This window comes from Ursus maritimus, unplaced genomic scaffold, assembly GCF_017311325.1.
Source record: "Ursus maritimus isolate PB19 unplaced genomic scaffold, ASM1731132v1 scaffold_2, whole genome shotgun sequence".
Classification (NCBI taxonomy): domain Eukaryota; kingdom Metazoa; phylum Chordata; class Mammalia; order Carnivora; family Ursidae; genus Ursus; species Ursus maritimus.
The window spans coordinates 69,612,433-69,683,061 of NW_024424452.1; the positions used below are offsets into that span (position 1 = coordinate 69,612,433).

The following is a 70,629-nucleotide window of genomic DNA, read 5'->3' on the forward strand; positions in this document are numbered from 1 at the left end:
CGGGAAGCTGACACCAGCTCCTTTCTCTGTCCTGTGCATGTAGGCTCCCTGCAGAAGCCCCAGAAAATTATTTTTAATACAAGAATAGAAGATTCATGTGTTTTTAAATACAAGAATACACAATAGAAAGATTTTTAAAATTACCCATAATCTTCCTTCCCAGATAATCCTCAGTGATATTTTTTAAAAAATAGTGCCCTGGGGACTCCCGGCTGGCTCGGTTGGTGAAGCGTGTACTCGAGCTTGGAGTCCAGAGTTCGAGCCCCACACTGGGTGTAGACATGACTTAAAAAAAATTTTTTTTTTAAATAATGCCCTGTATAAGACTAGAAAATTCATACAGGTAGAAAATGTCCCTCAAATATCCCATACGTGTAGTTTCTGTAGCCATATAGATATTCTAACCCGGAAAAATCATACTGTGAACACGGCTCTGCCCCTTGCCTTTGTAACATAGTAATATTTTTGAGCTCTTTTCATACTGGGGCTTTTTTTTTTTTTTTTATCTTTAGGCGATCCCTACACCCAGCATGGGACTCGAACTCACAACCCCGCGACCAAGAGCTGCATGCTCTCCTGACTGAGCCGGCTGGGGCCCCACACCGGGGCGTCTTTAGCATCTGCTAGAACGCCACTGAGTGGAGGTACCATTATGTTTATGGCTGGTCCCTTATCGCTGCGCACTTTGGTTGCTACTTATTTTTTTTCTCTTAAAACACTGTTGGGGCACCTGGGTGGCTCAGTCGGTTAAGTGCCTGCCTTCAGCTCGGGTCATGATCCCAGGGTCCCGGGATCGAGTCCAGCGTTGGGCTCCTTTCTCATCAGGGAGTCTGCTTCTCCCTCTCCCTGTGCCCCTCTCCCTGCTTGTGCTCTCTCACTCTTGACCTCAAATAAATTTAAAAATAACAATAATAAAATAAATCTTAAAAAAAAAACCAACTCTGTTGTAATAAACATTCCTGTGCCTATCTCTTAGCACCCTCTTGAGGGACTCCCTGCACCCCTTGCCGTGCTCTGGAATCAACTGTTGTCCTCGCCGGGCCAGTCCCAGGCAAAGCCAGGGGAATGGGAGGGGGATTTCATCTCTCCAATAGCAGCCTCTGCTGGGCTTGGCCAGGAGAGCACACAGTTAGAAACAACAGAGCTACTACGAATAGGACCTGTGTCAGTGCGGCTTTCTGGGAGGCCAAATTCTGCGTGATTGTTTTTCTTTACGCTATTCTGTATTGACAAAATTTTCTACAACAAACACAGACTTTTATAGTTAGAAAAAGAAAGCAACCTAGACTTTATCTTTTCTTTTTAACATAGACTTTATCTTATATGATTTTTTAAATTTTAAGAGAGAGAGAGAGAGCACAAGGCGAGGGAGGGGCAGAGGGAGAAGCTGAGCAGGGTGCCCGATGCGGGACTCGATCCCAGGACCCGGTGATCGTGACCTGAGCTGAAGGCACACACTTAATCGACTGAAGCACCCAGGTGCCCATATCTTAAATAATTTTATGGCACGTCCTAGAGGGAGGTAAGAATGTCTTCCCTTCTTGCGGAGGGCTCCTTAAGATGGCTTTCCCTGCGGCAGCCCAGATGCGGGGTGGGGACCCATCTGGAGGTCTGGTGGCAGGATCTTTCTTATGCCCTTGTTGACTCAGGACTCTGGGAGGCGTCTATAAAAACAGTGATAATAAAAGAGCTGACATTTATGGAGAATTTATTGCGCTGGTTACTATTCTATGGGTGGTTATGCTTGTTAACACATGTTCTGATAAGGTGTTATTATTATAGTTCTGCAGCTGTAGAAACTGAGGCACGGAATGGTTGCGTAGCACGCTCAAGATGATACAGCTAGGATGGTGGGAGAACGGGCGCCGAAACTATGCAGACTGGCTCTCGAGTCTCCCGTGCTTAGTCCTATACTCACTCCCCTTTCTGTTAAATAGTGTTCTGTTATAACAGACCTCTCTGACCCTCTGTTTCTTCTTCTGTAAAATGGATTCATAGCATCTACTTAATGAGATTTTGAGAAATAAATGAGATCAAGCATGTGAAGTGTTTGGGGCATTGTATGTGTGAAATAAATTAACTGGCCATCATTAATACCATGGGGGGGGCCCTGTTTACCACGATGGGGGTTCCAGAGGTGGATTGTCTGGGGACCCGGTCTTCCAAGGACACATCGCCTTGAGGAATGCTCTTGATCTGCTCTGTGGAGGGAGGTGAAGGCTCATGGGGGCTTTGGCTCTGTAGCAGCGGTGTTCAGCAGCTGTGTTTGTGGTGTCCGAATTGCCCATCGGAGACACAGGCTGGCCTTGCCTGGCAGCGCCCCTTTGAAACGCTGGGCACAGTCTGCATATGAAATGCAAGGGCCCCAGAGAGTCGGCAGGACTCAGAGGTACGGGCCAACCAGGGCTGCAGGTAGCGTCAGGCCTTCAGGGTGAGGTCTGATGGAGCTTCGGAGCCGGACAGACCTGGCCAACCCTGGAGGCTCCCCGACCAGTGCTGGGCAAGAACCTGCTGGCTGCTTCACCTCCGTGACTCAGTTTCCTCATTTTTAAATAGGGACAATGACACTTATTTCAAACAGCTGCTCAGAGGCTTAAATAAGACAAGGTATAGAGGGGCGCCTGGGTTGCACAGTGGTTAAGCCTCTGCTTTCGGCTCAGGGCGTGATCCCAGCGTTCTGGGATTGAGCCCCACATCGGGCTCCTCCGCTATGAGCCTGCTTCTTCCTCTCCCACTCCCCCTGCTTGTGTTCCCTCTCTCGCTGGCTGTCTCTGTCTCTGTTGAATAAATAAATAAAATCTTTAAAAAAAAAAAAGACAAGGTATAGAAAGGGGGTTGGCCTTGGGGGCGCCTGGGTAGCGCAGTCGTTAAGCGTCTGCCTTCGGCTCAGGGCGTGATCCTGGCATTCCGGGATCGAGTCCCACATCGGGCTCCTCCGCTGGGAGCCTGCTTCTTCCTCTCCCACTCCCCTGCTGTGTTCCCTCTCTCGCTGGCTGTCTCTCTGTCATATAAATAAATAAAAATCTTAAAAAAAAAAGGGGGGGGGGTTGGCCTAGCTCTTTGCACATACGTGTTGAGTGCTATGATCGGCCCTCTTCAACGATCAATTCAAATTTTAGAAAGCTCTTCCTCTTAGTCAGTTGAAGTTGGTCTCCTTCATGGAAGTTCCTTGCATTGCTATGAAATGTGCGTGCCCTTTCAGTCGTTCAGCAAACGTAGATTGGGTACCTTCTGTGTATGCTGGGGTCAGGCCAGGCCTGGGAGCACATCCAGAATTCATGGGGCTTGAAACTTATTCAGGGATGGGAGGAAGGGGAGTTCTTTAAGACAAAGAATAGAAAATCAGGTACAGAAATGAATGTTTATTTAGAATGCAAAATGAAACCCCAATGAATCACAAGTGTTAAGAAAGCTGACTAGTATGATAAAATTCAAATGATACAGTAATAAGCCACTTGGATGGCTCAGTCAGTTGAGCGTCCAACTCTTGGTTTCAAGCTCAGGTCATGATCTCAGGGTCCTGGTTTCGAGCCCCATGTCAGACTCTGCGCTCAGCCAGGAGTCCGCTGGAGATTCTTTCCCTCTCCCTCTGCTCCTCCCCCTGCTCACGCTCTCTCCCTCTCTCTCAAATAAATAAATAAAATCTTTTTTAAAAATGACACAGTAATAATAACCACTATTATTCATATTACGTGATTTCCTGATACATCTCTATGCTTGTTTTTCTTCCTACATTTTTTTTGGCTGCATATCCCTTGTTCTCCACATGATAACAATTTCAAAATTTAATTTTCTATTGAGGGGACAGAAAAATAATTCAGTCTTTCCTCCAGCAGGGCTGATTGAGTTTGGGTTTTTACATCCATCATTTAGGGAAGTGTCATGGTGGTCAGTGTGTTGTTCGGGAGCAGACCCGCCCAGAGCCCCAGCCTTTGTTGTGGCTCTGCAGGTACCAGGTGGGGCCACAGCCGCTGCTCCCCCTCCCCCGCTGACACCCCCGCCCCGCCACCTTGGAGGTGGTCGGGGCGGAGGGGTGAGTCCACCTGCGGCAGCACTTTCGCCTCCGGCCAGCAGGTGGCGCTGATGGGCCCTGAAGCCTAAGCATTAGTCTGAGCCTCTTCGGAACAGATCTTGGACTCAGGGGCCTCTCCTTTTCTCAGCAGTTCACCGCTTCCTACTGTCAATGGAGGATACTACTTAGTCACAATTATCGATATTATTATTATATGGATATTAGCATTTGCAAATAGGAGAATGGAAGGCTGTACCCCATGTTGCTAATGTTGGTTACATCTCAGTAATGGGATTATGGGAGGCTTGCTTTTAAAAATTGTAAGTCTTTAATTAGACTCATTTTTACCTTTGCACCTAAACAAATGTGCATAATTTCATAACGGACAATGGCCCTTAAGAGGGTTTTGGATGTTGGGGGCACCTGGATGGCTCATTCGGTTAAGCTTGCAACTCCTGATTTCTGCTGGGGTCATGAGCTTAGGGTCGTGGTATCGAGCCCCGGATCCGGCTCCACACTCGGCTTGAGGTTCTCCCGCTCCTTCTCCCTCTGCCCCTTCCCCATCTCTAAAAAAAAATAACCTTTAAGAGTGTTTTGAATGTGAAGGTCAGAAAGGCGGGGTAACAGTAGCTACGTGAATCCTATCTTATCTTTCCAGGAATTTAAAGCACTTTCATAGATAAACAATTATTTTAGGCCTGTTCCTATATCAACATCTTGCGACGGAACAAAGGCAGAAACAATTTCTACTTTTTACAGAGAAAGAGACAGAAGTCCAGAAAGTGGGCCTAAAGTCACAACGCCTAAAAGGGGCCAGATTCAGTCCCTCTAGGCCCTTCCCCCACCCTGGCTGGCTCTGTGGGCTCTGGGGCACATCTTTTTGGAACCCATTTATTCCTTCTCATATCCCTACGCTGCGCTTTCTCAGGATCCCGTCATCTTGGCCTGGGCTAACAGCAGCTTTCATCCCGAGCTCCCTACTGCCGGCCTCCCGTCTGGTTTCCCCTTCTACTGCTGCCTGCAGCCGGAGTCATTCATAAAACTCTGGCCTGGCCTACCCTTTTCTGCCTCTCGCATCAGGCCCCTGCCGCTGTCTGGAGGCTCACCCCCTGCCACCCTTCCCCTCCCTCCGCAGTTTCTGCTCAGGCCAAGGTTCTTGCAACCCAGACCCACAGGTTGTCAGCGAATGGTACTCCCTCTCCCTAGAATGTCATTTCTTCTCTTTTTTTTTTTTTTTAATTTATTTGACAGAGACAGCCAGCCAGCGAAAGAGGGAATACAAGCAGGGGGAGTGGGAGAGGAAGAAGCAGGCTCCTAGCGGAGAAGCCTGATGTGGGGCTCGATCCCGAAACGCCGGGATCACGCCCTGAGCCGAAGGCAGACGCTTAACGACTGCGCTACCCAGGTGCCCCTAGAATGTCATTTCTACCTTCTTCAAACATAAACACTCATAGTAATCCACAGAATGACCTCCTCAAACCTTCCAGGCAGGATACCAGCTTCTCCTATATCAGGGAGTCACAAACACAAATGCGTACAGGGGCCAGGCAGGTGGCAGTAGAAATAGATAGCGGTGTAAAATGATCCCCAGCACCTCCTCCAGGCCCAGGATAAATGGCAAGACAGTGTCCTTCACATTGGGGGGGGGACTGGGGGGCTTGTTGCAAACTTGAGACCACATGTCCCTCCTCAAGGAAGCAGCCTCCAAGTTCATTGTCGCCCAGCGCCAACGCCAGACCCGGATCTTGAAATGCCAACCGCCAATTCACACGTAAAGCACTGTGGGTGTCCACTCTTGTGAGCCAAGGAAAAGACATCAAGTTGGCTGGCTTTCTCCTGCGAGCCTCCGACGGCAGCGTCTCCTCTGCGTTTTGATGGAATACGGTACACAGCAGCGGCCCGAATTTATGAAAAGCTTACTGCGTGCCAGACGGGTCCTTTTCTTAGTGCTTTACATGTATTCACACCTCCCGTCTTCTCAGCAGCTTAAGAGGTGGGTGCTATTATTATCCCCAGGTTGCAGCTTACATGGCAGAAGTGGAGTCACGCGCCCAAGGTCACCAAGTGGGATTCCAGCACCGGGCACCCCAGCACCGGGCACCCCGGCCCTAATACAGTGCTGCTCACCGATCCCACCTACTGGACCACAGCTCCTCGGGTGTAGACACCACGCACAGCCGCTCACCTTCGTATTTCTCCCAGCGTGTGGTGTAGGAGTCACTCCTTAACTGTACATTGAGCTGAACTGGTATCCTACGGGACAGATGTAATTAGACCTCAATTCACCCACTCACTGTAACATTCTGAGTCCCTACCCCCTTGACCATCCTCTGTTAGGGACTATGGGAGATCAGAGGCGCAGCCTTTGCCCTCCAGATGCCTGCACTCAAGGAACACAAAATAATCCTCACTGCTGAAGCGTTCTGCATTACTGAGACTAATGGCAATGTGTACTGAGTATTGATTATCACCAGAGAAAGCAGGAAATTGAACTCTGTCTCTGTCTGGAAATCTAATAATATTTCACAGAGAAGATGAACATAATGTGGAGGGAACAGAGGGAAGCAGGCATTTTAGGGAGGAACTTCAGAAAGCATTTCAGAAATGGTCATACTTCCCTGGGCTCGATCCCATGACCCTGGGATCACGCCCTGAGCCGAAGGCAGACGCATAACAACTGAGCCACCCAGGCGCCCCTCAAATAAGTAAATAAAATCTAGAAAGAAAGAAAGAAAGAAAGAAAAGAAAAGAAAAAAGAAAAGCACCCTCAGGGCTCCTGGCTGGCTTAGTCAGTAGAGCAGCAACTCTTGATCTTGAGGTTCTGGGTTCGAGCCCCACATTGGGTGTAGAGATTACTTAAAAATAAAATCTTTAAAAAAAAGAAGAGAAACGTCCCCTCTTTTGTATAGGAACAGACACGGGGAAGATATTTGAAAGGTTTTGGAAAATATACCATTTTGCTTACTCTCTGTGCCTCCACATATAAAGGAGAGAAGTATGGAAGGGGGGTGGTTCATCTGAATTGTTTTATACAAGTCAGATTCTACTGTGGCAAGGACATTCGAACGAACGTCCATTGTAACGTCTAGAAGGAGCCATTGATATGTTATCTCGATCGTGGTTAATGGTCTCACAGGTACGCGTACGGCGAAGCACATCGCCTTGTAAACTTCGAGCATTTGCAGTTTTATTGGACATCAGTTATACCTCAATAGAACCGTGCAAAAAAGCGTCCTAGGCTCTTGCTATTCCAAATGTCTATAGACAGTAGCAGCCCAGGAGGTTTATTAGAAATGCCTCCCTTCTGACTCCCTTCTGAGTCCGAGTCTGCAGTTTAACAAGCCACTCGGGTGACTCGCAGGCATGGTTAAGTTTGACCTCTTGTTATAGTGAGTGTCTGGAACTCACTTCCCATAATGAGTAATTAAAGGGAAGTTATATTCCCTAATCTTTTTAGCTCACTAAGAGCAACTACCTGCGAGATAGTTCCTGATGGCCCTAGTAGGAAGAGGTTTAAATGTTTGATACAAAGGATGTGCTGATTGTTCAAGTCCCCGACAACCAGAAGCAGGTTTACCGGAGATTAATGAAGACAGTTTTAGAGCTCTCACATACACAGGTCCTCCCAAGGCCTTTTGGAGGAGCCCTAGCGGTATATTCACCTGGTCCGAAGTTTCTGTAAAAGTTTCTAAAGTAAGGTACTTAAGACCGCTGTCTCTTTGCATCCCGACTTCTGTGACTTCTCTGTGTTTCATGATTCAGGAATGGCCACGGGCTTTTTTGGGATATGGCTAAGGGGACAATGATCGATTAAGGGGTACATTTTTTTAAAGATTTATTTATTCTGGAGAGAGAGAAAGAGAGACAGCAAGCACAGGGGGAGGAAGGAGCAGAGGGAGAGAGAGGGTCTCAAGCAGACTCCTCGCTGGGCGCAGAGCCCAACACAGGGCTCCCATGACTCCCATCCCCGACTCTGAGGTCATGACCTGAGCTGAAATCAAGAGTTGGGTGCTTAACCAGCTGCTCCACCCGGCGCCCCGAGTAAGGGATACTTTTAATTGGGGCTTAGTGGCTCGCATTTATGTGATTTGCAGTCGTTTCCGCAAGCCGTTAAATCATTGCTGTCCGTGGGTGTAGGAATGGCTTTCTGAAAATACACCTACTGCCCATTATGCCAACTCAGCCAGCACTACGTCACAAAGGTGCAGGGCCGGAGGCAAAGGAGCTCTGTGATGCCTGGCCCAGAAAATACGTGGGTAGTGGAGGGGAAACAAGACGTACAAGAAAAGGAGAAACTAGTCCATAGAAAATCCTTCCAACCATCAAGAGTAAAAAATTATAAGCAGAAGAATCAAGTCTCTCAATGTCTAACCTAAAATGGAGGTTCTCACTCATCAGACATCTACTAAGTTATGTTACATTTGCAGTTGTAAATGCACCGTGCTTATGTTTGTATGCGAATCACGCAAAACGGAATTTAGTACCATTCTTGCGTTTATGGGACACAAACGTGTAATTCAATGAGTCTGTCTGTAGGTGAAGTCACATGTTTTATTGATCTTAATGGATCAGAACCTGTCTTAAGGGAGCAGACAGATCTTGTTCTGAAAACCACTGGGGATCCAGTAAAAACCATACACGACATTGCCATGGAAGCTGCCAAACAGCCCTAAAATACCCCACAGCTCGTATGTGAAAGCAACCTGATACAGGTTCTTCCAAATTTGACAATAATCTTTAAAAAGAACACACTAATAACACTAATGAGTTGTGAGGCTGAAACATAAACAATAACAAAAAATTTTGAGCACCCTGCTGAAAAGAACACCCACCTATTTTCTTTATGGAAGAGTATTACAAAACATCGTAGGAAAAGGTGATTAAAAGTATGCAGCCAAAAAGCGTGGGAAAAATTATCATAAATGGTGCCCATAAAGTCTAGACAGACAGGTAAATAAATGTAATGCTGTCAAGGGCATTTTCGATCTAAAAAAAGTAATTGTGTTTCTGGACTTTTGGACACCTTGTAGAAGTGTGTCAGGAAGTTAATAAATGCTTTATGGCTGTGTGTGTGTGATGCTTGTGGCTTTTTTTAACTTTTCAAAGTATCATTTGTGATTTCTCATTCTAAGTATACTTATGCACATAATTTGGGGTATTTTTCTTTTTTAAGTAGGCTCCAACGCGGGGCTTGAACTCAGGACTGAGACCCAAGACCCGAGCTGAGATCAAGAGTCTAGAGTCGGTTGCTTCACTAAGCCACCCAGGAGCCCCTGGGGTATGTTTTTTCTTACTGGGGGTCCCACAAATTGTACTGTTCCCGCAAAACCAGGGTCTGCCGATTTAAAACAGCCGCAGAGAAGCCAATGATTTCTCTACAACCTCAGCTTCCTCAAAAAAAGTCATTCGCCCAGCGTTGCAGTGAAGACCAAGGCAAAGTGGGGGGCAGGTTCCGGGAAGTCCACGACCCCACACCCGGGAGGGGTCTCGGCCTCGAGCCTAGGGCGCCTGCCCACAGTCACCCCGGCCCGCCCCTCCGCGACCCCAGCCCCCCCGGCCCCGCCCCGCCGCGACCCCCAGCCCCGCGGGCCCCGCCCCGACCGCCGAAAGTGGGGGGCGGGGGAGGGGCCAAGGGGGGAGGAGGACGCTCGCGGGTAGACGCGGGCCCGAGGGGCGGGGCCGGGGCCGGCCGGGGCGGGGCCCGCGGGGGCTGGGGGTCGCGGAGGGGCGGGGCGCGAGCCTCAGCCCCTCTCCCGGAGCCGGAGATCTTCCTCAGCGGCGGAAGTTCCGGCGTCGGCAAGTGGGGGTCAGAGGTCAGCAGGAAGTCGATACGTGGCCGCCGCCTGTCCCCGCCGAGGAGGCGCAGCAGCCGGAGATGGCGGCGGTGCTGAACGCAGAGCGACTCGAGGTCTCCGTCGACGGCCTCACGCTGAGCCCGGACCCGGAGGAACGGCCCGGCGCAGAGGGCGCCCCGCTGCTGCCGCCGCCGCTGCCGCCGCCCTCGCCGCCCGGGGCTGGCCGGGGGCCGGGCGCCGCGGGGGAGCAGCCGGAGCCCGGGGAGGCGGCGGCTGGGGGCGCGGCGGAGGAGGCGCGGCGCCTGGAGCAGCGCTGGGGCTTCGGCCTGGAGGAGCTGTACGGCCTGGCGCTGCGCTTCTTCAAAGGTGAGCCGGCTCGGCCCCACCCCCGCCTCGGCAGCCCCGGCGAATCCGACCCGGGCCGTGGCCCGAGCGTGACCGGGCCAGTCACCGCCTCGCCTGCCCGGGCCGCGGCGACCGGAGCGAGCTCCGTCCTTGGGGGGGGGTCCCCGAAGTTTGTCACCACCCGCTGGGCCACTGGGTCACACCCCTGAAGGGCCTGGAACGTCAGTGTAGTAGTCCGAGTCCTGCCTCCCCGAGGTTACCAGGACGTTTTACCCAATTTAGCTTCTCAGGTTTCCATGGCCGGGGTGGAAGAATGAGCCTTTTCTCTCCCAGGGGATCCCATTCTAGGATGACTTTTTGTATGGGTTTTGTTTTTATTTTTGTTTTTAACTGTCGCCTTCCTTTTCTTGTTTCCTATGGCTTGGCACATCACACTCCACCGATTTTTACCCCTTTTTCGGGCAGGAACAAATCTTCCCATAGGTTCTGTTCACTCCCTTTCCAGTCATTCTGGGGAACCGTAAACTCCGGATAGGACTTGCTCACCTGGCAGTTTTGATGTGGCAGAGAGGAGCAAGTATTAAGCTAATAGGTTCCCTCTGGCTAATCAACCTCTAAAGGCTTCGAAGGGATGCCCATTATGTTCTAGTAACTTCTAGATGGTTAGAATTGCACCTTGGAAACAATGTGCAAGAGTAAATTCTCAGTTAAGGCCTAAAAGTACCCTCTCTGTTTCTCGCAGAATTAATTGTAAAATGCCTGTTGTCTTAGAGCAACATTGTGGTGTGTGGTTTTTTTTTTTTTTTTTTTTTTTAATTGGGTGATTCACTGGTGGTGATACCAGTCACATGATCTTTTCAGTGGGAAAGACTGATGAGAAGCCCGTTAGTTTGATTCTTAGAGATATTTAGATCTTGAGGGGCAGATCTTCTGCAGAATGAAACTTTAAAAGTGGTTGCTAGGTTTCGTGTACATTCCAGAACAGCATATTTATGACACTTTTCCCAGAGGGAGTTCCTTTTGGAGTACAGTACATACTTCAGTAACTGAAGTTGTGTAGTTCATTGTAGTGATACATGCAAAAGCTATTTGTTCTCTCCCGAAATAACTGTGCAAACTAATGATAGTCTTTTATAAATTTTGCAGAACATTTGATTATTCCACATTCATTGTATTTTTTATTAAAAAGTTTACCCTTGAAATATTCATTGTTATTGAACAGGGAGTTCAGTCCTCTGTGCACTGGCCAGCTCGGGGAATTGGTAATGGCTAATGGGTTTTGGATCACTTGACCCTTAGGTCACTGGCTTGGATTTAGTGTTTCCTGTGGTTGTGATATATTACCACTTATATAGAAATCTGGTGTTTCCTATACAATTTGTATAACTATATTTTACTTCAAATTTTTATTCTTGGAACTTAACTTTTCCAGTGTTCAGGAAGATTAAAGTATATAGTAGCACAAAGGTATCTAAGAATAGAAAAAGACCCACTTTTAATCCTAGCTTTTCCCACATGACTAACAAAAAAATAAAGGTCATTTTATCTTCTGAGCCTGTCTTATTTGAAAGTGGTAATATTTTCTTGGAAAGATTAAAACACTGTATGATGTGCAGTAAATTTAGCATTGCTTTGGGAGTCAGGAGGCCCTGGATTCTATTTACCATGTAAACTCCTAGACAACTAACTTTTCTCTTCCAAACTGTTTTCCAGGTGTGTGTGTGTGTGTGTGTGTGTGTGTGTATAGAGCAGCTAGGTTCGATGAAATTTGATGTCTCAGATTTAAGATTTGGTCTCAAGCTAACATTATTTTAACATGTTCGTTGAGTAGAAGCCCTTGGGGAACCTGTAATTGGGGGGCCTAGTTATCACTGACCTTAGAAAAGCTACATTGATAGGTATGGTTCATTCACTTCCTAAGTTAAGCTCTCAAAGCAGTATTCAGATACTTAAAAGGAGAAATAGCAGTGTAGCAATTAAAGCTACCTTTCTGCATGGATCATTACATAGTTGGCAATGATGAGGCTGTTAGGATAAGAGACGCCTAAGGGGGGTGCAATCTAAAAGCAGTCAGAAGAATTACGGAAAGTGGGTGAGTCAAATGTTGCTGCATTTGTTTTAATGTGTAAATTTTCCCAGTGCAATACTTGGCATTTTTATCAGTTTTGTAAGGATTTCTAATAGATCACTCTTTTGTGGTTTTTGTACCAGAATCTCAGCAAGATTCAGAAATGACATTAAATTTTATCTTCCACTGTGGAATAAATATAAATCTTGAAAGAATGGCTATCTATTGAAAATAACTTGGATTGGGAATCACGAACTCTGTTTCTTCTTCCATCCTTGTTTCAGTGGTCACAGGCCAGTGTCTGAACCCATTATGTCAACTAATCACTCTCTTAATTTCATGCAGGTAAACATAATATAATAGATGAAAGTATGGGTGAGTGTAAGTTAGCTTTCTTACTGTCCAAACTTCAGACATTGTTGCGGCTCCAGGCTGGCTCAGTTGGTAGAACATGTGGCTCTTTTTTTAAGATTTTATTTATTTGTGAGAGAGAGCTAGCCCACAAGCAGGGGGAGCAGCAGGCTCCCCATCCATCAGGGAGCCTGATGCGGGACTCAATCACAGGACCCTGGGATCATGACCTGATCCGAAGGCAGATGCTTAACCAACTGAGCCGCCCAAGCACCCGAGCATGTGACTCTTGATGTTGGGGTTGTGAGTTCGAGCCCCATTAATGGGTGTAGAAATTACCTAAATAAATAAGCTTTAGATAAATAAACTTCAAACATTGTTGAATCCTTTAATGGGTAAAGTTTTATGTTAGGTTACCACTATAAAGTAGTGGTAAGGAGCTTAGTGTCCAAAAGTTAAAGACCCAGTGACAGTCTCAATACAGTGTGAAGGATGGAAGGGACAGATGCCATTCCAGAGGCGGGGTCTGGGGAGCGGGCGGGAACGGCCAAGAGTTGTGAAAGGACAAGGCGTGTGTCGGGAAATGGCAAATAGGAAGCAGTGTGATAGAGCTGGAAAGGCACGTTGGTGTCAGTTCCGCGGAGGGACTTAAAGGCCATTGTAAATAGCCTTTTTGTCAGTGACAGTGAAGAACCATTGAAGGTTTTTACGGGGCGGAGCCAAGTTGCCCGATTCTAGCTTAGCAAGCTTCAGCTGGTATTCTGAGCTCTTTGGGTAAGGACTGTGTGGGGTGGCTTTATTGTAGCCTTTATACTTCTTGGATGGAGCTAACCTGAGGAGTTGTGTTTTGGTTTTTAGAGTCTTTGGGGGTGAATGTGTCCTTCTCTAGTATTTTATTTTTTCATTGCATGAAGCTGTTAGATGGTTGCATTAATTTAAAATTCCACAGTGTCAATTAGCCCCAGTTGCTGAGCTGATGTTCACTCTATGTCAGGTACGGCTTTGAGATAGTATAATACATAATATGCAACATACATTATTCTGTGTAATCCTCCACAGACCTTCTAGTGAGGAGTTGTTCTGGTTTCTTAGTAAAGGAACTTGATCCAGGTCCCTCGGTTATTTGTAAGAGGCAGTGTTGATTCTCAACTCTGATTCCAAAGAGGTCTTCCCGCTACAGGAGATGACAAATGAATAGAAACCCTGCTTTTTCTGATGGTGTTCTGAGGAAGATATTTAGAATTACTATCCTGTTGCCTTATCACATTTTGGAACTTTTTATTTGTTTATTTTTATTTTTTAAAAAAGATTTTATTTATTTGAGAGAGAGCACGAAGGGGGGCGGTGGGGAGAGGCAGAGCGAGAGGCTGAGCAGGGAGCCCGATGCGGGCTCGATTCCAGGACCCTGAGATCATGACCTGAGCCGAAGGCAGACAGTCAACCGACTGAGCCACGCAGGCGCCCCCTCATTTTGGAACTTTTTAAATATATGTGCTTGGAAATATTAAGGGCTAATGAAAAGATTCATATTGGTTTCTGCACACACTTTATTGAGTCTCTTTAGATACCTGGAGGAGTGAAGTGTGAGATAACCATCTACTCTGAATTCCTACACGATATTGTATCAGGCTTGAGATTTTGAACGTAATGGGGCGGAAATTGGCTCGGAAGGACTAAAGTAAACGTGCTCGTCAAAATATTGACATGATAAATCCCACTGCTACTAATACAATATGAGCTCTTTTGGGAGGCCCGCATTTAGCTAGAGTAATGATTTTTTTTTTTAACTCTTGTAAATTGAAAATGGATGTGTTAATTCATTGGGGACTGGAAAATGGTGGTACTCTAATTTTCTTTCGCTGGAATACTTTCCTTCATATGCTGTTTGGTGTGGAGTGTAAATTCAAATAGGAAAGGAAAAATGCTTCTTTCCCTTTATTGGATTTCCAAATAATGAGTTGTTTCTCTAGCAGCCTTAACAGGTGACAGTTTTTTTTATTGCCCTTATGTACTCATGCTTTTAAACATATTTGATTTTTCTTAAGCTCTTACCGATGCTCAATACCATCTTTAGCAAGTGGGAGCCTTGTCAGATTGGCTCGTAAGTTCCTTTGACATGACTGGTAATTTTTCATAGCTTCCTTGCTATCTGGTGTGATGAGATATTCCAGGTTATTCTTATACATTCCCTGATTCAGCGGGAATCATCAGCCATTTGTCCAAGGAGACATGGTTCCCGTTAGTGGGAAACAGCATTTGAAGAGACGTAACATGGATGATGGTAGTGGATGCTCATTGCTACTGGATTGGCCATTATTTCTAGGCCTTTTCGGTAGACAGATCAAGGGTGGGTGTGTGTGTGTGTGAGAGAGAGAGAGACAGACAGACAGACAGAGAGAAGGGAGCATTTTTGAGCCTATGATGTATTTAAGCTGTAGTTGAATTTGGAGGAACTTAAGTCTTGGCCTCAGGGTCTTTCTGGACTTGTTAATGCGTTTCCGCTAGCTGTGCTGGTGATTATACTCCGTGGTACACACAGCTGTCACCGATCGCAGAGAGGCTGTCAGGCGGACGGGCCGAAATGGCTGTTTCCGTTTGTCACTTTAGCATATGCGTGTACAACAGCATGTAAGGATGGCCCCATTAATGTTTTTTAAAAATGTACAGCTGTAATTTATTCTTTGGTAACATGTATAATTAGTGTGTGCCTCCTGGACTTCAGTGGTCTGCCCTCAGATAATTTCAAGTTTATTACTATCGACCATCTGTTAAATTTTGAGGTTTTTTTTAAAAGATTTTATTTATTTGAGAGAGCACGAGTGGGGAGGAGAGGGAGAAGCAGGCTCCCCACAAGCAGGGAGCCGAAGGCAGACACTTAACTGACTGAGTCACCTAGGCACCCCATAAATTTTGAGTTTATTTTTCCCTTTTTTATTGTCTTTACCTTTAGACGTAAGTGTATAATACTATAGGAGGACATACAGACCCAAGAGACAGTTCTAACCACTGGGAGCGCCTGGGTGGCTCAGTCGGTTAAGCATCAGACTCTTGATATCAGCTCAGATCATGATCTCAGTGTCGTGAGATCGAGCCCCACATCAGGATCTGTACCCAGCTTGGAGTCTGTTTTTCACTCTCCCTCGCCCGCTTGCATGCTTGCTCTCTCACTCTCCTAAAATAAATAAATAAATACGATCTTAAAAAAAAAACCACCAAATCAAAAAAAGAAAAAAAAAGAAATTGTAGCCACTAAGAATAGTAATACCTCTCAAGCATCTAATTTTTTAATTTGCTGGTTCATATTAAATTTGAGCTGAAGTTTTCGTGTGAAGACTGGATTCAAGGATATGTTTGTACATGTGCATGTTTATATGCGTGTGTGTTTAATGTAAGTGATTTTAACATTCACCAGAAGCCTCTGTTTGTTTAACACACATGCAGAAAAGGACACAGGTGATAGGTGTATCGCATGATGGACTTTCACAAAGGGTACATACTCTGGTCACCAACACCCAGAAGGAGATACTGTTTATGGTAGCTTCCCCCTTATCCGTGGCATCGCTCTCCCTGGTGGTCAGCTGCAGTCAGGATGCAGGTGGTCCTCCTCCTGACCAAGCGTCAGAAGGTCAGTAGCAGCCTGGCGCAGCGTCACACCTCCAGCGTCCTTCACCTCACGTCATCTCATCCATCATGGAGGCATTTTATCATCTCCCGCCATTATAAGGATGAGGACAGGACAGTAAGGTATCTTGAGAGAGGCCACGTTCACATAACTTTTATTACAGGGTGTTGTTATAATTGTTCTATTCTTGTTGTTACTGTCTCACTGTGCCTCATTTTATAAATTAAGCTTTATCATAGATACATACATATGGGGAAAAAGCATACTATATATAGGGTTTGGTACCATCCATGGCCATCACAGTGGGCCTTGAAATGTATCCCCCGCGGATAAGGGAGGACTACTGTACTTTAATCCGTTCACTAAATGAGATCTGTTCTGGCTCAGTATTTAGGAAGTTGCGCTCTGGAGTCAACACTATCTAGGGCCCTTTTTCTAGTTCTGCCACTCAGTTTCTTAAATGCCGTGCCTTCCTTTAACTCAAGGGTTGTTGTGAGAGTTACGGGAAATTATATATGTAAATTCTTAGTCGAGTGCCTGGCAGTTGGTATTCTGTGGCTGCTTACGTTGTTAAAGAGGAGAGATAACCAAGACTTTATTATGGGGTGTGTTGAATTAATTGGGAGGAGGAGTCAGCTTTTATTAAACACTTAGTACGTGCTAGGCCAGGGTGTTTTATAGTCATTGGCTCAGAAATACTGCATTGTGTTACACTTTCTTACAAGTAATATAAGAATTTACCAGTCAGGTTTTTCTCAATCCAACATGGAGGAGATGTGGTTTTAATTTTAATATTTCTGAAAGATGGATTTTACTGCAAGTATTCTTTGGGAGTCGGCAGTGTGCTAGGGCCGTGAAAGCAAACACATTTGATCTTAGGCTGGTTTGGTGGAAATACAGGGAGGAGAGAGATGGTCCTGCTCTCCTCTGTACAGATCAGACAGTCCCTGGATAATGCTTTTTAGTTTGAGGCGTCATCCTGTAGGGTTAAAGACAAATGGAGCTGGTCCAGAAGAGAGCAACTTGTCTGGATGCGGGAATTCAGATCCCTGCTGTCGTTACCGTGATGGGTGCTGTGCGGTCAGTGTCTGCTCCGTGCTCGGTGTGGGCACTCTACCAGGACTTTGGAACACATTTTTTCTAACCCTCACAAGAACCCTATGGAGAAGGTCCCTCCATTTTATTGGTAACAAAACTGAGGCTCGGAGGGTTAAATGAGTAGTCCCTATTACGTACTCGGCGGAGAGGGGATATAAGTGCAGGTCTTCGGGAGGGGCGAGGGAAGGAGCTACGGATGCTCAGCCCAGAGAGTAGGGAACTCAGGGCAAACATGATGGGTGTTTTGTGGCTTTTGAGGTCTTATCGGTTAAATGTGTTTTACTTAATGCTGAGCACCGGAAATAGACCCTCTGGATGAAAATGTGAGAGGCGAAGTCAGGTTAAAGAACTAAAACTCACAGCCACGCAGAGATGGAATAGAATGCTCTGGGACAGTGAGTTCCCCTCCCCTGGACCTGCTCAGGCGTAAGTCAGCAGTTGCAAGGTGGGTAGGCTTCAGTTCCTCTTTCTTAATCTTCTTTGTATCTGCTACAGGTTTTTTCTTTGTGGTTACCCTGAGGCTTGCGTAGAATTCTTTATAGTTATCTTAGTTTAAACTGGTAACTTCCACAGCATACAGGAACTCTGTACTTTGCTTCTCTCATACTTTAGGGTACTGATGATTTCATATGCATCTTTTTTATACTGTGTGTCCAGTAACAGATTATTGCAGGCCAAGTAGATGTGCAGAGGGGATTTGAACTTCAGGTGTGCAGTTCAGTCACTGATGGTGAATATCCTCTCCAGCTCGTAGATTGTATGGTTTCATTTCATCAAATAAAGGCTAGAAGGGACATTGAAATACTTTGTTACATCCTCCACCTTTATCTCCAGAGAGAAGAGAAAAATATGATTTTTGTGTAAACTTATTCTAGCAATTGAGGGGTGAGACTAATAACCCTTTGTATATTATTTCAGGTGGAAGGGACTTAATATTAATCTTTCAGAGCTTTGGGGTTGGTAACTGTGATTATAATACTATTATCAAATTATGCTGCCTTATTAGAACTGTAAAGTTAAGTACTAATGAATTTAATAAGAACATAATTTAGAAGCCATTTCTATTTTTAGTTGCTTGGGAAAATGTGTTTTCTGTATTGCATTAGTTTCCTATTACCACTATAACAAATCACAGATTTAATGGCTTAAAACAGCACATACAGTCTTACGATTCTGGAGGTCAGAAGTTCAAAATGGGTCCTCCCAGAATTTCAAGGTATTAGTCCATTGTTTTCTAGCTTTCAGTATTCATAATCTTAAGATGTCTGTAGTCTTTCTTATTCCTGGTCCTGTGTATGTCACCTGTTTTTCTTCCTAGAAGTTTTTAGAATTTTCTCTTATCTCCGGTGTTCAAGAACTTCTGTTATTGCCTTTCTGTTTGTTTAATTTTTTGAATGATTATGTTCAATGTTTGATAGTTCTTCTAGTCTCTAAACCTGCATCCTTCATTTGTGGGAAATTTTCTTGTATTATTTCATGATAATTGCCCCTCTTTTTTCCTCTCTCTTCATACTGTTAATGTATGAATTATGCTGTTAATATCAGGTGTTGGATCCTGGATTGAACATCTAATTCTGTTATCTTTTCCATCTTTGTCTTTTTGCTCTTTTTTTTTTTTTTAAAGATTTTATTTATTTATTTGACAGAGATAGAGACAGCCAGCGAGAGAGGGAACACAAGCAGGAGGAGTGGGAGAGGAAGAAGCAGGCTCATAGCGGAAGAGCCTGATGTGGGGCTCGATCCCACAACGCCGGGATCACGCCCTGAGCCGAAGGCCTGCCACCCAGGCGCCCCTTTGCTCTGTCTTTTAAGAGATAATTTCAACTCTATTTTCCAACCTATGGAAGATTTTTAAAAATTTGTTTTTACATTTTTCATTTCCAAGAGTTTTTATTCTCTAAATTGTCTTTCTTTCTGGTACCTTGTTTTGCTTAATGGACTTATCAGCTTCTGTCTCTGAGGATATTAAATGCAAGTTTAGTTCTGTGTTTTATTTTAAAATTTTCTTTTAGGGGGGCCTGGGTGGCTCATTCAGTTGGGTGTCTGACTCTTAGTTTTGGTTCGTTTCAGGATCTCAGGGTCGTGGGATCCAGCCTCGCATCAGACTCCACGCTTAGTGTGGAGTCTGCTTGAGATTCTCTCGCTCTACCCCTCCTGCTTTTGCACATGCTCTCTCACTCTCTCAAGTAAATAAAATCTTTAAAATTTTCTTTTAGACTTTTTTTCCATGTTGGAAGCTTTCTCAAATGTTGGGTAACACTTGGCTATTCCTTCATATAGAAGGGTAGGGCACTGAGCAGCTCACTGTAACCTTGAGCAGAAGCCTTTCCTGGAGGGTGAAGAGGCACAGGTTTCATAGGGGAACCCTCAGACATCAGTATCTGTCAAATCAGTAACTGTCGGTTTTTTCTTTTGGGCTAGTTTCCCCTGCAAATACTCCTGTCTCCTTCCTGGGATGTATGAACTTAGTTGTCAGCCATCAGGAACCAGGCAGGAGAAGGGAGGGCGGCTGGAGTTGTTCACCATTTACTAGGGAAACTTTTGTTTCTCTGTGTTTAGTCCTGCAGTTCACTCGCAGCCTGGTGTCCTCCCATCTGGAGCATCTGATTCAGGTTCTCTAGTAAACTGCAGACCTCTGCTGAAGGAGGGGTGAGGTAGCTCTTTGCTGAAGTAGGGGTGAGGTAGCCATCTGCATGCTTGGGGTTGCCAGACAATGGGAGGGAGGAGTACCAGTTAACAGATCAATTACCCTCCCCTGAGGGATACACAAAACACAGGTATATATATATCTCTCAGGGGAGGGTAATTGATCTGTTAACCTGTCCCAAAGGCTGAAAAATAAGTTGCTTGACTTTTTTTTCTTTAAGATTTTATTTATTTTTGTGACACAGAGAGAGAGAGAGGAAAAAAAAAAGAGCGTGCATGTGCAAGCCCCAGCGGGCCGGGTAGGGGGGTGGAGGGTGCGGGGGAGAGGCGGAGGGAGAAGCAGACTCCCCACTCAGCAGGGAGCCCGACATGGGACTCAGTCCCAGGATCCTGGGATCATGACCTGAGCCAAAGGCAGATGCTTAACTGACTGAGCCACCCAGGTACCCCAGTTATCTTGACTTTTTAAAAAATTTTGTTAAGAAAAGAAGTGTGTGTGTATGTATGTATTTATTTTTAAAGATTTTTATTCATTTGAGAGAGAGAGAGAGAGTGAAAGTAGCGGGGAGAGGGAGAAACAGACTCCCCGTTGAGTGGGGAGCCCAGCATGGGGCTCGATCCCAGGACAATGGGATCATGACCCCAAATGAAGGCGGACACTTAACCATCTGAGCCACCCAGGCATCGCAGTGTGTATGTATTTAATATGAAAGTACATATGCGTATTGAAGAAAATTTGGGAAAATAAAAAATTAATAAAGAAAAATCTATAACCCAGTCTTTCAGAAATAACTGTTACTATTAACATTTTGGTGTGTTTCCTTTTCTTGTTTTGTTGTGGTTTTTTTGGTTTTTGTTCTTGTTTTAGATAAATTTTGTCCCCAGCCTGAATAAGGATGATTAATTTGAAGATCTGGTAATAGAGTTTAAAGAAAAGATTATGGAACAGTTCTTAAAACTAACAAGTGTGTAAATGATTCGATGGAAATGCCAGTATAATTCATAAGAATGGATGTACTGTTTTGCTAAGTCTCACAGAAATTGACCTGTAAAGTTAATTTTTTCTTTAGTGAGATTTGTTGGGCATGGTTTTGGCAGTACTGGTGGACCAAGCATGGTGCTTGCTTAGCTCTGGGGCTCTTGGTGGTGAACAGATTTGACTGCCTGACCAGAACTAACTGTTAAAACGTATTCCTCTTTTTTTTTTTTAAGATTTTATTTTATTTTAAGATTTTTATTTATTTGAGAGAGAGAGTGAACAGGTGAGAGAGAGAGTGAACAGGTGAGAGAGAGAAAGAGCACAAGCAGGGGGAGAGGGAGAAGCAGGCTCCCCACTGAGCTCTTGAGAGCCCGAAGCAGGACTGGACTGGGATCATGACCTGAGCCAAAGGCAGATGTTCAGCTGACTGAGCCACCCACCCAGGCACCTCTAAAGATTCTAGGTTATTTATTTTTTTTTTAAAGGTTTTATTTATTTATGTGACAGACAGCCAGCGAGAGAGGGAACATAGGCAGGGGGAGTGGGAGAGGAAGAAGCAGGCTCCCAGTGGAGGAGCCCGATATGGGGCTCGATCCCGAAACACCGGGATCACGCCCTGAGCCGAAGGCAGACGCCTAATGACTGTGCCACCCAGGCGCCCCTAAAGATTCTAGTTTTAAGTAATCTCTGCACCCACTGTGAGGCCCCATCTCACAGCCCTGAGATCAGGAGTCCGTGCTGTACTGATGGAGCCAGGTAGGCGCCCAGAGACATATTTCTCTTTTGAAAAATCCTTTATGGATTGGTGGTATATTCTTAATTCCGTCAGGCATAAAAAGGGCAGGTGTTAAAATGACATTCAGATATCCTGAAACTCACCCTCCCTATTGATGAGTCACTTCTTAGGGCTGGAGGTCAGCCGAACACCTTGCTGATTAATGAGTACAGTTTCCTTGTTTACGCACCAATCCCTTCTTCCCCTGCTCCTAGATCATTACTGCTGAGTGTTCTGAGTGTTCAAAATAAAGTAAATTCATTACCTGATAAGAAATGGGCCCTCCCGCCATTAAAATAACTGGTGTGCTCATAAGCTAAAAAATTTTTTCCTCGTATGCGCTAGACCTGTTAGTTCAAATCCTGTCCCCGTGCCAAGTTAAGAATTTGTGTGTTGTGTAGGTTTGAAAATTCCTGTATTACGTGACTTATCAGGAACGTGTTTGGTCTTCCAGTGAGTGAAGTTTCCATCTGCTTTTATCTTTATTTACATTTACTTAGGTCAAAGCAACTACTTTCACAGGCTTTTTTTTTTTTTTTCTTTTTTCTTTTCTGAAGGAGAAAATGAAACAAAATCCCAGGAATAGTGACTGAACAAAGCAAGGAACTTGTGCCATGTGCTCTGCCCCTGCTACTTCTCAGGCTCGCCACACCTTCTTTCTCAAGTCACCAGCACATAATTTCTTTTTATAAGACTCAAGATAAAATGATGTAGTTAGAATAGTTCCTGTTTGGTTTTTTTAAAAAAACCTGGGGCGCCTGCGTGGCTCGTTGGTTGAGTGTCTGACCGTTGGGTTCAGCTCTGGTCATGATCTCATCAGGGTCCTGGGATCGAGCCCCACCTCAGGCTCTGTGCTCAGCGGGAAGTGTGCTTGGGATTCTCTCCCTCTCTCTCAAATAACTGAATAAATAAAATCTTAAAAAAAAAAGCTTAATTATGTTTCAGCTAATAGATCAGAAGTTGGAACTGTTCTTCAAATCATCACAAGTTGGTGAAAGTGAGAACATTGTTCTGGGCTATGTTTCTTTTTTCTTTCTTTTCTTTTTCTTTTTCTTCTTTTTATTTTTTAAGTAATCTCCACACCTAACATGGTGCTTGAACTCACACCCCGAGATCAAGAGTCGCATGCTCTACCGACTGAGCCAGCCAGGTGCCCTCGGGCTGTTTTAATAATTACCTGTGACATAATTAGTACCAGAAAACTTTTGGTGGTTAATTTGTATGAAATAAAGGTAGATGCTTAAGGATGGTTAGGCACATCTTCAAAATTAAAGGAAGGCTTTTTGGTTAATGGTAGCCCAAAGTAGCCACTATTGTAATACGTTTTAACAATAGGGTTCTAAGTAGCTAGTTTTGTAAGAAAAATCTTAACTGTAATTTTAATTGATTGATTGGAAGAGAGTGGGGAGGCAGAGAGGGAGAGAGACAGAGAGTGGGGTTGTGGGGGGGGGAGAGGGAGAGAGAGAATCTAAGTAGGCTCCATGCCCAGCACAAGCGGACGCAGGGCTCAATCCTACGACCCTGAGATAATGACCTGAGCCAAAATCAGGAATCAGACACTCAACTGACTGAGCCATCCAGGTGCCCCATTAACTATAATTTTTTAAAAGGAAGCTCTATAGTATGTATAATCGCTCACCCAATTCTTGAAATTTCGTCTTTCTACATTCTGTGTGGGTCTTTGGCCATGTTGTAGGCATTTTTATATAATTCTAAACATCATATATAATTTTTCATTCTACTTAACTTTAGTTAATACATCATAAACCTGTTCTCTGAAATGCTGTGTAGCCCTTATAATTGCCTTTTTAATAGCTGTATATTCTGTTCCCTGGATTACTGTAATTTAAGTGTTGTGTTATTGTTGAATAGTTAGATTTTTTTAATTTAAATAATACAACAGTAGGTACGTACAACACCATTTTTCTTGCCAAGATAATTTTTCAAGGTTGTATTTCAGAGAGATTTCATTGGGAAGAGAATGAAATAGCAACTCTTTTGAGCTTTTTGGTTTTTCCATGAAAGACAATGCAAAAGGTTTATTTTGGTTTTGTAAACTCTAATCCATTTTGCTTTATCTTGATTATAGACTGTGATGGAATTAAACTCAACTACTGGCCCAGCCTGAGTTGAAACAAGTCTACTTCGTTGCCTTTTGATCTGTTTCCTTCTAAGTCAGAAGTAAACTCCAATCTTTTCTTGGGGCGCCTGGGTGGCTCAGTCAGTTGGGCATCTGCCTTTGGCTCAGGTTATGATCTCAGGGTCCTGGGATCCGAGGCCCATGTCGTGTCAGGCTCCCCACTCAGCAGGAAGTCTGCTTCTCCCTCTCTGCCCGTTCCCCCGCTCATGCTCTCCCCCCCCTCAAATAAAATAGAATATTTTTTTTATCCCATGTAACTGTTATACTTTGTTTGCAGTAAATATATACCTGAAATATGCACCTGGATACTGCTGTTTACTGTATTGCCATGTTATAAATTTTTAATTCAACCTCAGTAATTTGTAAGTTACATGATGGCAGTGAATTTACACTTGGGCTCAATAAATATGTATTAAGTTGAAGGTATGAATATAAAAATGTTTTCTGTAATGTCCATCATTAATTGAAATAGCATTCCAAGAGTTGGATTTTGAAGTGGGAGTTGCCCTTTCATTAGTAAATACAGAACTATGATAATCCCGTCCCAAAAGCTTTAGAGGAAGTTACTGTTCTTGGTGCTCGTTGTCTAGTGATACTGTTTGCTGAGTAGCTAAGACACATGGGAGGTCCACAGAGTGCTGAATTATTTCAATTTTTATTAAATAAGGTCAGTGCCACACTTTTGTCTTTTCTTAATATTTATCTTTCCCAAGTATTGAATAAGTTCTTGAAGAAGAAAAGCTTTGACATATAAACAAGCGTATGTAAATGGAAGCTCCTTTTCAGCCCCCATCCACCAGTTTTGGCAGGGCTTTCCCTAGAGGCAGTCCGTCTTAACAGTTCAGTTTGTTCTTCCACGCCTTTTCCTTGGAAAGGTTCCGATGTCCCAGGTAAGGCTTCAGGTTTCTGAGAGACTCCTTTGGTTTCTTGTCGCGTGACTTCTGGATTTTGTTATTTGCATCTACCGTCATATAAGGGGACCTGGAGAATATGCGTGTGGGTGTGTTTACGTTCTGTATTTTGTCAGTTCTAAGACTCACTATTATCTTACATGCTATTAAGAAAGGAAAACTGCTCTTTTAAGTGTAGAATACTGGATTGCAAAACTGAATCTGACTTTCGAGATGTTAAAGTGTGTGGTCGGGGGAGTGCTTGAATGGATGGGATAGATTGTGTGCTGCGATCCTGTATCGTTTTCTGCAACTTGCTTTGTCACTTAGTGTTTCCTATAATTGCTTCATGTTTACCACAGTCTGAATGTATCATGTTATTTATTAGTTTCTTTATTGAGGAACTTTGCGGTTGTTTATGGTAACAAGGAAACAGCTGTATCCCCTACGTCTGTGTATTTGGGACAGTATCATGGGTGGATCACAAGAATTGGGATGAGTGGGTCATGGGGCATGTATATTTTTAGTTTTGAAATAAATTGCTAAATTGCCTTCCAAGAAAACTGGCAGCGTATACTTCCAACGTCAGTATAGGAGAGTGGGTACCTCTTTGTCCCATTCTTACCAACTCTTGATGTTACCTGACTCTGTTTGACCCATGTGACGGCAGAGGCTCTGGTAGCTAATGGAACCGTTTGCACTTGTATTTGCAGTCTGACTAGTGAGGTCGAGGATCTTGGGATGCTTGTTAGCAACTTTAGTTTTTTTCTCCTCTAAGTTTCCTGTTCATAACCTTTAACCCACAGTCTTGTCTTATCAGTGATTTTATTTTGGTGACGACTGTGTGGGTGGATAAAATATGTAGGCAGTATATACTACTTCCTTTTTTTAAAAAAAGTGGTAGTCTCTTTTATTGGAGCCAGTCAATAATTAATGCTGCCATTTATCAGAGAAGCAGAACCGTTCCCTAAGGATTTCCCATTGTACCAGCAGCCACTTTCATATGGCTTTGAATGGTGGTGGTAGGGCAGTCTTTACAGGTCAGAGCTGGCTCCACTCTTCATTGCCTGTTGGAAGCTTGCCTGAGCCAACCACGATATGGAGGAGGGAGAAGGATCTGATAGCTATCATCGATACCATCCCATGACTTCTGAAGGAGAGGTGGACGGACTCCTTACTTCCTTAGTGAACAGAGAGGTTCGGGGGTCTCACAGCTAGGAAAGGTCTGAGAGGAGATTTACCTCTCATTTCAGAGCCCCTTCAGCACATCGCACCGCCTCAGTGGGACCGATGCGTTTGACTGTAGCCTTTCAAGGTACGCGTAACCTCTTATGCGTGATCGTGTTGAAAGTGACTGATACAAAATTATTTTTTAAACTTTTAAAAAACGATTGTTACACAATTTTTGATATGTGTAGAAGATGTCCAGCAGAACAGTGTGTGTGTCTGTTAACTTGACGGACGGGTTTCTCTGTAGAAGTTGGATCATAAGGATGAGTGCTGAATCTCTGCATAAAGGGTTTCTCTCTTAGGCTCCGACTATTAATATTTAGTATTTGAAGTACAGATGTCACCGTAAGATCTGTATCCATCCCAGGCAGTGGCATCCCTTACAGCGGACCTTCAGCGTAGAATACCGAAAATACATTTTTTGCCAATTCTGATTGTTTTCATGTTTCTTTATCTTACAGAAAAAGATGGCAAAGCCTTTCATCCAACTTATGAGGAAAAACTGAAGCTTGTGGCACTGCATAAGCAGGTTCTTATGGGCCCATATAATCCAGACACTTGTCCTGAGGTTGGATTCTTTGATGTGTTGGGGAATGACAGGAGGTAACTGTGTTTTGTTGTATAATGACCTTAGTGAGAGTAGTGTTGAGAAGAGCGCAAGGCGAATCGGTTAAGATGCAAACAGCTGGTCCCTTAGCTTAGAGGAAGCCTGAAATAGCCATTTTTGCTTGTAGCTTCTGGAGTCTTCAGATGTGTATCTGTTTTTGACTTGGAGGTGTTTATGGATAAATAATGTGGAAGAAATTTACTCATCTGCTGATGAACATAAGACAAGTACAGCTTCGTTTGATTCTTCCTAAATAACATTCAGAGCGGCCACTTAAAATAGAAGTCATTGATTTCCTTACGTAGACACACACACCGTTGTGGCAGAAAACTGTGCCCCGAGAGCTGTATTCGGTTCAGACTAAAACGTGATAGAGGGAAGGTCGGACTGTGATACCCTTTTGCTTGTATGGAAATTACCCACAGTGCAGCTGAGCTGTAGTTTACAGCAGTAAGTGTGCATTGTACTGGCACGTCTAACTTAGTACATCGATAACGCATACTTGTTGAAACTTGAGTTTTGAGCATTTTGCTTGTGGTAGAATCATTCTGCGTTTTAGTTGTCGTTGAGAATTATTCACGTTTAGGTTTAAGTTAAATCACGTTCCTACTCTCTGAGGAAGAGGAGGTAATGACCTTTCTTGCTATTCCTTCCAGGAGAGAATGGGCGGCCCTGGGAAGCATGTCTAAGGAGGACGCCATGGTGGAGTTTGTCCAGCTCCTGACTAGGTGCTGCCATCTCTTTTCAACGTATGTTGCATCCCACAAAATAGAGAAGGAGGAGCAAGAGAAGAAAAGGTGAATTTCGAGGGCACCTCGTACTTTATTCCTGTGCAACCCAGGTCTTGATGCTTTTGCCTTAGGGAGTGTCTGCTCTGGATCACGTGTCCCACTCCCCTTGGATTCCCACTTCTTTTTTTTTTTTTTTTTTTAAGATCTTGTTTATTTTTAGAGAAGGAGGGCACGCGAGCAGAGGGGCGAGGCAGAGGGAGAGGGAAAGAGAGAATTTCAAGCAGACTGAGCACAGAGCCTGATGCGCAGGACTCGATCTCACGACGCTGAGATCGTGACCTGAGCCGAAATCAAGAGTCGGATGCTTAACCGATTGAGCCCCCCAGGCGCCCCCAAATCCCTACTTCTTAACGGCACTTTTTCAAACCTGCTGGTGTAAGCAGATATTTGTACTAGGAGTTGGAGGGGCAGGGCGCTGCAGGTTCTGTCTGGCTTTCCCTTTGAAAGGAAGCACCTCTCCATCGAGGCAACATTCCTCTTGTCCTGGTTACACCGAGATTTTGAGCAAGTTCCACTGTAAACTGAGCCCCTCTCCCCACCCCTGCCCTCGGGTCTGACACACCCTTTGCTGTTGTTTCCCTTGAGCTTCTAGAACCTTATGCTCCATATGATGGCTATCGCCTACACTACGTGGTAGGCCTTATGGAGATGTTCATATTGGCTCTGGCTCCCAGATGGCTTATTAACTGTTTCCAGGGGGTGGGTGGGAATGCTGCTAAATACACCGTTTATGTCGATGGGATTTTTTGTCATGACTGTGAATTCAACAGCATTATAGTTAACTTTTTTTTTTTTTTAAGATTTATTTGAGAGCATTGGCGGGGGGAGGGGCAGAGGGAGAGAGAATCTCCAGCAGACTCCCTGCTGAGTGCAGAGCCCGACGAAGGGCTAGAGATCATGACCTGAGCTGAAACCAAGGGTCGGATGCTTAACTGACTGTGCCGTCCAGGTGCCCCCAGTTAACACCTTATTTATCTAGAGGTTATATTTTCAATAACTTTGATTGTCTGAAATATCTGAGTGATGAAAATGACACTATAAAGCCATTTTTTCCTCACATTATATTTACTTTAGAAACCGTTGGTTCTCTGCTTTCCTACCTTAACCTGAATTGGAACAGAAAACAGCCTGATAGGAAGACAGAAACCATGAAAAATAGACACAAGAATTATAAAAAAGCATAGTAGTCAGGGGCCACTGATATGAAGATAAACTTCTCCATCACAGTATTCGGACATAGACAGTTCTTATGTTTGCAGTTGTAACTCCTGAGTCATCAACAGACAGACTGGGGGTAATTTATTCCTGTTTTTATTCCTGTTTAAGATGATAGGAAGTAGTTTAATACATTTTCAGAAGATATTTATCCAAAGGAAGATTGTTTTTATCCACAGGAAAAGTTTTGATTCAGGCAACCGTCTTGGGTCCCCTCCCTCTTTGGGAGCTTTGTACTGTTACTTTACTATCGCTCAGTAAACGTGCTTTGCTGCTCAAAATAAAAGTTTTGATTCCTAGTGGTAAATTGAACATTTAAGTTAGTAGTCATCTTAACGTGTAAAACTGCATTTTCCTTTTAAAAATGTACTTCTGGGGGTGCCTGGGTGGCTCAGTCATAAAACGTCTGCCTTCGGCTCAGGTCATAGTCCTGGAGTTTTGGGATCAATCCCTGCATCGGGCTTCCTGCTCAGTGGGGAGTCTGCTTCTCCCTCTGCCTCTCCCCCATGCATGCTCTCTCTCTCTCTCAAATAAACAAATAAAATCTTAAAAAAAAAAAAAAAAAGGACTTCTGTCGTGAGATGAAATCCATCTAGCACCCTTTGAAAGCGTTTAAGAACAGACTTCCTTTTCCTACAGTCCCAGTGCTGGCTGTGGAACCTCTTGTCCTGTACCAGCTGTGACAGTTAAAAATAGGTCACGTTATTGCTATGTTTTGAGCCTTGATTGTGGCTCGGATGTGCTGTTCATCACTTACAAGAGTTTGGGGAGAAAAATGGGGAAAGCCGAGTAGTTCTTGTGGTGGGACCAAGAAATGGTGTCCCCTCAGATCCTCAGGGACCTCCTGCCTCCCGTCCTCAGGCGTCCTGCCCTCCACACCATGCTCAGTCGGCACGGCACCCGGTTCTCGTGCGGTGGGGTCTGTGCTTCCCCGGGAAAGGGGCTGAGGGCAGGCGAGAGCTGGATAGGGGCTGCACCTGCATTTCCAGCTCTTTTTCTCTTTTAAATTCAAAGCTTTGATATTTTTTTATTTTTTTATTTATTTATTTATTTATTTATTTTTTTTTAAGATTTTATTTATTCGACAGAGATAGAGACAGCCAGCGAGAGAGGGAACACAAGCAGGGGGAGTGGGAGAGGAAGAAGCAGGCTCCCAGCGGAGGAGCCTGATGTGGGGCTCGATCCCATAACGCCGGGATCACGCCCTGAGCCGAAGGCAGATGCCCAACCGCTGCGCCACCCAGGCGCCCCTGATATTTTTTTAAATTTCAGCAGTAATATACAGAGACATGCGGTGTAAATATTTTTCATTATGGCAGTATGTGAAGCACAGACCCAACCTTCCCTCCCACCCTGCTTTTAATCGCTCTCTTCTCTCGATAGATGAGAAAGGACACATTTAAGGGTATCTTTTTTTTTTTTTAAAGATTTATTTATTAGAGAGAGAGCTCGAGCGCACATGTGCACGTGGGGGAGGGACAGAAAGTTTAGCAGACTTCTGCGCTGAGCGTGAAACCTGATGGGGGGCTCGGTCCCAGGACCCTGAGGTCACAACCTAAGCTGAAAGCAAGAATTGGACGCTGAACTGACTGCGCCACCCAGGTGCCCCCAGTTAAGGTGTTTCTTTGCAGTCCTTTTCCTATTATTTCCTTGCTTTTTTCATTAAACAAGCATATGAAGTGTCTTTGCATGTCAGGCCACATAGTCATGTTTTTTTGTGGCCACATGGCATTTTGGGGTACATTATTCATTTTAGACATACGCATCGAGTGCTCGTTCTTTCCAGCACTGTGCTCAGCTCTGAGGATGGAGTGCTGGGAGGCAGGCAGCCTTGCTCTCGCGGAGCACGGACTTTTAACAGTAGGGCAGGTGCATTGCTGAATTTTCATACAAACTTCATTGCAACCACAGCAAACGGTGGGAAGGGAAAGCCTGTGACTCTGTGAGCGTAGGTGAGGGAAACCTTCGGGATGCGGGCACATCATGATCTCAGTGGTCTCTTACTGGGGGACACCTTTCTCCTGTGCTGCACGGCCGTGATTATTTCTGCCATGTTCTCGCAGATTGTGAGATTGACCCCACAGAATAAATTTCTACCAGCGGAGTGTATGCATTTCAGATTTCAATAATATGACCACAGTGTTCTCTCCGAGTTGTGTCAGTTTTCACTGGGAAATAAAGTCTTTAATTATGTTTAAGCAGGGTTCTTTGTACAGGGCTCACCGTGCCTGTCCTCGATTGTAGGAAGGAAGAGGAGGAGCGGAGGCGGCGTGAAGAGGAAGAAAGAGAGCGTCTGCAGAAGGAGGAGGAGAAGCGCAGGAGAGAGGAGGAGGAAAGGCTGAGGCGGGAAGAAGAGGAGAGGAGGCGAATAGAAGAGGAGAGGCTTCGGCTGGAGCAGCAGAAGTAAGCGGGTCGGACTGCTTTTGTTCAAGTGTGAGCACCGGACCGCCACGGTCTCCGGGTGCCACCTGAGAGCTCTGTGACATGAGCGCTGGGAGGCGCACACCACCAGTTCCCACCATTTGTACCAGTAATCTGTCATGTTACCGAGAGGGCCTCGACTCAAGCTTCAGTGGGTGGCGACAAGGAAAGACCTTGGGGTTAGCTGCCGGGACCCAGGGACTAGAGCGGGAGCTGAGGTGGCTTGCTGGCTCTGTCCCTGGGTCCACGCGATCTTGTCTCAGTTCCTAGCTGTTCTCGCCCCTTCTGTTCTCTGCCTTGGTGGACACGAGGCTGTCCTGGTAGACCGGCCGGATTCGGAGAGAGCCCTGGTTACAAAGTCCCAGGACAGAGGAGCTGCTTCGTGCAGCCAGTGTCAGGCATGTCTGTTCCTCGTACGGGATTTGGGACCTGTAACCATTTCTCATTCAGGGTTGTGAGAGCAGCTGCGTCACAAAGGACTGGTTCTTCAGGAGGGAGCTGTGGGCACAGGGAGGAAGGGATTGACGCTGCACGTGGGGGAGGAAGGTCTGAGGTGCGGGGTGGGGGTGGGGGGTGGCATTTAGAGGAAACCAGAGAGCATGACAGTCCTTGGGTGTCCTGTTATCTCCCAGCAGCTCCTCAGGCTTCAGCAGTAGTCGCAGACCGGCCCAGGGCCCTGTTCCACTTTGGGGAGAGACTAGAGTGCTACAGCTTTGGGAGCAGGCAGTGCCCTGGGTGGGCCCAGCGTCGCTTCCTGCAGGGCTTTGTGAGATTTTGCTTTATCTCATCTATCTGCTTATCTATTGATAGATGGCTTTGTGGTCTTTGTGAAGTTGGTCACATAAGTGAGGTAGGAGGCCAGTGGTGCCTGTAGGAGAGAAAATGAGATTTATGATAAGAGAAATTACTGTCTCTAAGCCAAACGTGCTCAGATATTTTCAATATTGTTCTGGAAGGCAGGCCTTATTTATTTATTTATTTGTCAGAGAGAGAGAGTGCGCGCGCGCGCACACAAGCAGGGGGAGAGGCAGTGGGAGACGCAGACTCCCCGCAGAGCAGGGAGCCCGACTCGGGGCTCAATCCCAGGACCCCCGGATCACGACCTGAGCCGAAGGCAGACGCTTAACCCACTGAGCCACCCACGCGTCCCAAAGACAGGCTTTATTTATTTATTTATTTTTTATTTTTTTAAAGATTTTATTTATTTATTCTACAGAGATAGAGACAGCCAGCGAGAGAGGGAACACAAGCAGGGGGAGTGGGAGAGGAAGAAGCAGGCTTATAGCGGAGGAGCCTGATGTGGGGCTCGATCCCACAACGCCGGGATCACGCCTTGAGCCGAAGGCAGACGCTTAACCACTGTGCCACCCAGGCGCCCCTCAAAGATAGGCTTTAAATGAAATGCTAGGGGCCCTCAGTTTCCCTGGCTGTATTTACACTGACCAGCGCCGCTCGTGGCATAGTCTGGTTACTGTCCTGCCTCTTCCTGCTCTCCGTGCATTCAGGTAGAGAAGCCGTGGCCAGCAGCTGAATGACGTGTGTCGGTCCCCACCCCCCACCGTAGATGACAGGGCACCCTTGCGCAGCGTCCTCCTGGGAGTCCAGGCTGACACAGGCCTGCCTGACTGCGTCCCGGCTCGGGCCGCTCCCCGGCAGTGTAATCTCAGGCAAATTCCCGAAGGCCTGCACTGTCTTCCATCTGAAGCCTTGTCTCTGCCACGGTCATGAGCGCCCGGGTAGCTGAGGACCTGCAAGCCCTTCGAACGCCGCGTGGCGCATAGTAGGGGCCCCGTGACCGTTCGTGGTTACGATGGGGATCCGACTCGCGTATCATTCTCCTTCCAGCCCAGATTTTCCTTGAAAACCCTCAGTGGAAAGTGAGAGGCCAGGTGTCTTTTCTGGAATCTATCTTCTGGGCCTGGGACACGTGTTGGTGGGAAGGCATTCCTGGCTCAGTCCCTTCGTGATGTGACAAATAGAAATCAGCCGTGAGGACGTTTTCTTTCGCCGCGAGCCGTGGCCTGCGGTCCGACGGCAGTGTGTTCTCTGACGTTGCAGGCAGCAGATCATGGCGGCCTTGAACTCGCAGACGGCTGTGCAGTTCCAGCAGTACGCGGCGCAGCAGTACCCGGGCAACTTCGAGCAGCAGCAGCTCCTCATCCGCCAGCTGCAGGAGCAGCACTACCAGCAGTACATGCAGCAGCTGTACCAGGTCCAGCTCGCCCAGCAGCAGGTGCGCCGGGCGCGGGGGGGCTCCCGCAGGGACCGCAGCCCCCTCGCCACGGGGGCTCGCCACTTCCGCATCCGTTAGCCTCGAAGGATAAAGTAACTCGCAGGGGCCTCTGGGAAGGGAGACTCGGGGTGCGCGGGCAGTTACGAAAGCAGATAGATGGCGTGGAAGCAAAAACTGACGTGGCCACTGCTTTGTCGCAGGGCATCTGGGGGTCGTGTGGGCCAGGTGTCATTCTGGTGAGTCCGGGGGAGACTCTCTTGGTGGTCCAGGCACCATGAGGACTTGGGTAACTCGTGTTCGTTCGACCGTGGTGTTCAGGCGGTGGGCTCTTATAGGCCGGGGCAGCTGCCCGTGGGGGGACCCGTCCCGTAAGGCTGTCGGCTGGTTTTGCAGGCTGGTCCTCTTGATGTTTGCGTGAGGTGCTGGAGCGAGACCGTGCTCCCCTACACCACGGTGGTAGTCCTCTCCCAGCTCCCTACCCGCAGGTACTTGGCTTCCACACAGGAGTGAGCAACTTAGGATGAAGAGATGGGATGAAAAACAAGGTCATACTTGGATTGGGTCCTGGCTTTGCCATAATCTGGTTTGGTATCAGATAGGCTACCTGCTGCTCTGATTTTTCTGTCTTTTCTCCCAGTGGGTGGGAATGGGATAAAAAATCCTGGTACCTGCCCCGCTCACCTCACCGAGCTCTCAGAGGACTAAAGTGAGAACGGGAGTTGCTCTGTGAAAGTATTTGTGTACATACAGCAGATCACTGATCCGTGTGCACTTTTCACACCGGGCAGAGGCACTAATGCCTTCGCAGAGTGAAGCTGGACAAGTTTTATTTACTTGCTTTTTTTCACTTAGAAAGCAGTTATGACCTGCCAGACAGTCTGAGGGAAGGATGCGTGCGACATTGTAGTTGCTTGACGTTTCTTGTCGGATGAAGTGATCTTGGCTGTTTTACCAACCTCTTTAAATTCTTTGGAAATTAATATCCTTACTTAAAATACCTCTTCCCTTGAATCTTTAGCATTAGCGAGTAGTTAAAAAGCACTGCAGATTTTGTGTCGTTCATGAGAAGATGAAAAAGATTTTATTTATCAATAAATATAAGTGGCTTTTCTGAGGGGTTTCTTTTCTGTCCTCGAAAGCCTGTTTCTGCTTGAGCATACCACCCCCTCTTCCTGCTTCCGTGATGGGCTGTGAGATGTTTCCAGTGGGATAGCTCACACGCCCTGCCCTGTCGATGGGTTGCTGTCATTTAGTGAGAACACGGTTGGTCAAGTAGGGCAGACCAAGAATCTGTGGAAGAGAAGGATCTGGAATCCATAATTTAGATAACAGCGATGGAACTCGGTGTTACACGTTGATTGGTGCTCTCTGGGAATGGAGAAGGAGATGCACCGGGGAGGGAGCAAAGGAAACTTCAGCCCCCTAAAGTAGTGATTTTTTTTTTTTCTAAATACTGAGCAAAATGGCAAAATACTAACACTTGTTCATTCGGAGGTGTAGCTGCGTGAGTGTTTGTTCCTGTACCTTTCTGTGCTTTTTAAAACCTTTCCAAAGTACCGATGAGAGACGGTGTAAATAAATCGTTATGATCTGTTGTCTAGAATAGATAAATATCAGCGGGCAGTGGGATCCCCAAAGGGAGCTGTTCCCTTTGCCGGAGGATTTCAAGTACGGCCTCCTGGAGAGTGGCTGTCTGAGGGGGGGGATCGTCCACAGATCGTGCCGTGAGCCTTCTCAGTGTGCCAGCTTGTTTTGGTTGTATACGCTTTTTCTGGAACCGGTATTCTTTCTGGAAAACTGATGTGGGAATGACCGAGAATCTAGGCCTTGGAAGGAGGTATTTTAAAATCCTGCGTGTATTACCAGCTTGTGTTAGCCGCAGAAGAAAGTGTTGCCGTTGGTGGAAATAATTGGATTGTAGATGATATGTTAAATGTGTGTGCAGATATGCAGGAATATGTCATTATCCCCAAACCATGAGATTACAAAGGCTTTTTCCCCTGTATTTTCTTTGTTTCATTACTTTATTTATTTTTTACTTTTGTAAACATAAGCTCACTTATGCCTACATGGTTCAATTTAGAGTTACTTCAGTGCCCAACTGTTCATCAACAGTAAAATGGATAAGTTGTGTATCTTCACAACAGAATAGCATAGCAGTGTAAACAAACAAAATACAATTACTCGTATGACCTTATTGATGAACCCTGCAAAAATAATGTCGAGTAAAAGAAGCCAGACACAAAGAAGAACCTTTATTATACAATTCCATTTATATAACATCAAAAAACAGGCAGAGCAAGTCTGTAGTGTTGTAAGAAAGAATAGTTGTGACCCTTGCAGTATGGCTGGGGAGTGTGTTGAAAGGAGGATTCTGGGATGCAGATAATGCCTTGTCCTGGTGTTGCTTACATGGGTATGTTTGGTTTATGAAGAACGACCAGGCTGTACATTTCTGTATGATTGGTACACCTTTCTCTATGTATAGTTCAGAGTTTCCCCAAAATTTGCTTAAGTAACAACACTTAGGTATATCTAGTAATACTAATACCCATCTTTTTTTTTGAGAGAGAAAGAGAGCATGAGAGGAAGGAGGGTCAGAGGGAGAAGCAGACTCCCTTCTGAACAGGGAGCCCGATCTGGGACTCCATCCTGGGACTCCAGATTCATGACCTGAGCCGAAGGCAGTTGCTTAACTGGTTGAGCCACCCAGGCGTCCCCTACTAATATCCATCTTGATGGAGGAAGGGAATGTCCCCAAATAGTTGTCCTTTGTGTTTAAAATGTTTTTGCTCTTCCATTTTGACTCAGGACATTTTGATTCCATTTTTATGAATGCACATATTTTAATCGTAATTATATAACCAGTGATGAATTTTCATTGAGAAAATATTTTGACCTCAAGCTCCATTTTATAAGCCTGTTTAATTCTTAGGTTGATATTCTTTATAATATGATTAACAGTTTTCAGTTCAATTGTGATGTGAGTATTTCTGTATATAGTTTATGGTGAAGATTTCATTTATTGATTATTTTTGTCCATATTAGAGTAATTGCCCATATTTGATTTATTGATTACTTTGAGGGCCCGTATCAGATTTTACTAATTACAGCTTCTGCCTTCGTAAATTTTCCTCTGTGACCATTTATTTCTACCAAGTTTAATTTTCCTGATTCAGATTTTATGTATCTGAATTTTGTCAAGATTTTCTTCCGTTGGTTTTAAGAACAGATGTCACAGTGTTCAATTTTTGCTTTTACTTATATTTGGGGTTGGTTATTTCTGTCTACTTTAATTTTTCCTGGTTAGTTTTTCTAATGACCCTTAGGTCACAAAAACGTGATCTGGGTTTTTGTGATAGTTTTTCATCATTTTTAGCTGTTGGCTTGATATTGTCCTCGTACTCATCATAGATAGGATAAAACTGATATAAAGTCTGTTAGTAATTTCTTGAAGCACAGTGCTTTGGTAGAACAAAAACACGGGGTCAGGGTGCATCCCAGGGCAAAAGTGCCATCTTTAGCCGTCCTGGTCAGCATATCTTCACTGTTTCCCGCTTGCAGGCAGCCTTACAGAAACAGCAGGAAGTAGCAGTTGCGGGGGCTCCTTTGCCTGCATCATCAAAAGGGAACGCAGCGGCGCCGGGCGACAGGACGTCAGTCAATGGACAGGCCAAAACTCACACTGACAACCCGGAAAAAGAACTTGAACCAGAAGCTGCAGAAGAAGCTGTGGAGAATGGACCAAAAGGTACAGTTTGGCAAGTGTGTGTGTCTGTCCAGATGTCATAACTGAGACGCATGGAAAGAAAGTCAGGAGTTGGGCTCACTGGCTTTGGAGAGCAGTCACATCCTTGTGAGAGTTGAATGCTTTTGTACCCTCTTGAGTCTGAATCTGATGCTTCTGGTGACCCTTAGAATAGCGAGAAGAGTTCGTCAGAGGACTTTTGGACACTTGGGGCCATGTATGGGTTATCTGTTGCTGTGTAACAAATCGTACCGATTTAGCAGCTCCCTGTAACAGCTCTAGATTGTCTCACACAGTGGGTGAGGTGACTGGGGTTTCGGGAACAGAGGAGCCGCTTAGCTGAGCGGTGGTGGCTCTGGTCCCATGGGGTTTCGGTCCTGATGCTGCCGGGACTGGAGTCGGGTGAAGGCTCCGTGGGCACCAGAGGTTCTGTTTCCCGGTGCTTCCTCCATGGCTGGCAGGCTGGTGCTGGCTGTTGGCAGAGGCCGCGGTTCCTTGCCCTGCGGAGCCTCTCCTTCAGGCTGAGTGTCCTCGACGCAGTGGCCGGCTTCCTCCAGAGCACATTATCCAAGGGGACAAGGCAGAGGTGGCAGTGTCATTTATGCTTTGAGTTTGGAAGTACGACATTGGCACTTGCACTGCATTCTGTTGGCCACACATACCGACCCAGGCACATTGTGGGTGGTGACCTCCCCGGTGCGTGAGCACCCAGACATGGGGATCACGGGGTCAGGGCATCCTGGAGGCTGCCTGCCATAGACTGCAGTGTTTTTTGAGACTAAAGTACCAGAAGTTAACTTAGCAGTTTCAAAGGTCTGGCTTTTTACGGGCAGCTCATTCCTTCTTTCAGCAATTGACTGAAGATTTTCTGAGCGCTAGGGGGACAGCGTGAGGCAGAAGGACCCACGAGGTGTAAACTGTAACCACGTAAGGGCTGTGCTGGGGAGAGAGGCATGGTGTGGGTCGAGAGCGTGTGACGTGGGGACTGTGACTGAGTCGCGGAGGTCGGCAGAGGCTTCGTGGGGTAGAGACGCTTGAGCCGAGGAAGCTGAAGCAAGACTAGGCACTAACTTTGGAAGGAAGAGAAGAGCACGGCAGGGCTGGTGGCGTGGGCGGCGGTGTGGCTCCTAAGAGAGTCCGTTTCAGACATCCGCCTTGACTTTGTGGAGTAACAGAAAACGGCTTTGGATAAGACCCTGAAAATCCCATGGTTTAATCTCTCTTCCCTTTGATCCTTATTAAGAGTTTATCAGTATTTTTTTTTTTTTTTTAAGTAATCTGCACACCCAACGTGGGGCTCGAACCCATGACCCCAAGGTCAGGAGTTGCAAGCTCCACCGGCTAAGCCAGCCAGGCGCCCCAGGTCTCCCAGGATTTTTAAATGAATCTTTTGTCAGAGGTCTGTGACTGCTTCTGAAAGACCTGCCGAGTGGTCTGGTGCACACAGACACGGCTTAGCTACAGGACTGGCCCCCTGTCTGCTCCGTCCTTAGCGGTGCCATTCTGTCCAGGTTTTTCTGTTTCTCTGAGCTCCTTTAGAATAGCCCCTGGAACTTTGGGATCCTCAGAGGTCAAGGCTTTTATTTTTTTGACAGAGACTGAAGTCAAAGCCCAGCTTTCTTTGTCCAGATCCAAAAGTGAATTTATTCCTAAGTCCAGATGCTCTCCATTATTAGGGTTCCCTGGCTCCGGCTGGGAGGTTTCCAAGGTCAGTCTTAAATCCCTATACGTATGTAATCAGAGTGTTAAAAAAAAATCACTTCTAAGATTGAGAATTGCATGTGTTCTTGAAGTGGTGTGGTGACCTTCGAATACCCAGTGACATTGGTAAATGCCGCAGTTCGGGGGGACAGTTTGCTGGGGAGCCTGTGTAGTCCTCTGAGGCCCTGAGCCTCAGGTAGACCCCATGGCACGTGGCGCCCCGCTGCAGCCAGGCAGGGGTCCAGTGCGAGTGGGTCGCCTGCAGGTGAAGCCTCATCTTCTTCAGCAAATGTAATTCCTGTTGCCTTTAGAATCTCTTCCAGTAATAGCAGCTCCGTCTATGTGGACACGACCCCAGATCAAAGACTTTAAAGAGAAGATTCGGCAGGATGCAGACTCTGTGATTACAGTGGGCCGAGGAGAAGTGGTCACTGTCCGAGTCCCCACCCATGAGGAAGGATCATACCTCTTTTGGGAATTTGCTACAGACAATTATGACATTGGATTTGGGGTGTACTTTGAATGGACAGACTCTCCGAACACTGCTGTCAGCGTGCATGTCAGCGAGTCCAGTGACGACGACGAGGAGGAGGAAGGTAGAGCCGTTGGTCCGTATTGACGAGTGCTGGGTTGTGTGTTGGCAAAGATGGCACGGGTCCCGTGTCAGGCACCCTTATCTTCCTGATGCACCTCTTCATAAGTGGGACCTCAGCTGAAAAGGCTGAGAGGCCAGCCTCCCAGAAGGGACTGGGGTCCGAACGTGCCATTGCTGTGATGCCAGGCAGGCCTGTCTGGCAGTGTGTTATGTGACTGCTTTCTCAGTACTGTTTTACTTCCAGCATTTTGTGTTGGAAAGCCAAGTGTGCAAGATCATTTTGAAAAATTTTAAAAGACCAAGCAAGAAATCTGCCAACTCTGGAATTTATTTAAATGTACAATTCTGATATTAGTTTTTTAGGTCGTTACTCTCTAAGATTTTTTTTTTATGTAAATACAGAAACTCATGCCAGAACATCATACCTAAAAAAATAAGTCAGCTGTTCTTGCCCATTTTGCACAGTGTAATTTTTTATTTTCTTTAGACAAAACGGAGTGTTTCCAAAAGCAGTCTAAAGTCTGTTGGTCTAGGAAGTAGGTTATAAAATGTGTGCATATTAATGGAGAAGGTGGTCTCCTTAAGTTTGTTTTACAGAAAAGGTAGAGCTCAGGGCTTTGGTACCTACGCAGTGAGCAGTGAGCACTTGAGTTCCCGGCTCGGCTTCCCGAGGCTGGTGTGGAAGGAGTGCCCTGGCCGTGGGAGCAGAGAGGCCGCCTCTCAGTTCTTGGAACTAGCTGACCTTTCGGGTGACTCGCAGACCAGCTGCTTGTGCTTGAAGACGGTTGGTAGCGTTTCCAGAGATCACGTCGGGATACATTGAAAGAGGGAGTTGTCGGAGGTCTGTGGAGGAAGGCCAGTTCAGTCAGCGGTCGAGGCGCGCAGTTGGGCCCGGCACCACGGGTGCCACACGCCAGACCCCCTCGGGCCACGTATGGCCACACCCACGTGGGCCCGTGTTGTTGAGCTGTTTTGTGTCCCATGGCGCTTCGATTTCAGCGGCCTTTCTCTCTGAGGACCGGAGCTGGGTAAAGATGGCCCACAGATACTGCTCACTGAACCAAAAGGAAAACACAGGAGTGAGGAAAGAGAGACCCAGGCAGGTGCCCCAGCCCCTGTGGCACGTGCCCCCGAGCAACGTCAGGGAGGGACTCAGGAAAAGCAGACTGTTTGCGCATGTCTGGGAAGGGAGGTTGTGTGTGCAGACCGTTGTACTTCTGAAGAGCTTTGTGGCTGGTGTGGGAGTCTCTGCTCGGAAGCAGGTCGAGGCGGTCTGTTTCTCCCGGCTTGCCTGCTGGAGAGTCCCCGAAGGGAGGTGCATCCTAGTGTGAGCCCTCTGCTGAGTCTCGTTTTGGGGGCTACTGGCCTTGGGCGGGGCCGGTAAACATGGCCGGGGTCCAGTGCCTCTCCGGAGGCGAGAGCCACGGCGCACCCTTGATCTTTGCTGTCACGTGTGACATCCCTCAGATGGAAATGGACTAGTCCTCGCGCTAGTCCTAATCATAAAATGATTTCCATCTAAAACTAAGCCGTTAATACCCCTGTATGATCTGAAACAACAGTGAGGCTTTATTGCTCCCAAGAGTTGTTTGCGAAGAGTGAGCTTAACCTTCTCCTTTTTGAAGATTTAGTTCACAGATTCCATGTGTCCCCATGGCTTCTTATGAAGGCCACCATGCCACCAGGTCTTGTCCCCATGGGGCATTTTATGAGGGTCCTTTTAGCTTGGGTTGAGATGGAAGAGCAGTCCAGTCTTTTTGTCTGTTGCTTTGGTGGTTTTTTTCTCCGTTCGGTCTTAGAAGGTACAGGAGTTTGTTCTCTCTGAGGAAGTAACCCATCTTCCCGCTCTGATCTTTCCGTCTTTATTGCTGCCAGGTCCCAAGTCTTTGCTTACCTTGACAGAAGGTGCATTGCTCATCTGTTTTAGTTTTACAGGTTTTTGTTTGTTGTTTTTTTTTTAAGATTTTATTTATTTATTTATTTGACAGAGCGAGAAGAGCACAAGCAGGGGGAACGGGGCAACAGTAGAGGGAGGAGAAGCAGGCTCCCCGCTGAGCAGGGAGCCTGATGCAGGGCTCGATCCCAGGACCCTGAGATCATGACCTGAGCTGAAGGCAACGCTTAACCATCTGAGCCACCCAGGTGCCCCAGTTTTACAGGTTCTGAACAAAATCTGGATCTTGAATTCCAATCATCTGTTTCCTAGATATCCTTGTAGGCAATAGTTTGCATTTTGAAAGACTCTATTTCTCATTTGCACATGAAGGACATTTAAGTATTGCTGTGATGCAGCAAATCTGATTTGGGCCTATATATCAGAATGTCGGTTGCTTTTTTTTTTTTTTAAGTAAGCTTTTTTATTTTAGAATAGTTTTAACTTTATAGAAAAGTTGCAAAGACAGTACGAAGAGTTCCTGTATACTCTGCACCCAGTTCCCCCTCCTGCTAACACCCATCTTGTCCTGCGGTATGTTCATCATCACTAATGAACTGATGTGGATACATTATGATTCGCTGGAGTCTGTGTGTATTCAGATTTCTTAGTTTTTGTCTAATGTTCCAGGATCCCATCCAGGATGCCACATGGTAGTTACCCTGTCTCCTTCAGCCCCTCTAGCCCGCGAGAGTTTCTCAGACTTCCCTTATTTAGATGTCCGCTAGTGATCACTGACGGTCACCGCACAGTTAGCTCATGCTGCCAAAATTCACTCTGCCTTCTTAGGGACCCGAAAGTCTTTTATCTTCTACGCTGCATATTCCTCTGACCTGTTTGCCTGAGGTTGTTTATGTTTAATGTGTGAAACTGAGATTTTAAGCTGGTTCGTAATTTTCCCACTCCTATAGTTTTCCAGAGGTCTTTTTTCCCTAACCTCGTATCATTACAGTTCAGAAACTGTTAACGGGGACAAACCTAGAATCAGAACTCACTTTTTGCCACTGGGATCATCCCCGGATTGACACAGGCCTGTAGCGGAAGGAGTGGATTTTCTGCCTCTCTACTGTAGTTTCCTCATTTTACTCTCTTCTAGCTGAGATGTACGGAACAGGACAGTCCTCGGAAGCTCGATTGCCCCTTCCTAAAACATAACTTTCATTTTGTTGAGGAAGAGGACAGGAGCATCATTTTCCTTGGTGTTGCTCAGACAAGCGAGGTTCCACCTGCCGGGAGGAGTGAGGAATCGAGTGGGTGTCCCCAGGGAAGAGTGGGGGCTCAGAGTGGGAGTGGTGGTCGGAGTTCAGGGAGAGAGAGACGCTGGCTGCTTCCACCATCAGATAGCAGCTGCTGAGATACAGGAATGAACAGATGAATGAAAGACGAAACCAGTACGTGCTCTCGGGTGCGTACGTTATAGAGTGGCTCCAGAGAATTCCTGCGGAGCCGTTTCTCAAAGGAAGGGACGGGGTTGCTTGATGCGAACGTGGTTTTCCGGGATCTGTTCACTGACGCGTCTCCATTCTGTCTCACAGAAAACGTCAGTAGTGAAGAGAAAGCCAAAAAGAACGCCAGCAAGCCTCTGCTGGACGAGATCGTGCCTGTGTACCGGCGGGACTGCCACGAGGAGGTGTACGCCGGCAGCCACCAGTACCCAGGGAGAGGGGTCTACCTCCTCAAGTTCGACAACTCCTACTCCTTGTGGAGGTCAAAGTCAGTCTACTACAGAGTCTATTACACTAGATAAAGATGTTGTTACAGAGTCTGGAGTCTAGGGTTGGGCAGAAGACAGCATTTAGTTGGGAATTTCTTTTGACCTTTGTGGAGCATTGCAGTCAGTGTTTACCCTGTTGATTTTGGTCTGACGGCTGGCGAACTCTTGTTGGGACTCAGGGTTCCCTTGAGACCCTTTAGCATTAATACTCTGGGGTTCAGGGGATTCCTCAGAGCCCGCCAGCCCTTGGGTGCTGACCACCGGAGTCACTGATGGATGCGAAGTTACAGGAGCTACGTGTTAAATCTTTAAGGTCTCCAAAATAAAACCTCCCCACGTTGACCCCACCTGGCTGATGGTGAGTCCCTCGCTGCCTGCTCCGTGTGTCTTACGAGAGCCCGTAGTTACGGTGACCTGTGACTGGACGTCCTCATGTCAGTAGTCTCCCTGAGGTGCAGCTGACTTTGGTGAAGGTCATCATTTTGAAAACTTAAAAACTCGAGACCTCACAGATGATCATAGACAAATTGCCTCAGTTCGATTTTGTTCTGAACGACCCAGATTGTTTTGCTTTGAGTGCAGCTGTTCAGAGTTGTAGGACAGAGAATTATTTTCCAAGATAATCTCAGAAATGTTCAAAGCTGATTGATAATTGAACTATCAAGACACCTAGAACACCTCAGACATCCGTCTTAGCAAGCCTCTGCTTGGGCCTTCGCTCTTCCTCTGGTACTCACTCAACCAGTAACAAAGCAAAAGTAACTCATTTTTGTCTCGATTGGGCTTTATAGAGCATCTCAAATTGAAACTGTTTTCTACACAAGCATATAGGTAGGGGTTTTGTAAACTCGAATTGGCACCCACTGAATTAAAATACATAAAGTCACTTAAATATAATTCGGTGTGTGGGGAATAACATTGCACTAAGTGGAAATCACTGCCAGAGACAGTCTGTTTTCTTTTCGTGTGTTAATACTTAGGCACAGACCCTACGCAATTCCAGTTTGGAATTGCTTACTAGAGAATTGGAAATGCATATGCCCGTGCTTAAATTTTTTTATAGCTTTAATCTGTATTATGTCTTTATAGATGGGAAGAGGTACATTTTTGTTTTCCTTACAGAAAACAAATATGGATTAATTGCCTCGCGTTTGTATAAGTGATCGACTAGTGTAGAGATTCTTGTTTTCAGGAGGGAGGGTGGCATAGCTAGAAAGCGACAGAGACGGCAATGCACATGTAACGTTACTGTATGTTGTTACTGAAATACTTAGATTTTTACAATTTCCAGTCATAAATCACTTCTCGTAGGAGGGTCTCCGCTGACTAGCTGCGTTATATACAGTTCACTACATAAGGGGCTGTTGGGTTTTGCGTGCTGCGTTTCTGTCTGTTTTTTAATACCTGGTTTTGTACATACCTAACTCTGTTCTCTTTTGGTTATTCAGAAACTGGATTATTTTCTCCTAAGCAGTGCTTAATTTGTGTTTTTTAATTTTGATTCACTGGTTCCAGCTCAAAGGTGTCCACACTGTTCTGTCCAGAACACTTTCAGGCTCTCCGTCAGCTCTCATGTATATATGGTATAGAAACCATGGGGTTAGGCACTTCTTGGCTTTTTTTTTTTTTTTTAATGAGAAAATACTGTATTTAAAATGTAAAATAAACTTTTAAAAAGCAGGCACTAATATATATTTCTTCCAGCCTTTGATTACAGATTTGTCCTTGCACATGTTAAGATAAATTCTCTTCTAAAAATATCATTGTTCTCGGGAGCAGTGTATGTCACTTTACATAGCAGCAGTTCCTGTCATGTGTTCATGTCAGAACATTTTTTGGTTTTAAACTTTTTTATTGCCTTTGGCTGTTGATTAGTACAGTACAAGTGCGATTTCAAAAAGATCTTGAAAATAATATATTTAATCAATTAAAATGTTTATCTGTAATCCGTTGACGTTTCATTAATACAGTTACTCTCTGAAGCGTTAGTTCTATATTTCCTCATTTTGGAAGGACGAGAAGAAATGGCCCAAAAGATCTTTTCTGTTTTAAAAAGAAAAACCAACAGCAGACTCTTTCTGACAGATCAGTTTTTGCTGTGAATTGCCCCAGTGAGTTAGGGTAGATAAAGTTTTCAGACTTCTTGGTGGAAAGGAAAGCACGGACTTTCCTTATTGAAAGGGACTTAGAAGATTATTTCCCCTACACACCCATGTGCGTGGCGTGTTCTTGGAAGTTCATGGGGACCCCCTGCTCTAAAATCCTTGCTGAGGTCTGGACCCTGCAAAGCAGTGAGCAGGGTAGTGCCCCCGCCAGTATCACGTGGAGCACCAGAGACGATTCTAAAAACAACCCCCTGAAATGCAGGCTCACTTGGACCTCAGATTTCATTTGCTTGTCTGAGCTTTGGAGAGACCGAAGGAGTCGGTCATCTGGGGTTTTATTGCTGTGCTGGGGTACCATGAACGCTTGAGAGCTGTTGGTGTGCGAGTACATCTCGGAAGCCATGCCACTGAGTGTTGACCGTCTGCCTTATGGAAGAGAACAGTCAGTTCAAAATCATAAGTGATGGCTAATAATTCACCGGGGGGCGCGGAGCGCAGCAGTCTGCCACCAAAGCCGTCTTGGCGTTGTCTTTCTCCAGCTGAGCTCCGCTCAGCACGTCGTCAGCAGCCTGAAAGCATGTGCGTGTGATCTCCTCGGGAGAGAGCCAGTCCGAACTTCATTTCCATTCACTAATTTTTCAAAATGTGTATTAATCAGACTTGGACTTTTCTCTCACCTATATTCACCTACGATTCTTCGACTTGGCTCATTGAGAGCTTTTTAAGATCGAGTTCAATTCTGTCCTTCCAACAGCCTTCTTCGGAATTTATTGCGTGGTCCTTATTTCAGATTCTTAGTATTTTGCTTGATTTACTTTGTAATGAAAGAAGCATTAGCTCCATTTTTATTAGTTGATAGGCCACTTTTAATAAGTTGTGATTTGATTAGGATACTTGATTTAGTCCCTGGAAACAAAGTGGCCGACTTTTCCAGAACTGACCGTGGCGTTGGGACTGGGGAAAGAGTATAAACTGGAGCAGTCAACGTCTTTCTGTGTAGTTTTAACGAAGCCTTGAGCGTGCTTGCCCCGTCCAGCCCGGCGCTGAACACCCGGGTTACTTGCAAGTCTGTGGAAAGATCCAGTCCAAATGTGATCATAAGCGCTGATTTTTTTCACCTTTCTTGAATGTCCTAGCTGTACAATTCTAACAGTTTTTACCCTTTACCAAAATCATGAAGTTAAATATCTCCAGTTCGAGGTGACGTAACTTTTTTTTTTTTTGGTGTGGCGGAACAGAGAGATGCAAACATGTTTCTTTTAAAATTCTGGTCTGTGTTCATGGAGAATTGTCCCTTTTACTAAGTAGAGGTCTGCTGTGTGCTTTTAATCTGCTGGGTTTGTTGGAGTGGTTCTTTGGCCATTTTTCTGTTAACTGAACATTTGAAGTTCCTTGTGATTTTCTCGTTCTGTGGTGTGCCAGCCAACGCTGTCTTACATGTCTTTCTGCGTGTCTGCAGGAGTTTTTCGAGAGTAGATACCGAGAAGTAGAATTGCTGGCTCGTGTGGTCTGTGCGTTTTTTATTTTAATAGACCTGCCACGTTGTGCTCCGGAGCAGCTGGACTGATTTCCCCTCCGCTGCATAGTGTTGGGGGATATTGCCCTTTCCCTGTCGGTACTCCATATCACCAGACTTAAGTCTGGGGCAGTCCGATGGGTGAAAAATGAAATTTCGTCTTCACGTGTGTTTCCCTGGTAACTAGTAAGGTGAAGCATCTGTTTTTGTTGGCCGGTTGCTTTTCCTCTCCTATAAATTTCCTGTTTGTGTCCCTCCACCCATTTTTCAGTTAGGTAATTTTTACATTGATTTATTAGCACTAAAAATGTATTTTGTTGTATACTGATCATTCAGTATGTATAAGTAATTTCTGTCAGTCTATCGCTATTCTGTTTTTTTTATGGTGTTAGGTGTGTTTATGTGTGTCTGTCTTTGGTCATAGACGTGTTATAACCTATATTGTCCTTTTCATTCAGTTTTTTCTCTTTTTTTGACTTTAATTTCCATATATATGTATACATATACACGTGTGTGTGTGTGTGTATATATATATATATATATATATATATAGCGGCTTCTAAACTTTGTTCCATTTATCTGGCCACTTATGTGCTAATACTGTACATTATAGTTTTAAAACATTTTTATACAAGGCAAATCTCCTGGGTTTTTGATACTTTTTCTTCCCTACTTTGAACCTTTGTTCTGTATGAACACTTAATCATTAGCCTGTCGTATTTCATGAACAGTCTTAATGGGATCTACGTTGGAGTATGCATTACTTTCTAGGTGGATTGAGAGAGCTTACACTGCCTTGATAAAAGATTGGTAGTGGGGCGCCTGGGGGGCTCAGTTGGTTAAGCGTCTGCCTTTGGCTCGGGTCGTGATCTCCGGGTCCTGGGATCGAGCCCCGTGTTGGACTCCCTGCTCAGCAAGCAGTCTGCTTCTCTCTCTCTCTCTCTCCCCCTCTGCCCCTTCCCACCACTTGTGCTCTCTCTCTCAAATAAATAAAATCTTTTTAAAAAGATAAAGTGTACAGTTCAGTGGCATTTACTGTGTACAATGTTGTGCACCCACCACCTCTCTTAGAACTTTTTCCTCACCGTGGAAGAACACCCATACCCGTCTCCCTTCTCCTCTTTCTCTGTAACCACTAATCTGTCATTTGTCTCTCTGGATTTGCATATTCTGCATATTCTGTATATAAAGAATCACGCGATACTTGACATTTTGTGTCTTTTTGGACTTTAAGCACAGTGTTCACAGGGTTCATCCAAGTTATAAGTGGTATCAGTACTTCATTGCTTTTCATGGCTGAATGGTAATCCATTCTGTGAATATGCCTCAGTTTGTTTATTCATGGGTTGATGGATATTGGGGTTGTTTCTACTGTTTGACTATTGTGAATAGTGGTGTCACGAGCATTTGTGAGCAAGTACTTGTTTGAATACTTGCTTTCACTTACTTCGGGTATATACTTAGGAGCAGCACTGATGGGTCGTATGATGATTCTTGGGGAGCCGTGTTTTCCATAGTGCTGCACCATTTTGCATTCCCGCCAGGGGAGCGGTAGAGGAGAGTTCCTGTCGCTCGTTACGTCTCCAACGCTTGCTGCTTACTGTCTTGTTTTACGGCATGGTCGTGGGTGTGAGGTGGTGTTTGGTGGCTTGGATTTGCATTTCCTTAATAAGCAACAATGTCATACCTCTTCATGTGCTTGTTGGCCGTTTCTAGATCTTTTTTTTTTTTAATTCCGTTAGCCAACATATAGTACATCATTAGTTTCCGTTGTAATGTTCAGTAATTCATCAGTTGCGTATAATACCAGTGCCTATCACATCACGTGCCCTCCTTAGTGCCCATCACCCAGCTACCCCATCCCCCTACCCACCTCCCCCATTTCTGTATTTTTGGAGAAATGTGTGTTCAGGTCCATTGTCCATTTTTAAAGTGGGTTGTCTTTTGTTATTTAGTTGTAACTGTCCTTTAAATATTCTGAATATTGAACCATTATTAGATATATGATTTGCAAATAATTTCACCCATTCCATAAGCTGTCTTTCTGCATTCTTGAGAATGTCCCCTGATGTACCAAAGCCTTTCATTTTTATGAAGCCCAGCATATCTTATTTTTTCTTTTTTTGCTTGTGCTTTGGGTGCCAAATCTAAGAATCCACTGGCAAATCCAAAGTTTACCTCCGTGTTTGCTTCTAATAAAAATGCTTTCTTTTCTAGTCTTAGGTCTTATATTTAGGTCGTCGATCCATTTGGGGTTAATGTCTGTGTATGGAAGGGGGTCGGGGTCCAGCCTCATTCTCTGGCGTGTGGCTGTGTCGTTGCGGCAGCACTGTTGGTCCAGGACACTCTTCCCGTTGCGTGGTCTTGCACTCCTTGCGGGGTCAGAGGTGTTTATTTTTGGCCTCTTGGTGGGTTTTACCACTTCACTAATGAAGGATATTTAGGTTGTTTCCAATTTTTTTGCTTAAAATTTTGACCTAAATGAACATGTACCTATATTATTTTGCGTATGTACTTTCGTGCAGTTTCATCTTTAAATCTCTGACATATATATAAATACAGATCTGTATAATTTTTTTTTAAGAGAGAGGGAGAGAGCGCGGAAGGGTGGATGGAGACAGAGAATCTTAAGCAAGCCTCACGCTGAGTGCGTCTTGACCTTAACACCCTGAGATCACATCCTGAGCCAAAACCAAGAGTCAGATGCTTAACCGACTGAGCCACCCAGGTGTCCCTGATACTTTTTATTGCTATCACAGATTATCTTTTTAAATATCAGATTTGTATTGAGGTTTATTGAGATTTAAATTATATACAGTAAAAGTGCACTTTTTTATTTGTGCCGTTAGATGTCACAATGCCAAATTTTTTTTGCCTTGTCCCATTAGAGTCAGTCCCCTTCCCTGCCTCCTGGCAACCACTGATCTGATTTCTGGCCCCGTAGACCTGCCTTTGCCCGACCTGCTTTTGTGTCTGGCTCTTTTTCCCTTAGCATGATGTTTTTGAGAGCCACCCATGTTGTTGACGTATCAGAGTCCTGTTTCACTGCCCACTGCCTGGACACGCCATACTTATTTATTCATTCATCTGTTGATGTGTGGGTTTTTCCAGTTTGGGGTAATGAGCAGTAAAGCTGCTGTAAACATTCATGTATCTGTGTGGGCATAGGCTCTCATTTTTCGTGGGTTAATATCTAGGAGTCAGTTTGCTAAGTTTTAAGTATATGTTTAGTTTTTGTGTGTTTTTTTTAAATAAACGGCCACACAGGTTTCCAAAGTCCTGTGCCATTTTTAAGGTCCCACCAGCACTGTTTGGGAGTTCTAGTTGCTTCATATCCTCACTAGCATTTTATAGGTCAGTTTTTCGGATTTTAGCCATTTAATAGGTGGGGTCTCATTGTGGTTGTAATTTGCAGCCCATAATGGTCAAGGTGGTGAGCTTACTTGCCACCCATCTGTTGTTTGATGAAGTAACACGTTCGTATCTCTTGCCCTTTTTTGACTGCACTGTTCTCTCATTATTTACTGGTATGAGTTCCTTACATTTTGGGATACGAGCCCTTTATCAGGAATGTGTTTTGCAAGTATCTTCTCCCTTCTTTCGGCTTGCCTTTCATTTTCCTAACAGTGCCTTTTGATGAGAAGACATTTTAAGTTGTCAACTTTTTTCTTTTGTGATTTGTAGTTTCTGTGTCCTGAGAAGTCTTGGCCTAACTCGAGGGTTTCTGCTGTTTGCTTTCTAGAAATTTTATAGTTTAGGTTTTACATTTTAGCTTTATGATCTGTTTTAAGTTGATTTTTATATGTAATGTGAAGTAACAATAAAAGTCTGTTGTTTTCTATGTAGACGTGGGTGTCTACTTATTCTACCACCATTTCTTTAAAAGACGATCTTTCCTCTCTTGAATTACCTTGGCACCTTTGTCAAAAATTAGTTGATCTTAGGGGCGCTTGGCTGGCTCAGTTGGTGGAGCGTGCAGCTCCTGACTTGGGGTCGTGAGTTTGAGTCCCGTGTTGAGGGTAGAGTTTACTTTTAAAATGAATGAATTCATGAATGAATGGATCATATATGTGGAGAACTGGGGAGAATTGACATCTTGAGAATATTGGGTCTTCCAATTCTTGAGCGTGGTTTATATCCATTTATTTAAGTCTAACTTTCTCAGCTGTGTTTTGTAGTTTACACTGTACAGACCTTCTATCTGTTAGATTTATTTCTAGGTATTTCATGTTTTTTGATAATACCATAAATGGTACTGTTTTCTTCTGTAATTTCAATTGCAGGTTGTTCTGTTGACTTAGTTTCTGTGGCACGTGTACTTGATTTTTTTTTACTTCTAGTCACTTTTTTATAGATTATTTTTAAGCCTTTCTATGTATAAGATGATGTCCTCCACAAAGATAGTTCTTTCTTTCCAGTCTATATGCCTTTTATTTCTTTTCCTTGCCTGTTACACTGGGTAGGACCTCTAGTACAGTGTTTAAAAAGAATAGGAAGAGCAGACTCCTTCCTTCATTCTGTCTTAAAGGGAAGATACTCATCTTTAACCACTAAGGATGATGATAGCCACTAGGTTTTCCTTCATCAGGTTGAGGGAGTTCCCATCTTCTCTTAGTTTGCTGAGAGTTTTTGTTGTATGTTGAATATTGCCAAATGCTTTTTCCGCATCTGTGGAGATCATGTGACTTTCCTCTTTTGGCCTGTTGATGTGTTGAATTACACTGATTGCTTTTCAGATGCTGAACCAACTTGCATTTCTGGGATAAGGCCCACTTGGTGATGATCCTTATCCCCGGGTTCAATTTGCTAATACCTTTTTTTTTTTAATGTTATGTTAGTCACCATACAGTACATCCTTAGTTTCTGATGTAGTGTTCCATGATTCATTGTTTGCGTATAACACCCAGTGCTCCATGCAATACGTGCTCTCCTTAATACCCATCAGGGGGCTGGCCCATCCCCCCACACCCCTCCCCTACAATTAGCAAATACCTTGTTAAGAATTTTTATGCCTGTGTTCATGAAGGATATTGATATATAGTTTTGTTTTCTGGTAATGTCTTGGTCTGGTTTTGGGATCAGTAAATGAAGGCTTCATAAAATGAATTGGGAAGTATAACCTCTTACATTTGCTGAAACAGTTATTATTTCTTATTTAAATGGTAGAAATCTCCAGAGAAGCTATCCAGGCCTGTAATTTTCTTTTCTTTTCTTTTCTTTTTTTTTAACTGAATTCCCTTTCATATATATATATTCGGGTTCTCTGTTTCTTCCTTTTTTTTTTTTTAAGTGGGCTCCCCACTAGCCTGAGGCTTCAGCTCATCACAGCCTTGAGATCAAGAGTCACGTGCTCTACTGACTGAGCCAGGTGCCCCTGTCTGTTTTCTTCTTGAGTGAGCTTTGTAGTTTGTTCCTTTCAAAGAATATTCCCAAACTATCATTTATTTGCATAAATTTCATCATAATATTTCATATTATTTACTTAAGGTCTGAGGATCTGTGGCATGGTCTCCTCTTTCATTCCCACAGGTAATGTGTGTCTTCTCTCTCTCTCTCTCTTGATCTGATTGGCTAGAGAAAAATCAATTTATTGATATTTTCAAAGACTTAGCTATTGGTTTCATTGAGGTTTTTTTCTATTGTTTCTATATTTTAAGTTGAATTGATTCTCCTTATTGCTGCATTCTTTTTGTTTGTTTTGGGTTTAAATGCCCCCTTTCCCCCAATTTCTCTTTTCTCTTTTTTTTTTTTTTTTAAGATTTTATTTATTTACTTAGAGCGAGATTGAGAGAGAGAGAAGGAGCAGGGGAGGGGCAGAGGGAGAGGGAGAAGCAGGGGCTCGATCCCGGACTCCAGGATCACGACCTGAGCTGCATAAAGGCAGACGCTTCACTAACTGAGGCACCCAGGCGCCCCTTCCCCAATTTCGGAAGGTAGAAACTTAGGTTTGTTTTTGTTTTTTTAATTTCATCTCTCTACTTGTCAGAGTGGCAGGCAGAGGAAGAAGCAGACTCCCCGATGAGCAGGGAGCCGGGTGCAGGCGCCAAAGGCAGATGCTTAACCAACTGAGCCACCCGAGCGTCCCCAAACTTAGGTTATTAATTAGAGATCTTTCTTTGTCTAATCTAATAATTAAAAGCTATAAATTTCCCTTCAAACTCTGTTGTAGCTGCATCCCGTAAGTTTCGTGTATTGGGTTTTTTACCTTTTATTTAAAATATTTTCTAATTTATTGTGTGATTTCTTCTTTGATGCATGAGTCATTTAGAAGTACATCATTTCATTTCATATATTTGGGGATTTCCCAAATGTTTTTCTGTTGATTTCTAATTTAATTCTATATGGTCAAAGAACATATTTTTTATGGTTTCAGTCATTTTGAATTTATTGAGGCTTGTTTTATGTCCCAGAATGGTCTCTCTTGGTGGATGTTCCCTGTTCACTTGAGTAGAATGTACCAGTCTGCTGTTGTTAGGTGGGATGTCTGTAAGTGTCAGGTAGGCCAAGTTGATTGATAGCGGGTTTAAGGTCTTCTCTGTCCTTACGGATTTTATGTCTCCTTGTTCTATCAGTTACCAGTAGAGCAGTGTTGAAGTCTTTACCTTAAATTGTGGGTTTGTCTATCTTTGATGGGGTTTTTGGGTCACATTTTGCTTCGTGTGTTTTTTTTTTTTTAAGATTGTTTATTCTAGATAGAGAGCAAGAGCGTGAACAGGGGGTGAGGCAGAGAGACGGAGAATCTCCAGGCAGACTCTCTGACGAGCACAGAGCCCGATGCGGGGCTTGATCCCAGGAACCCAAGATCATGACCTGAGCCAAAATCAAGAGTCAGATGCTTAATCAGCTGGGCCACCCAGGTGCCCCTGCGTCGTGGATTTTGAAGCTCTGTATTGGGTATTTACATATTTATGCTTGTTACGTCCTAATGGATTGACCGCATTTTTGTTGTGCATCCTTATCCCTAAGTTATATATCTTGTTCTGAAGTAGATTTCCTCTGGTATTAACATTGCTGCTCCAGCTGTTTATAAAGTGTATAGGTTATATTGTATTCCATAGTTTACTTTTTTTTTTTTTTAAGAGAGCATGAGCCGGGGCAGTGGGGGCAAAGGGAGAGGCAGAGAGAGAATCTTTGAAGCAGACTCCGTGCTGAGCGTGGGCCTGACTGGCTGGGTCTCACAGCCCTGACATCACGACCTGAGCCAAAGCCGAGAGTCGGACGCTTCACCGACTGAGCCACTCAGGCACCCCTCATCTTTCTCCTTTGAACCTCTCTGCCTGTAAAGTGGCTTTCTTGTGGACAGTGTATGGTTGAATCTTTTTCGGTCAGTCTGACATTTATTTACTCTTAATGTAGCGTTTAGGCGGTTTGCATTTAATGGAAGTACTGCTAAGACTGTATGTCGGATCTGTAGTCCCGCTGTTTTCTCTTTGCCCTGGCTGTTCTTCGGTAGGTTATCTTTCCCCTCTCTTCGATGATCTCTCACGGCTCCATTTCATCTCCCTTAAGGATTTATTCCTGTCCGTAGTCTATTGGGTTGGTGCGGATTTGTGGAGAGGTTCACGGTTGACGTGGCTCGCTAGCGTATCCCGGGTGCGCTCAGACACGCTGGATCGCGTCACGATCCGTGTGAGAATGAGACAGCAGCCTGCTTCATGGCCGCCTTAGAGGGTATCTTTCCGGACTGTGGAAGAAAGAGGGTTTGCCTCCTTTGTCCAGCAGCTGAAGGTTTCTGCTTCATCGGAGAGAAGGGCTCCGGGGAGGCGGGTGGGTTTCCGTGCCTTTCCCCAGAGCAGCCCATCACCAGCCGCAGGCCTGCCGGCAGCCCGCCAGCCTCCTGCCCTGGGCGCCGGAGGCCCACCCTGGGAAAGGGCGCGCGAATGAGTGCGAGCTCCCCTTCTCTGGGCCCCTCTGCTCTCAGAATGGACGCGCTGATCCACACTTGACCTGTCTGAAGAACGTGCTGACGTTGTAGCTCGTTTCCTCTTCCGTGTCTCCGGTGGCGCCCGCCCTCGTCCCCCAAGCTCGGCATCCATGCTGTGCTCGGGGCATCTCTCCTGCTCAGGGCCGGGCGTGGTGCCCTTCGAAGTTCAGGTGGCGTGGTTGCTTTGTGATATCTCTGAGATGGGCCCGAGGAAAGTCACAGTATGGAAGATCCATTTCTTCTCAGTGTTAATGTATTTCTACATCTTAATTAAGCAGGAGTGAACCGAGATGGTACATTTTTTTAAAGATTGACTGATTGATTTTAGAGAACATGCTTGTGAGCCGAGGAGAGAGAATCTCAAGCAGACTCCCCTCGGGGCTCATCTCATGACCCTGAGATCATGACCTGAGCCCAAACCAAGAGTCGGATGCTTAACTGACTGAGTCACCCAGGCGCCTCCTAGTTGATATCTTTTTAAAATGCCTTTTTTCCTGGTCTGTTGTGAATTGCTTTATATCTTGATCTCGTGTGCAGGCGTCTTTCATAATAAAGTTCCTTCATCCCGAAAGGACGTCACCTTTTTTCTCTCCAGCCTTAAAATGATACATTTTGATACTGACTTTGAGACATGGCAGTTGTACCAATCTGGTGATTTTTAAAAGTTTATTTTTTATTCTACTATAATGTACATAACATAAAATGTACTGTACGAACCGTGTTTGGGTGGCCAGTTCAGTGGCGTTAAGTACGTTCACACGGTTGTGCCACCACCCCAGCCGTCCGTCTCCAGAACTCTTCATCCTCCCAAACTCTGTGCCCCTGAACAGTAACTTGTCTGTCCCTCTGATAACCGGAGTGGAAGAATGGACGCACAAAATGTGGTTCGTCCACACACCACGGAGTAGTCTGCAGCCTTAAGAAGGAAGGATGGCCTGCTTTCTGTGCCATGACTTAGACCAGTCTCGGTCCCTCATATAAATGGAATCATACGATATTTGTCATTTTTGTTCCTGGCTTTTTTCACTTAACATGTCTTCAAGATCCGTCCATGTTGTAGTGAGTGTCAGAGTCTCCTTCCCGTCGAAGGACATTCTTGTGTCTGCTCTTCCACTGAGGGGTATTTGGGTCACACCCCCTTCTTGGCTGCTGTGACTGGTGCTGCTGTGGACGGGGATGTGCAGGTATCTCTCTCCCAGACCCTGCGTTCACGTCTTCGGGGCATGTGCCCCCCGTGGGATTGCTGGATCGTGTGGTACTCTGTTCTTTGCGTTCCGTAAATGCCGTAGCACGCACTCTCCCCATGGCCGCACCAGCTACAGTCCTGCCAGTAATGCCCGGGGGTTCCGGTTTCGGGGCGCCGGGGGCCTCGGTCAGTTGAGCGTCCAGCTGTTGATTTTGGCTCAGGTCATAATCTCAGGGTTGTGAGATCGAGCCCCGCATCAGGCTCCCTGTTCAGTGGGGAGTGTGCTTCTCCCTGTGCTGCTCCCCCTGCTTGTGCTCTCACACTCTCTGTCAAATCAATAAATAAGATGTTAAAAAAAAAAGGGGGGGGCGCCAGGGTGGCACAGCGGTTAAGCGTCTGCCTTCGGCTCAGGGCGTGATCCCGGCGTTATGGGATTGAGCCCCACATCAGGCTCCTCCACTGGGAGCCTGCTTCTTCCTCTCCCACTCCCCCTGCTTGTGTTCCCTCTCTCGCTGGCTGTCTCTATCTCTGTCAAATAAATAAATAAAATCTTTAAAAAAAAAAAAAGATTCTCTCTCCCTCTGCCCCTCCCCTCCTGCTCTCTCTCAAAAAATAAACCAGTTCCAGTTTCTCTGTAACACCTGTTATATGTACACGTACGTGTGTGTGTGTGTAAAACAGCCGTTCTGGTGGGTGTGAAGTGGTATCTCCGCTGTGATTTGCACGTCCCTCGTGATTAGTGCTGTTGAGCATCTTTTCGAGTTTATTCTTTATAGAAACTTCTGTTCGCATCCTTTGCCCATTTCTAAATTGGGTTGTTTGTCTTGTTGAGTTGTAGAAGTTCTTTATATATTCTGGATATCAGTCCCTTAACAGAGGGAGGCTGAGCAAATGTTTCCTCCCATTCTGTGGGTTGGACAGATTAATTTTTGGAAGGTGGTTGCTTTTTCACTAAGCAGCCCGAGTCCGTTCGCTAAACAGTTCACACAGTAAGTGCAGAGGCCAGAGAGCGGATGAGGCTCCGCCTCCACCCCCTGGACTTGGGGTTCTGTTGCGAAGGAGCTGCAGAGTCACGGTCTGGTGGGGACAGCTGTGTCGCAGCGTGCGGTTGATCGCACTTGGAAGGGAGCGTCCAGTAAGCATTTCCTTTGTCGTCTCGAGGACCTGTATTTGACTACTCTTCCAGGGCCTTCGGCCTTTTTTTTTTTTTTTTTTTTTTTTTAGGCCCTTGTCTTGGCAGGTGTGAGGAGACCGAGGGGTTCAGCCTGTTTTGTCCCCACAGTGAACATGGGGCTGCTCCGAGCCTTAGCCTGCTCTACGGGAGACAACCAGCGACGGACTGGAGCCTTGTTCGTCGCCTCTGGGGACAGACACCGTCCCCAGAAGCCTCTCCTGCCGAGCTGGCCAGGAGAATGGTACAGAATCTCTCCGGGAGCACATTCCTCTCGCTCTTTCAGATAATTAAATCCGTTAAAGGATTAAAAGTCCTGTGGCAAACACTTGACGTCCCATTTATTAATATTTGGTGAGTCCTGCCCCTGCCTGAGAGCCTTGGGGAAGTCTTTATATTACACGACAGAGCATCGAGTCCGCAGGTAGCCAGTCCTGGGGGATTGCGTAAGCTGAAAGTGGGGACTTCTGTTTCTTCTGACCGAGAGATGGTGTAGCGGCGTCTCTGGATGACTTCATGTACGAGTTGCTAGTGTCTGAACGGGCTGCCTGTCTCTTTCCTGTTTCCCCATCTCCCGGGACAGCCGCACCTGCCCGACCCCCAGGGCGGTGGTGCACCTGCCACCGGCTGTGAGGCTGACGAGACAGGAGACTTCTCTGGGCCGGACTTGGGTTTCTTAGCTGGGAAATGGGCAGGTGGGACCAGCTGACTGATCTCGGAGATGTTTGGGACAGCCGTTCTTGCGCCCCGGGTGCTGGTTCGCCATGACAGCATCCCGGGAGTGATGTGAAGCGGGCGCCCAGACATGAATGGACTGGGGGGGGGGGTGGGACGGAGGAAACGGGCAGGCCACTCCAGATGGGTTGAACGAGCACAGGGAACGGACGTACGGGGCCTGTCTTGGGGGCTGCAAGATGGTGGATCCCCACTCCGCCCACCACACCGTAACCCTTCATACAGAGGCCTCACTGGGGTTCAGTCACGTACCCCCTCCCTCCTGCTGATGCCAGCACCGCATCACTGTCTCAAGACCCTCCTCGGGCAGCTTCTGGGCAAGGTGACCAGAACCCACATTCCAAGGACAGGGGAGGGGGTGAAAAGCCTGCAGGTGCTGGGGTCCAGCTGCTGGGACAGCCGGCAGTCACATCCTCATGATGAGCGATACTTCCCTGCGCAGAGCAGTCCCCATTCCTTCTGGGAGCCCACTCCAGACTTGTTACAGCCCCTGGAGGGGGAGTACCATGTGCCCAGCGATGCTCGCTGGGACCACCCACTGCCAGGGCCTGTCAGACCCATCAGGCTGAGCCCCTGGGGCTGTCCCGGGGCTCACAGACTCAGAGAACTTCCTCGGGCTCAAAGCCCCAGCTGCGAGTCTGCTGCGTCCAGGTCCGCCCTCTTTCCACACCACCACGTCTCCCTAAAAGCTTGTAATTTGCAGCAGAACCCAAACTAGATTTGGAGCTACCCAGCTGTTTCACTTGGAAAACATTTTTTAAATTCCCTGGTTTTCCCAGCTATTTGCGGGGCCTCGGTATGCGCGCTCCAGCGGGACTCTCCTATTTTACCTGTAAATCAGGCCATGACCGTGTGTCTCCCTGCTCAGACCTCCACGCGGGGAGCCGGGGGGATGCTGGCTCGCAGGAGGAGAAAAACAAAAGCCTCCCTCCCGGAGCCTGTTTGTGCTGCTGGAGGAAAGCCCCTCTTCCTTGTCAGGTGCTGCGTGTCCTGCGGCCTCGCACGACCCTGCTGCCCCTGCATCAGCCATTCCTGGCCCCGAGCCACAGGTGAGCTCACCCGCTACCAGCAAGCAAACAGGCCCTGAGGCGCGCCCTGCACCTCATCTCTCCTGACCTTACTTCCCACCAGCCCGTCCGGTTCCACCCCTGTCCCCGTCTCCTGTCCCCGCCAGGCTGCACTTCCCTTCAGCAGGTAAGCAGGCTCGAGGTTCATCCTAAGAGGAAGAAAGTTCGTGTCCCCTGAGCCCAGGCCTGTTCGCTCTTGCCCCATCTCCTTCCCACTGCACACTGCTCGGGAGGAAGTCGTGGCCCCTGGCCGCCTCTGTCTCAACACGGGGCTGGCTTCTGTCCCCACCGAACGAAGGTCACCAACAATCTGCTTAAGGCTAATGATCCCTTGGCGCCCTGGCTGCTTTACAATATTTGACCCTGTTTATTTATTTAGTTCCTACTTGAAAATTTTGCTCTGCTGACTTCCAGCGGCCTTCCTGATTCCCTGCTGCTGCCCTGGGCGCTCTCCCGCCCCTTCCTGGGTCCCCGGTCCTCCCTCTGTCTCCTAGAGGCCGGTGTGCCTAGGGATCTGGCTGCAGGGAGGCTGGATCCGGGGCTTCCTGTTTAGTAATCCAGGAAACGGGAGCCCCTGCGCGGCTTTCTTAGCTGCGGCCACGAGGTTCTGTGTGTAAAACCCCTTTGGCAATCAGCAAGTGGTAAACAGTGTTGGCAGTTTCGAGAATCGGGGAGGGAGGCTTCTGGTTTGGCCTCTGCACCCTGTGGATCGGCTGTTTGCAGGGATCCTCTGGAAACCTGTGAGCCAATTTGGACAAGTGGGTGGCCCTTTTTCTCAGCTTTCACCCTGTTCTCAAAGGGCTCCGACCCCAGAAGTGAGTGCTCCCTGCTGTGCGCTCTGGATGACCCACCTCCCCGCCTCCGGCCACCACCAGCTCCTGCCTTTACCGTCAGGCCGGCTTCAGCCCAGAGTGAGGAGCCGGTGGTGGCCCTGCAGGAAGTGTCAGCCCTCCAGAGCAGGAGATGGGGCGGACTGAGGCGTGGGGAAAGGCCGGCCCCTGCGCGGACCCCCCGGACCGTGCAGGAGGAGGCGGCTTTGTGCGCACACAGCACACATGTCCCAGTCCCAATATCTCATAGCTGGGGTGACTGAGGATGACACCGGGTCATCTTAGCCTGGCAGTGTCACTAGATGCTGTCCTTAGGAACAGGGATGTCCCCAAGCTGCCCGAATGGAATGTTAGGGTTCGGAAGCACTTTCGACCAGGGGCTCTACAGCATTCAGTAACAATTCACTGACCAAATAACCTTGAGCCCTACTTACCCTCCCAGTGTGGACGTTGGGGACACTGGGAAATTGATCCCTAAAAGGGCCCTGCCATCTGACAACTTGACAACCTTTTGGGCGGGAACAGACCCAAGTAAACAAGGAAAGGAAATACTGTCTGATAATGAAAGAGTGATGCGGAGTGCATACGATGACATGGTCTGCGGCGGGCCACTCATTCAGTGACGGGGGGAGGGGCGGTTGTAAGGAAGGGCCTCTCTGAGGGTTGCTTCCAGACCTGAAGTCAGCCCCCTGCAGGACTGGGAGCAGAGCCTTCTGGGGTGGAAACCGCACATGCAAAGGCCCGGCGGTAGGAACAGAGCTTGTGCATGTGCAGAAAGATGGCCAGTGGAGCTCGGAGCTGGGGAGGGGAGTGGGGGATGAGGCTGGGGGGACAGCAGGGGCACAGCTGGGAGGGCTTCGCAGGCTGGGTGACATCGGCTGTCATGGTGAGAAGGTGTTCGCTCACAGTGCCATGACTGGTTCATGCTTGAGAAGATTGCTCCATCGGGAGTGGAGAGGTGGGACTGGAGGTGGGGGAACAGCTGCCGCGCACATGGAGTGGCGCTCCGGATGAACTGTGGACGGGACAGTGGCTGCCCTTGGTGGCAGTTTGCAGGGGTTGGTCGGGTTTGTCACCCCGAGGGACCCCCGCCTGGTGTGGTGGGGCCCTGAGCGGTATTACAAGTCCTCAGGGGTTCTCTGCTGGGGACCACGGAGGCCCTTGACACTGGGGCAGGCTGGGGGCCACAGGGAGACGTAGTCTCCTGCGGACACCGGGGGACAGGGGTGCTTGGCATGGAGACGTAAGGGTGGTACATGGCACCACCCAGACACCTGCTGGATTCTCCTGTGGAGTCCCACTGGCATCCGACCCAGTATGTCCCAAACCTCCCCAAATCTGCCCTCCCCCGAAGCCCTGCGGTCGGTGAGTGGCAGCGTCTTCAGGTCTTCAGATTCTCACCTCATCCGTCCCCAAGCCCCAGTGATGCCCAGCCCACAGGTGTCTTCGCAGGACGCCCACGCTCCATCCCTGGCCCCTTCTCTGCAGCGCAGCCAGAGAGCTTTGCCAAAGCAGGTCTCCTCGTCCCTGCGTCCGTCCCTCCGCGGCTGAAAACCCTGTGGATCCCTGTGGGTTCCAGATCGACACCAAACCGTTAAAGCAGAGCCGGGTGCTGCGCTCGCCCACACCGGGCTCCACCTGCCTCCCTGCGCCCCTTACTGCTCCCTACTGGTCGCCGCCGGGGGACCGGGGGACCGGGGACGTGGCCCTGAATTCATCAGTTACCCTTCAGGGCCCTTCTACTGGGTGCCTCTGCTCCCCCTCCACGGAGGCCCTGGAACCCCTGGGCCACCCTGTGCTCGCAAGGCCTCTCCCAGAGCCAGACATGGGAGCCCGCCTGGCTCTTGCTGGCCTCTGCCCTGGGGCTGGACCCTGGGGACAGGGCTGCCCTTGTCTTCGGGGCTCCTGCAGCACTTGTCCCCGCGCCCCTTCCCAGGAAGGGAGGAGGCTGAAGCCAGTAAGAGGAGGGAGCAAATCAAGAAGACTTAGGCTCCAGGAAAGTCGGGCCAGGTTTGCCTGCACACCAGCCACACCAAGCAGGCTGAGGCCCCGCAGAGCTGCTGTGGGCTGTGATCTGCTGAGGGGGAAGGGAAGGGGGAGGGGGCGGGAGAGCGGAGGTGGAGCCTCCAGCCCCTCCAGCCCGGCTGCCAGTAGTGTCCCAGCCTGCCCCTTGTCACCTGGTCCTATCCCCACCTCTGAGGCCTGGGGATCCTGCCGGGTGGCAGCCGGCTGCCAGGCTGGGGTGTGTGCACTCGAGTGGATCTGCTCAGGAAGTCTCTAGGGCCAGGGCTGGAGCCCGTGAGCAAGCTGGATGGAGTGGCCAGCCTTGCCGGCCGCACTCCTGCCTGGTGTGAGAGTGCAGGGGTGGGTACACCTGCAGGAGAGGCCAGGGTTCCCTGCAGCGGGAGGGGCGGGTACCCAGGTCCGCGGCAGAGGAAGAAGCAGAGAATGGCAGAGGAAGAAGCAGAGAACGAGAGCAGGTGGCCACTGTCCGCGAGCGGAAGCTACCGTCTGAAGTTCATTTCCAACTGGCAGAAGAGTGATGGCCAGTGCCCGGCGTTTCTGTGCCATCTGAGGTGCTAAGTGCCGTAAACATGCAATCATTGATATCACAGAGCCGTGTGCCCTAGAGAGGTCAAGTAATTACCCAGTGTAGACAGCGTGTATTTGGCAGAGCAGAGATCCAGATCCGCAAATGGCCAAGTCAGACTGCCTGCGGGCAAATCCCCGCTCCGCCCCTCGTCCGCCTGCGTAGACTTGCTCTGCACCTCTGCTTCCCTGTCCTGGCTTGTCCATCATCACAGAGCCCCCTCGGAAGTTGTTCTGAGGGGTGACGGGAACACACGAAGGTGCTCTGCAGGGGCCCTTGCAGACTCTGTTTCCACAACTGTGTGCTCCCTCGGCGCCTGTATCGGATGGTGGGTCTGGAAGTGGCTGGAAGGGAGCGGGCTGCATGGCCACTCTGGCCGAGCACCCCTGTCCAGCCCAGCACCCCTGTCCTGACAGACCGCGGCCTTCCTCCTGGAGCCAGATGATGACATGTGTGCCTTCTCCTGTCCTGGCACCTGTGAGGGCAATGAGTGTCGCTAGCTGCCCAGCGGCTGGGGCTGGGCTCCCGCACTCCTGGCGGGTCCCTGCACCTGCTGGCAGGGCCGCTGTTACTGACTTCGCCTTTCGTTTCAGGCGCCAGTATGGTTCCACAGGCTTTTATTGCTAAAGCCTGTAAAAGCTTTAAAATTGATACTTTGTTCATATTTGGCATGAATTTCTATTTTTAAAATACTGCATTAAGATATCTATCCTGGGGGCGCCTGGGTGATTCAGTGGGTTAAGCATCTGCCTTCGGCTCAGGTCATGGTCTCAGGGTCCTGGGATCGAGCCCCACGTCGGGTTCCCTGTTCAGCGGGGAGTCTGCTTCTCCCTCTGACACTCCCCCCTGTTCTACACTCTTTCTGTGTGTGTCTTTCTCTCAAATAAATAAAAAATCTTAAAAAAAAACTATCTTACTGACTCTATTGGCAACCCCTTTGGCCGATTGAGTGTCCTCAGAATTTGGGCAGCTGGCTTCCCCCAGAGGTGGTGATCCGAGAGCGAGCAAGGACGAAGCTGCAGTGTTTCCTACAGGCTAGCGGTGGAAGACACTCCCTTACTTCTCCATCGCTTACACAAGTCGGCCCCGTTCAATGTGGAAGGGCCGACACAGAGACATGAATACCAGGACACAAGAATCATGGCGCCATCTTGGATGCTGGCGACCACACCAGGTCTCCCGCCCAGAGGCTCAGTGGTTGGCAGAAGCCTCCACAGTCTGGAACCAAGAATCTGGTGCAGTCTTCCCCTGCTTCTTTAGCACGACTCTCCCTCAGACCCTGAGTGGTGCCAAACCAGGCCTGGGCTATGGGGCCACATGTAGGCCCCACTCACCCGACCGTTCCCTGGTCTAGGGAGAAGTACCCGACCCAATCAGCCCTCCCCAGGGTTTCTTAATTTGGGTGGGAGTGAGTCAGTACTGCGTGATGGTAACTGTTTCCAGCTGGATGGGAGAAATGAGCCATGAGAGAGGGGAGAACTCATTCCAGGCCTCCCCTCCCTTTGACTGTGAGCCCCAGTGACATCCTCGCTCTGCCTGGTGCATTGTCAGGGTTTTAGAGCTGAATAACCCCTCTTCCTCCCAAGCACATTTGAGTTGGGTTTCTGTCACTTCCTCACCTTCTTCCCAGGTGGCCGTCTGTGGAAGATGGTGCTGGGGTGTTGTTACCTAGGGCACTTGTTGAAAATGTCAGGGCTCATCTCAGACCTACTGACTCAGTCTCAGGAATCTGCAATTTTAACATTGAAGTTTGGGTGCGCTTATGCTTGGTGTCCTAACATAAGACAGCCGCTCCCCACCTTTGCTCTGCTCAGGCTTGTGGTTCACAGCGGCCAGTGCGGATGTGGACTTCAGCCATCCGGGATGTGAAGGACCCACGAAGGTGGGGGCTCATAGCGGTGGGCCAGAGCGGAGTTAGGAGCTGTGGGCATTCCTGGTTGGAGGGAGGACTTCTGGGGAGGTGGCTGGAAGGGGAGAAGCTGCTTCCAACTGTACATTCTCAGCAGGCCATGTCAACTCATGGCCCCCTTCATCCCCAGGTAAAAGAGGAGGTTCGTCCAATGATTGCAAAGCTCCCTTCTAGCTCTGGAACTCAAACCAAGGACCATGGGAGCTGAGTGATTTCCTTTCCAGAAGACTCAGTCCTGAGGTTCCTCTGGGTTGCTCCCTGGCCGAGGGCTGATCCCTGCTCCCTGTTTGTTTGTTCACTCCTCCCCCGGGGCTGGGTTCCCTCCGGGAAGCAGGTGCCAAGGAACCTGGGCACTTCTGGGCTTAGCCCTGTTTCCACAGCAACCAGTCACCCAACCAGCAAGATAGGGGTTTCTCCTGGTTGAGACCCAGAGGAGCTTGACCCCCTCTGTGTCCGGCCACACTGCTGGACCAGACAGAATGGAGCACTGGGACACCCAGTAAATTGGGATTTGCAGACCCCAACCAGCCTTTCATTCAGGCCAGTACTGGAAGTTTGGGCCACAACCAGCAGCAAGTAGCACCCGGGAGCTGGTTAGAAATGCCGATGACTGGCCTCCACACTGGACCCACTGAGCTGGGGATTCCAGGCGTAGAGCCCTCTGTGTTTTCTTAAGTCCCCGGGTGTGCCTTTTTTTTTTTTTTTTAAGATTTTATTTATTTATTTGAGAGAGCGAGCTTGAGCAGGGTGAGGGGCAGAGGGAGAGGGAGAAGCAGGCTCACTGCTCGATCCCAGGGACTCTGGGATCATGACCTGAGCTGAAGGCAGACGCTTAAATGACTGAGCCACCCAGGCGCCCCTCCCCAGGTGTTTCTGATGCACTCGGAAGTTGGGGGAACCAATGCTTCACCCCAGCAGGACTGGGGCTCTCCCAATGTTAGCACTGAAAGTCTGCAAACCTGAAGCCCAGGCAAATTGGGATGGTGGTTCATCCCCAGCTTTGGGCTTTGTGTTTCATTATCTCATGCTGTGAGACACCATCAAGTCCAGAAGGGAAGGACCTCAAACAATGTGCCTGTTAACAGATCTGCAGTTTGGGTTGGGATAGGTGGACTTCTCCACGGTGGTCAGGGATCCAGGGTGATGTCCCAAGAGAGAGCATGCCAGGGGCACTGGGAGCACGAGCACCTCGGAACATGGCTTCTAAAGTAGTCCCAGGGGCGCCTGGGTGGCTCAGTCGTTGAGCGTCTGCCTTCAGCTCAGGGCGTGATCCCCGCGTTCTGGGATCGAGCCCCACATCAGGCTCCTCGGCTGGGAACCTGCTTGTTCCTCTCCCACTCCCCCTGCTTGTGTTCCCTCTCTCGCTGGCTCTCTCTCTCTCTGTCAAATAAAAGGAAGGAAGGAAGGAAGGAAGGAAGGAAGGAAGGAAGGAAGGAAGGAAGGAAGGGGAGAGGAAAGAAAGAAAGAAAGAAAGAAAGAAAGAAAGAAAGAGAAAGAAAGAAAGAAAGAGAGAAAGAAAAGAGAGAGAAAGAAAGAAAAAGGAAGGAAGAGAGAGAGAGAGAGAGAAAGAGAAAGAAAAGAGTCCCAGACTCCTCAGATCCCAGGGGAGGCAACGGAGCCCAGCCCCCACGCAGGGTGCGCATGTCGCCCTGGGGTGGAGGGTGCTCACCCAGGAGATGGTGCAGCCATCTTCGGGAGATCACTCGTCGGCAGCTTGTCCCTTGTCCGTCTTCCTCCTTCACAAAGCTCTTGGAGCACCTGCAGTGTGCCAGGAACCTGGGCTGGGGGCTCATGTTTCTCTGCAAATTCATTTAACAAAGTCAGGGCCAGAGCCCCTGTCCTGGGAGCCGGGGCAGCTTCTGGCGCTGGGGGAGGCCATGACGCTGCTGTGGGCGGGCAACCTGGGGACGGGGCTCTGAACTTGGGGACCGAGAGGATGAGGATAGTTCCGGAACCCTGCGGCCTTCCTGGGCAGAGGGGATAAGGCCACACCCTCCCACCCCTGGACATGGACTGTGGGGGCTTCAGCGCACCTCCCTCATGTGACCGTTTGGGCACTGACCAGTAGAGCGGTCCCCAGAACATATAATGGGGTCCGTCGGTGTCTACTTCCTCTATCCTACGGCGGGCGCTGTCCTAGAGCCATTCCGAACCTNCCCCCCAACCAGTGCTCCCTGAACTGCTGTGAATTAGAAGGCAGCGCCCCCGCCCCTGGGCTGCAGCCCTGCCACCTTCTGCGGACCCATCGTGGGCGCCCCGCTCCCTCCGCACAACCTCCCAGGGGTTTAGTGAGACCTCCAGAATTGGGAGAATGCCGGAGGGCTTCTAGGAACTCAGGATCTGCACCGGAAGCTCTCCCCGCAGCCACTGGCCTCATCTTACTGGCTTGGGCGCCATCTAGTGGCCTCGCCTGCGCAGAGCCGCCGCCTTGGCCGGGCGCAGAGGCTGCTGGGAAGACGGCGGAGCAGGGAGTGCTGGGCTCGCTTCTTGCTGCGTGGCCTCCTAGAGAGCACGCACGTGGGCATAAATAACCCAGATAGCAGCCCGAAAACTGGCAGAACAGACTCTCCGCAGCCGAACATAGACAAGAGGCCACAGCGAAGCAGGTAGGACAGGGGGAGAGGCGGGCCGCTGGAGGGAGGGCGGCGCGGAGGGAGAGCCGCACACCAGGGGAGCCCACCCCGGGAAGACAAATCCCCAGAGCATTCGGCTGGGAAATCCAGAGAGGCCGAATTTCCTGAGTTCTTAGAACCAGCGGGACTTAACACCTGGAGTTTTAAAAATTAGCAGCTTGGCTCTCGGAGAGCGGGCGGGTGAGAGGGAAGCCGAGTCCTTGCCCTAAAAGGACAGCAGGTAAAACAGCCCCTGAGATACTGGGTCGAACCCAGTCTGAAAACGCCTGGGGTATATGGGATGGTTGTTGATTCATCCACCTGTGTCCCGGAGAGGCAGAGGTTGGTGGGGACCCCTCCAGGGACAAAAGAGTTTGCAGGAGCCACTTCCCTCCCGTCCCCGCCACCCAGCCTAGATCCCCAGCTACCTGCCTGCGGAACCGGCGTGGAGACTCTGCACCTAACTACCTTGCACCACCTACCAACCACCCCCCTGCTTCTGTGGATCCACCCCTCCAGCCTGGCCTGCCTCAGTCCCCGTGTTGTAGGGCCCTTCCAGCAGGGAACCACCGGTGGGTCCACAGACCTTGCTAACCCTGACTCTCCATGCTTGAACCACCTAAACACCCCCCACCCTCCCTGTGCTTCTGTGGATCCATCCCTCTGGCCTGCCTCCGTCCTGGTGCTGCAGGGCCCCTCCAGCAGGGAACCACCAGCTGGAAAAGCTTGCTCACCCTGCCCCTCCCACCCCTGCACATGTTGCGGATCCACCCCCTCCAGTCGCTCTTGGCAAGATCCCATCAAAGCAGTATCACAAGCTGGGCAGAGTGCACGCAGCCCAGACGAGGGCCAGCACGGCTCCAGAGTGAGTCCTGCTCTGGGACAGGGGAAGATAACCGCACACACGCCAGTCTGACTGTGGCCCCAGCTGTGGGCTGGGGGCAGGCAGCTGGTCTGACTGAAGACCCCACCCACCCACAGAAGCTTCTCAGGGAACAACACAGGGCAAGTGCCCTCAGTTTGGTGCTGCTTCATCTCTGGCGAACACCTGGTCGGACTCAGCTCAAGCCCAAGGCAGCCCCGGACCGGCCCACTGACACCACAGGCACCAGACTCTGCCCACAACAGGCAGAGAGCCCTCGCAGGCCGGACGGAAGGCGAACGCAGCTCCGCCACAACGGTAGGACACCCCTGTAGCAACGCACACCGGAGACACCCCTGAAACCATTTTCTGGTGAAGAGGAGACATTGCACCGCGGGACCTCTTCTTCACAGAGCCACTCCTTGCAAGTGCAGGAGACATAGCGGACTCTCCTACCACGTAGAAACAGACACAGCAACAGACAGAATGAGGAGACAGAGGAATACGCCCCAAATGAAAGAGCAGAACAAAATCAGAGCAAGAGACCTAAACAAAATGGAGATAAGTAATATGTCTGAGAGAGAATTTAATGCCCGTAAAGATACTCGCTAGACTGGAGAAGAGAGTGCAGGACCTCCACGAGACCCTCACCAAGAGATAAGAGATGTAAGAAAGAACCAATTAAAGCTATTGGACTCACTAAATGGAAATAAAAATTAACTGCCTGGAATAAATAGCAAACGAGGAAGTAGAAGAACGGATCAGCCACCTGGAGGACAGAGTAACAGGAAGGAATCAAGCTGAGCAGATGAGAGGGGAAGAAAATACACAAAATGAGAATAGACCCAGGAAACTCAGCGACACTGTCCAGCATAACAGTCGCATGATAGGGATCCCAGAAGGAGAAGAGCAAGGGGGGGGGGCAGAAGATTTGTCTGAAGAAATAATAGCTGAAAACTTCCTGAATCTGGGGAAGGAAAGAAATCCAGATCCACGAGGCACAGAGAGCCCCCAACAAAACCGACCCAAAGAGGTCTGCAGCAAGACACAAAGTAAATAAGACGGCCAAAAGTAGTGATAAAGAGAGAATTTTAAAAGCAGCAAAAGAAAGGAAAGCAGTGACCTACCAGGGAAACGCCATACGGCTGTCAGTGGGTTTTTCAGCAGAAACTCTGCAGGCCAGAAGAGAGCGGCATGATAAATTCCAACTGCCAAAAGGAAAAAATCTACAGCCAAGAATACTCTATCCAGCAAGGCTTTCATTTAGAATAGAAGGACAGAGAGAATTTCCCAGAAAAACAAAAGTTAAAAGCAAAACCAGCCACATCCCTGTCACACACGATGCCATCAGCCTTGGGTCCCAAATTCACAGTCCAGCCGCCCTCCTGCCAGAGTCAGCCTGCACAGCCGGCCACCTGCTCGACGCCAGGTCAACACACCTTCACCGCAGATTGCCAGGGACTCGAACTGGCTCCCTCCCCCTCAAATCCCAGCCCCTGTGCTCCAGTTTGTGCACGAAAGTGGGCATAATTATAACAGAATGAAGCAGCCTGAACAGTGACACTCTTTATGTGAACTATATAATGGATAAAAGGAGTGTGCTAGGCTGAGAACATCTCCAACCAGCACACCAAAGAACAATACATACAGCATGATTCTGGTTAGTAAAAGAAACAAACCCAGTTGAAAAAACACAAGATGAAATCAGAGAGGGAGACAAACCATAACTCTTAAGCATAGGAAACAGTGTTGCTGGGGGCGGGGGAGGATGGGGTAGCTGGGTGATGGGCATTAAGGAGGGCACGTGATGGAATGAGCACAGGGCGTTATATGCAACTGATGAACCACTGACCTCTACCTCCGAAACTAATAATACACTATATGTTAATTAGTTGAATTTAAATAAAAAAAAGGAAACCCCAAATTGGCCTTTACTTACACAGAAGTTTGAAAATGGATGGGGGGAGGGGCTGGTCAGGACACTTGCCTCTGGGGAGGCAGGGGTGGGGGAAGGGGGAAGGAGGCCTTTCCTTTTACACACCCTTCCTGTGTATGTTTTTAAGTTTCTAAGACGCAAGGTAAATCAAGCAAACAAAACGGGTTGCCAGCATCGGAGTCCCTGCCAGTGCTCCAGATGCTTCAAGGAGGGGCAGCCCCAACCTTCTGACTCAACCTCTTCCTGGGCTACCAGGCCCCCAGTGGCTCGCTCCTGCTCCCCCAGGATCCCCTCAGCCCTCTGCAGCTTCTTCCCTCATACCTGGCTGCCTGTCACGCTAGCCCCTTCCCATGGCATCACGCCCGGGCGGGGGGGAGGGCGCTTTCAGAAGCCTCTGTAGTCTTGCTGCACCTGTTGAAGACCCTCCGAGGCCCTAAGCGTCAAATACGTGGGGGGCTGTCCAGCATCCTATTTGGGAGCGATCCCCATTGCATGAGTCGCCATGGGTGGCAGGGTCTTTCTTCCCCCTTCGGAAACTGAAGGGCTCCCAGCTATCCGTTCTCCCTCTGTGGCCAGCTGGGCTGCAGAGCCCAGACCCAGGCTTGGCAGGGAGAGCTCTTCCAGGAGCAAGTAAGGCAGAGATGCAGAGACATCAGCCTGCCTCTACTGTAGTGCTCCCACTTCCCATCCACAGCTCCTCAGTCCCCCCACTAACTCTTCTGCTAGAGGTCACCAGGGCTGGCTCTGATTGCTAGCCACCTCCCTGTGGGGCCCAGGCACCTTTCAAGGGGTTCCTGTCAAGTACCACAGATGAGGGTGTGAGGGACACTTGATCAGGGCAACCACCTGCAGTCCAGGTAGCAGGGCCGCTGGCAGAGCCGAAAGTTATCAGGACCCAGGTGTTGAGAGTCGGGATGTGACATTCTGAAGGCAGTTTCCACAACCACAGGAGACAGTGTTGCTGGGTTTTCAAAGTAGTTGAGGACATAAGGCTTGGTGTGCTCCCATTGGGAGCCTCCCCTGGACAGGCAGATCACCGTGACCACCAGTGAGCACAGCTCGGGCAGGAGCTGCAAAGAGAGGAGCCTTCCTGGGCAGACACGGGCTGGTGATGTGATGTTCGCAGGCATGCAGTAAACTGCCATTTTTACCATCTGTAAGCTCTACCACCCGTTTCACCCATTCTCCGACCTGTCCTGAGGGGCCCTTTCTGCGCTCTGGGACTCTCGGGCAGCCCTCAGACGCTCCTCCAGGTGGTTCCTCCTCGCCCGGGAAAG

General features: G+C 47.7%; 1 protein-coding gene and 1 long non-coding RNA gene across 2 annotated transcripts; one reads left to right on the forward strand and one right to left on the reverse strand.

The window, feature by feature from the left end:
• The first annotated feature begins 9,887 nt into the window (after positions 1–9,887).
• Positions 9,888–44,586, forward strand: ACBD3 (acyl-CoA binding domain containing 3). Its single transcript, XM_040636114.1, has 8 exons — positions 9,888–10,173; positions 26,413–26,554; positions 27,215–27,355; positions 30,809–30,967; positions 33,044–33,218; positions 36,783–36,969; positions 38,979–39,263; positions 42,731–44,586. Exons 1-8 carry the CDS (start codon positions 9,888–9,890, stop codon positions 42,940–42,942), a joined length of 1,587 nt encoding a protein of 528 aa, XP_040492048.1. The 3' UTR covers positions 42,943–44,586.
• Positions 44,587–62,086: 17,500 nt separating this feature from the next.
• LOC103667124 lies at positions 62,087–66,097 on the reverse strand. The gene is made up of 3 exons (XR_569677.2): positions 66,005–66,097; positions 65,612–65,741; positions 62,087–62,508 (listed from the first exon to the last, which is right to left on the reverse strand). It is a non-coding gene; the product is annotated as an uncharacterized LOC103667124 (long non-coding RNA).
• Positions 66,098–70,629: the final 4,532 nt, after the last annotated feature.

Bases quoted from the DNA above. Each gene is read 5' to 3' on its own strand.
- ACBD3 (XM_040636114.1), top strand. From the start codon at position 9,888: ATGGCGGCGGTGCTGAACGCAGAGCGACTCGAGGTCTCCGTCGACGGC. The intron at 10,174-26,412 runs GTGAGCCGGCTC...TTTATCTTACAG, and splicing joins GGCGCTGCGCTTCTTCAAAG to AAAAAGATGGCAAAGCCTTT. The intron at 33,219-36,782 runs GTGCGCCGGGCG...TCCCGCTTGCAG, and splicing joins TCCAGCTCGCCCAGCAGCAG to GCAGCCTTACAGAAACAGCA.